This window comes from Lactuca saligna, chromosome 2 (genome assembly GCF_052625555.1).
Source record: "Lactuca saligna cultivar CGN05327 chromosome 2, ASM5262555v1, whole genome shotgun sequence".
Taxonomy (NCBI): domain Eukaryota; kingdom Viridiplantae; phylum Streptophyta; class Magnoliopsida; order Asterales; family Asteraceae; genus Lactuca; species Lactuca saligna.
The window spans coordinates 23868811-23940899 of NC_136418.1; the positions used below are offsets into that span (position 1 = coordinate 23868811).

General features: G+C 38.0%; 3 protein-coding genes across 5 annotated transcripts; 1 reads left to right on the plus strand and 2 right to left on the minus strand.

Moving 5' to 3' along the window:
* The first annotated feature begins 23228 nt into the window (after positions 1-23228).
* LOC145030775 (putative protein phosphatase 2C 33) lies at positions 23229-27624 on the plus strand. Of its 2 annotated transcripts, none has more exons than XM_078979188.1 (6): positions 23229-23626; positions 24089-24453; positions 24553-24915; positions 25171-25288; positions 26489-26712; positions 26991-27624. In XM_078979188.1, exons 2-6 carry the CDS (start codon positions 24199-24201, stop codon positions 27342-27344), a joined length of 1314 nt encoding a protein of 437 aa, XP_078835314.1. In that variant the 5' UTR covers positions 23229-23626; positions 24089-24198; the 3' UTR covers positions 27345-27624. The 2 variants fall into 2 exon arrangements, with proteins under 2 accessions (XP_078835314.1, XP_078835315.1); XM_078979189.1 differs by lacking the exon at positions 23229-23626 and adding an exon at positions 23673-24008.
* A 16931-nt stretch (positions 27625-44555) lies between these two features.
* Positions 44556-49581, minus strand: PIN1 (Auxin efflux carrier family protein). The gene is made up of 6 exons (XM_078979190.1): positions 48234-49581; positions 47946-48162; positions 47759-47844; positions 46510-46667; positions 45075-45151; positions 44556-44882 (listed from the first exon to the last, which is right to left on the minus strand). The coding sequence occupies exons 1-6, from the start codon at positions 49420-49422 to the stop codon at positions 44810-44812; spliced, it is 1800 nt and encodes a 599-aa protein (XP_078835316.1). The 5' UTR covers positions 49423-49581; the 3' UTR covers positions 44556-44809.
* Positions 49582-50792: 1211 nt separating this feature from the next.
* Positions 50793-58324, minus strand: LOC145030778 (uncharacterized). 2 transcript variants are annotated; one of them, XM_078979192.1, is made up of 11 exons: positions 57496-58324; positions 57162-57419; positions 56808-57050; positions 56574-56723; positions 54905-56178; positions 52753-52826; positions 52509-52590; positions 52310-52435; positions 52109-52215; positions 51453-51604; positions 50793-51356 (listed from the first exon to the last, which is right to left on the minus strand). In XM_078979192.1, the coding sequence occupies exons 1-11, from the start codon at positions 57940-57942 to the stop codon at positions 51132-51134; spliced, it is 3138 nt and encodes a 1045-aa protein (XP_078835318.1). In that variant the 5' UTR covers positions 57943-58324; the 3' UTR covers positions 50793-51131. The 2 variants fall into 2 exon arrangements, with proteins under 2 accessions (XP_078835318.1, XP_078835317.1); XM_078979191.1 differs by having other exon boundaries at positions 51453-51607; positions 57496-58323.
* Positions 58325-72089: the final 13765 nt, after the last annotated feature.

Here is a 72089-nt window from a genome sequence, read left to right on the forward strand (position 1 = left end):
ATTTATTGGTACCCAGAGGGGCAAAACGAAGATAGTCTCACAATCCTATATTAACTAGTTTACGTGTTTGTGCGGTTGTTCTCGAGTTCGAAATCGTTTGTAACAGTGTAGAGTATAAATAATTATAAATAAAATAATTATTTAGCATGATACTCTAGTTTTGTATTCATAGTAATGGATAAACTAAATCTGACATAGTTTATATGTTTGACTTTGCATGAAGTTTGAACCTGTGTGACTGGTAATGAAATCCGAAACTATACCTATTATAGTCTGAATGGTTGTTACATTCGGGTATGGTTTTCAAACTATGCAATTATGAATTTAAAACATCCCTTATGCTCCGTATAAATACAAAAAGGATAATTGTATCTAAACATTTGATAGAAAGTCATTGTAATTGCATCAGTTTTTAAGTTATGAAAACATTTATGTTTAGCTTGTATTCCCCCCCCCCCCCTGAAAACATGAAAACCTCGGAAAAGTGTATGGGTATGAACTCACAGTTTAATGTAGGATTCGAGTGTACGATCGATATGAGTGCCGAGTGTCAACGGATGTTCTGAACGCAAGTGGACCCTATTAATCATATGGTAACACATATATGTATTAGATTAGGGTATTTCATGACTAATCATGACGGGAAACCATCCAAAGGTCTTGGAAATGTTTGAACTAAGCGTTCTAGGTTCCACACGTAGTGATCCTTGCAAGTTTAAGGCCAAATATGAGCATTAGAGTGGGTGTATGGCCATAAAAGTGAGTGTACGGTCAGAGAGTGTGGTCAGACTTGTGTGTGTGGTTGCACACAGGAGTGTGCGGCCGTATAGAGGGTGTGTGCGGCCGTACACAGGAGTGTGCGGCCGTACACTCCTTGTTTGATCCCGAAATGTCGATTTTTGAGGTATTTCAAGTTCCAGACCATGTCTTAATTCGAATATAGGGGCCATACTCTCACTTTGGAGGGTATTTGAGGTGTGTGCGGCCACCTTATGAAGGTGTGCGGTCGCACTCCTTAAAAGGATGAAGAACACGAAGAACACTATGAGTTTTAGGCTTAGATTTAGGTCTCTTACCATTATAACAAGCTGAATGATGAAGTAGTTCACGTTTTTGAGGCCTTAAGAGTGTTCTTGGATGAAGTTTATAGAGAGAGAAAGTAGAGAGAGAGAGTTGTGTGCAGCGAAAAGAGGGAAAGAGTGAATGAAGGGGGTGTCCTCCAATATATAGGGTCAGGTGTGAGGTTGGAGGGTGTGTGCGGCTAGGTGTGCGGTTAGCTGGCCGCACACGCGGGTGTACGGCCGCACACAACTTCTTTAGTGTGTTTGGCTCGATTTTATGATTCTACACACTTTCTAACCCTTCTTAAGACTCATATCTATGATATTCTAAGCCTAAAGCACTCATATGGACCCAAAATTTCGCTAAGAGAGGATAAGTTCAAGATAAATACTGATATACGAATCAATTGCACATGATAAAAGTTTCGGGTTGTCACATTGGGTCATATTGGACCTTAGAGGCCTTGTAGTTGGGCTTGGATGCCTTTTGGGATTTTATGGATTTGAGCCTTAGGGGGAGGGAGGCCTATTGAGGCAGGGGTAAAAGAGCCATTTTTGCCTTTAAGTCAAGAATTAGGGTTTTGGACTTGAGTACGAGATCATCACTTTAGAAGAAGAAGAGAAATCATAAGAGAAGAAGAAATCATTCATTCATGAAGAAACCGTAAACCAATTTTTAAAGGAGGAATATATCATTTATTGTTTTGTCAATAATTATTATGCCATGTCATAATAGTTAAGCCAAGTCATCATTTAACCTGTAGGAGCCAGTTACCGGTGGGTAATATTTGAACAAAACATATAGTTTGTTGGTGTTTTTTGTACAAAAAGTTTACTTGGATGGTGTTTTTTGAACATACCAAACTTGGATGATGTTTTTTGAACGATTTTGAAACATAATTACCCATTTGAGTCATTTCCTCTTGTCTTTTTACCTTTTCTTATTTTTTTATCGGTAATTGTCGGTTCCCACAATATCAAATTTGAACAAAGAATGTACTTCGTTGGTGTTTTTTGTCCAAATATTTTACTTGGATGATGTTTTTTGGATACACCAAACTTGAATGATATTTTTTGAACGATTTTGAAACATAGTTACCCATATAAGTCATTCATTTTCTTTTTTCACTCATTTTGTTTTTCAGACATATTTATTTTCTTTCTAATATAATTAAAAACTCAAAATTATTAAAATTTAATTTTCTATAATATTAGTATAGTCAAGAAATATTTTTTTTAAATAAATTTTTATTTTTTATAAAACCCCCCAAAAAAATTCTCCAAATGCCATGAAAATTTAAAGACTCTAGTAAGTTTTTTTTTTTTTTTTTTTTTTTTTTTTTGTGAAAAATAGGTTTTATAAGGGTTCAAGTTTTAATTTGAAGAAATATTACTTTTTATATATAATATATACTATAAATTTTTTATCTCCAAATTTATAAAAAAAAAAAAAAAAAAAAAAAAAAAAAAAAAACATATTAATTGGTTATTCATCTTACTAGTTTAATGTGATCTCAAAAAATAATTCAGAATGTTATGATTTTTAATCTTTTACTATTCAAAATTGTTATGATTGAAATTTCAAACCTTAAATTTCAGATAAAAGTTGTGTCATCATAAAATATTAAACAACGAAGTGTCATATCTCTTCAACAACTTATCAAACCAACCAAATGGACACTTAAAAACACAAGCTAAGGTTGCTCAGATCGAGAGGACAAAGGTAATGTGAAATGCCTTTGTTGAGATGTGGAATGCCCTCCTCTCTCTCTCTCATGGTAAAATGACACCATTTAAGTAGAGTTTAGCACCAATATTACTACTCGCACCAGCTTAATATTGAGTAGCAAAACTTTGGGAGGTAATGAAAGCCTCCCAACCACTTACTAGATAATGATCGACCTTATAAAATTTAATAATTAAAAGGCACATGGTGTTAAGAATCCTATCATAAACAAAATGTCTAAAATATTTATTGGTATTCATGATGATGTTGTAATGTTATTTCTAAAGATCCTCCGATCATGAGGAAAAAGATTGTGATAATTGAAGATTATGTGTAAATTGGTAATCATTATTAAGAGCATCTTGTAATTTATAGATGTTATATGGTATCTTTGTTATAAAAAAACGTTAAGTTAATTTTTTTTGTTAGTGATTGAAGGTAAAATAACACTTTTATTATTAAGGAATAGGACTAATTAAGGTAATTAACTTTTCGGTTTGTTCACATGTATGTAACTATCTTTTTTTGTACACATCTGAGTTACAAACCTTTTGGAACTTTTCATGTATGACCATTATGACCTGCTGTAGCGGATTACATTTACCTACAGTAGGTCATAATGGTTATATGTGAACACTTTCAACAAGTTCGTTATCTAGATATGTACAAAAAAAAAATAGTTACCCAAATATAAACAAAACCAAAAGTAAGAGTAAATTACACTAATGGTCCATGTGGTTTGTAGGAATTTGTGTTTTTGGTCCCTAACTTTTTTTTTAATTCGGATGGTCCCTACTATTTATTTTTGTTGCGCTCGGTCCATGTCTTACCTGAAAAGACTATTGTGCCCTTATTAATTAAAATTTTTTAATTAATTTTCTTATTTATGTTTTTTTTATATGTTCAAAAAAAACTAATAGATCCTACATATTTGTATCTCCTCATCTTCTCATCTCTCATCATCCTCAACTTCTATTTCTTTTTCATCTTTAGTGACATCGACGTCTTCACCATTCATTCTTTTTTGGTCCTTCATGTAACAGCCCGGAAGTTCCAGGTATTTATTTTTGGCTTATTTTTGGGAATTATGAGTGGACTCGGCGAGTTCGAGCTCAAACTCGCCGAGTAGGATCGCAGTATTGGGCACGGGTTTGAGACCTATTTAAAGGGCCTTATGGCCGTCATTTGTGCTCACCCAACCCTTAGAGAGAAACCCTTGAGTGCTTGAACGTTTTGAGAGAGAAAGGAAGCATTTCTTGACCTTGTGTGTGTTATTTAGCAAGAAGGAGGAGGTTCTAGACAAGAGGAAGCAAAGGAGGTTGCTATATTGTGGATTTGAAGCTTAGATCATCGATCTAGAGGTATGATTTCGGCTCATCTTCTGTTTTGTGAAGTATAATGGGATTTAGGGTTTCTTATGGACATTATTGGGTTGATTTGATGCCAAATAGTTCCCTTCTTGTGTTGAGGCTTTGGATCTGAATCCATAGAGGTCCAGAGAGCCTCACTCATCAAGATTTATGTATAGCAATGGAGTTTATAACCTTGAGTTGTAGTTTATGGGTCAAAAGCATCATATATGATCATATAGATATTGTATATGCATCAAGATAGTGACTTTACGTGCTAAATAAGCTTGGAAGGACTGGATCTATGGGTTAATGGACTGGATCTGACCTTATGAGCAAGTTTGAGTCATTGCATGGCACGGACTCGCCGAGTCCGAAGAACAGACTCGGCGAGTAGTATGAATATTGCCCGACCACACAGCGAGTGGTCTTGCCGAGTTGGGGAGGGTTGACTCAGTGAGCCAGGGGGAGTCAGGGTGGACAGGTGGACTGAATCAAGCTGGTCTCACCGAGTTCTTCTTGAGACTCGACGAGTTGAGTCGTGGTGGCCCCACAACTCATGTCAGGTGGAACTCGTCGAGTTAGGAGAATACTCGACGTGTCAAGGGAGGATTCTAGGGAAATCAGTGTATACACTCAGACTCGCCGAGTCGCTATAATGCACTCGCCGAGTCCGGTCAAAGTTGACCGTTGACCGTTGACCTAAGTTGACTTGTTAAAGAGTAGTCAACCTTAGTTGGGAAAGTGTTAATTAGAGATGTATTGTGCTATAAGAGGACTATAGCTCGGGAGATCGAGCACTAGTGATTTCAGGATTTACGACTTACCGAGACACGCGAGGTGAGTCTTCTCACTATACTTTACCTTGAGTAGTTAACTAGAGTTATGTGATAGAGTATTTGTATGCTATGTATGTTATATGTTGTACTGCATTATTTCTATGTGATTTATGTTGTGCATGTTTACAGAGTTAGAACCTGAGGGTTCACAGAGTTTGGGTGCACGGACCCACAGAGTTATAGCCTTGAGTGGCTAATATGTGTTATATGTGGTATTTTGGGGAAACTCACTAAGCTTTGTGCTTACACTGTTTGATGTTATTTGTTTCAGGTACTAGTGACGATCGTGGGAAGGCACCGGCTTGATCAGTACACACGCATGGGAGTTATGATTTGAGATCTTGGGATTTTGTATTTACTTGAATTGGATAATTAAATGTGGTTGTTTTCTGAATATTAAATGAATTATGTTTTATAAAAATTTGAAAATTTTGTTTTGAAATTTACGGTGTTACAATTTGGTATCAGAGCCTTGGTTTGAGGGATTCGGGCACACCTTCGGGAGTATTTGAACTCAAACTGAGGATTTGGAAAAATATTTTCAAAAGAGAACTAAACTTTTCTAAGAGTAAAAGATTTTTAGAGAAATTCAAAGAAGAAACGTGTGTACGATCAGTCAGCGCCTGAACGGTGATTTCCTAAAATACCCTTATATTATATGTTTATGGAATTGATATGATGTATTCTCTTGCTAGAGTAGGCTAGGTATTCTTATTAGGACTAGAGTGCCCTGATTTGTGATGCCTTAGCCTAGGGAGATGTGAGCTGCTATGAGATGCTTAAGAGCAAATAGGTAGCAGCGAGGAGCTTATGAGAGATCTGTTAGAGAGTGATAGAGTACTTGGAATTTGGGATCCGAAGAGGAGGATTTGAGGTGTGTACTGAGACGGTGTGGACAGTAGTATTGGGCCCGTACTACTGAAAGCACCGGGGCAGTGCACGGTCCAAGTAAGAATCTTCGGTATACCAAGGATCAAGGAGGGATGAGTTGTCGAGTGTGAGTATGCTCGAGCGGATTCTAATTTATCGTATGTTGTATTTCAGAGGTTGATCATCGTGAGGACACATCATATACCGGAGGGTGTCGGGGCTAGTGATGAGGAGATCTGACAGATCATTCATGAGGAGGTGGTTGCGATCATCAGGGTAGAGATACCAGAGATGTTCGGGTCTATTAAGACCGCATTGATTGAGACTTTTGACGAGCGTTATGCTGCTCTTTCTGAGGCTGCTATTGCGGCGGCCACCGCAGCTGTTGCTGCTGCTAGGCCGCAGGGTGGTGACGCGTTGCTGTTCCGGGAGTTCATGTGACATCCCCAAAATCACGGCCAGAAAAGACCGGTTTTGTTTATACTTTATTTCAAAATCAGAGTTATCTTTTAATAAAAGGGTTGCAGAATTTATCCCAAAACAATAATATGATAAAGATTTATCAAAAGCATTTCCATAGAAATGTATTTCATTAAAAGACTCGGGATGTCATGTTCGTACAGATCAAAAGTATAAACAGTACAATATAAGCCTTACTACATTATTTCATATCTACAGGCCTATATCCGTAATCCCTCGTCCAAAACATCACACCTATGCTCATGCGCCACTACCTGTAATGCATAAAACTGAGTGGGTCAGGCTTGGGAGCCTGGTGAGCACATAGGGTTTTCAACCCACAATAAATAAGTTTATTAATTTCATCAATCAACAATAACCCGATTACCCGTTCCCGTTATCCTCACTTTACGTCCCTAAACACCTATCATAAGGGACCTAGCCTAAGGATCATCATTGGGACGAACACTACTGCTAAGGGGATTCCTCAGCAATAAATGTCCTAATAGGCAACCATGTGGGGGATGGAGTACACCGGTGAACACATCGTTCACAACACCTACAGGTTGCGAGCCTGCTAGTGTTCCACTGGACTGTCTAGAAGAGTCTGTGGTCGTCATCTATACTCCGCTAGATGACTGGATCAACAACAACAACATCGAGGCCTCTCATCATTTTATCACACATCACCTATTACATCTACCCATGTTTTACCCCAACATTTTCGTAGATATAAAATACATATACAGTTTAAATCATTAAAAACATGTATAACAACGTTCATCTAACGTAGATAACAAGTATTCAGATAATATGCACACATAGCACGTAATTTATATAAAATACTTCATATCTATGTGTAAGCTGAAAGTAACTATGCACTCACCGGAAAAGGTGGTGATTCCGAACTCAGACAGCGCTTCGCTTCTTAAAAAGAATTTTTTCTTCGACGAAACCTAGTATTATTACCACTAGAGTTTAGTTTATTATTCGTCGAGACTAATTAATAGTCTAACTATTATTATTATTATTATTATATAAGCGTCAAAAAAATACTTATATAACCCATAATAATAGCCCAAGTATTTATTATAAGTTCCTAATAACGTTACTATAATTAAATAAAAGTTATATTAAAAATAGCGTAGGCGTAGCTCACTTACAGCGGGTTTTATAGAAAACCGGGCTTTGCTTGGAGCAGCGTTCCTGAGCTGAAAAGCTTTTCTTCTCAGAGCCTTCGAGCACTCCGGGGCTTCCGCCTCGTGCTAGGGAGGTTCCCTAGGCTTTTCGGGGGATTTCGGGGCTAGAGAGAGGTTCTAGAGAGAGAGAGAGTAAAGAGAAGAAAGAATGGGAAAGGTGTGAAGAAAATGAGGGTGGGAGAGGTGGTATTTATAGGGTGAAATGTGGCTGAACTTGGTGCCACATGTCACCATCTGGTGGCAAGCCTTGGGGAGAAAGCAATGACCAAGATTGTGCCACATCACCCATTTTCGCACAGCACACTTCCGACTTCTAAAATCTGTAACTTTCACATACGACCTCCGTTTTTGACGTTCTTTATATTCACGCGTAGGTAATAATAAGATCTACAACTTTCATTTTGACACCATCAGCTAATTCTCGACCGATCTTAAATTTAACAGTACAAGGAGATTATACTGTTAAACGTCTGCGTAAAATTAATAACTTCTACATACGGACTGTTTTTGTCTGTCTTTTTACCATTTATTTCCTATTAATGAGATCTTCAACTCTCATTTATGTTGCATAAGCCAAAAACCGCTCGAACTAAAATTCGAGTTTCAGGCCGTGCACTGCTAAGCCGAATCTAAGAAAAATCATAACTTCTTCATACGAAGTCAGATTTGGGCGTTCTTTTTATCGATGTTCTTAGTTTAACATATTCTACGACTTTTGTTTAGATTGCTAAGGCTAAAAAGTCTTCTATCGTAAATTTACTATTTACGTCTCCCGGTGTCGTGCCGGTTTTGCCGTAAAACTTCGGCGGGCCATAACTTCTTCGTTATAGCTCGGATTTCGGCATTCTTTATATGTACGGAAACCTTGAGACATATTCTACAACTTTATGTAGATATATCGGGATTATCTCACACTTTAATTTTGACACTCATTTTTATTCTTTATTAATTATACATTTATAATTAAATAATAAACACATAAACACACATAATTCACATAATACTCAAATATTTCATATTTATTACTTCAAAAAGAGTTACAATAGTTGACCTGGACTATTACATTGACAAAAATGCTTAGCCCTGAAAACCCGGGCGTTACAATTCTCTCCCCCTTAGGATGATTCCGTCCCGGAATCATGCATCAGCAAACAGATGTGGATAGCGACTCATCATGTCATCCTCTGTTTCCCAAGTGAGATTCGTCCCATTCGAATGTTTCCATCGGACTAGCACCAAGTCGACCATCTTGCGTCATAACTTCTTAGTCTTACGGTCAATAATTGCCTCAGGCTCTTCGATCAGCCTTTTATTCTCATCCATCCTTAATTCCGAGATTGGAATTATGTCCGGAATATCTCCCATGAATTTCCTCAAATAACACACATGGAAGGTGTTATGAATACCATTGAGTTCTTCGGGCAATTCCAGCTTGTAAGCTTGGTTCCCAATCCTCTGAAGAACTTTGAATGGTCCAATAAACCTTGGACTCAACTTTCCTCGTTTCCCAAATCGTATAAGTCCCTTCCACGGTGAGACTTTAAGTAAAACGGAATCCCCAACTTCGAAGGTTATCGATCGTCTTTTCTTGTCGGCATAGCTCTTCTGACGATCCTGAGCTGCTAACATTCTTTCCCTAATCACCTTCAATTTCTCAGCAGTCTCATGGACTATCTCGGGGCCCATAAACCGCTTCTCTCCGGCTTCAAGCCAACAAGACGGCGTACGACACTTCTGCCCATACAAGGCTTGATAAGGAGCCATCTTGATGCTCGAGTGAAAACTATTGTTGTAGGAAAATTCTACCAGGGGTAAGTTCTCGTCCCAATTCCCTTGGAATTCGAGGGTACATGCTCTCAGCATATCTTCCAACGTCTGAATCGTTCTTTCACTTTGACCATCAGTTTGCGGATGGTAAGCAGTACTCAAACACAACTTTGTACCCAACTCCTCTTGTAGACTCCTCCAAAACCTCGATGTGAAACGACTATCACGATTTGACACAATAGTAAGAGGGACACCGTGAAGTCTTACAATTTCCTTCACGTAAGCATTTGCGAGCTTATCCATAGACCACTTCTCGTTGGCTGCTATGAAGTGTGCACTCTTGGTGAAACGATCCACGACTACCCAAATCATGTCGTGACCATTCTTCGTTCTGGGCAGTTTAGTCACAAAATCCATGGTGATGTCTTCCTATTTTCCCATGGGTACAGGTAAGGGTTCTAAACTCCCATACGGTTTTTGATGTTGTGCCTTAACCCTCGCACATGTTACGCACTCAGCCACATACTTCGCAACATCGAGCTTCATCGTCAGCCACCAGTAGTAGGGTTTTAGGTCCCTATACATTTTAGTGCTACCGGGATGAATCGAGTACATGGTCTTGTGTGCTTCTTCCATTAGAAGATCTCTTATTCCTCCCGTCTTAGGTACCCAAATTCGATCTTGGAATACCTTCAGTCCTCGACTGTTCGTACCGAACACTAACGTTTTTCCCAAACGTTCTTCCTTTCGGTCATTCTTTTCTAAGGCTTCTTCTTGAGCTTTCCTGATACTTTCCACAATCATCGAGACGACTTCAATTCTTAACGCTCTTGGCCTTTTTCTTTCAAGATTGACTTTCCGACTGAGAGCATCAGCAACAATATTTGCTTTACCTGGGTGGTAAAGTATCTCACAGTCGTAGTCCTTGAGAAGTTCTAGCCAGTGTCGTTGCCTCATGTTCAACTCCTTTTGATTAAAGAGATATTGGAGGCTCTTATGATCAGTGAAGAGCTTGCACTTCGTGCCGTAGAGGTAATGCCTCCATATCTTTAAGGCGAATACTACCGCTGCCAACTCCCGATCATGAGTGGGGTAGTTCTTTTCGTGCTCTTTCAATTGTCGAGATGCGTATGCTATCACCTTTTCTCTTTGGGTCAGAACACAACCCAACCCGACTCCAGATGCATCACTATAAACTGCGAAATCTTCGACTCCATCGGGTAGAGAAAGTATCGGTGCTTCACATAACTTCTTTTTTAGCTTCTCGAACGCCTCATCGTGTTTCTCACTCCATGTATACGTAGCTCCTTTATGGGTCAAAGCTGTTAATGGAGCAGCTATCGAAGAAAAGCCTTGGATAAATCGTCGGTAATATCCGGCTAATCCTAGAAAGCTTCGAATCTCCGTGGGACTCTTCGGACGTTCCCACTTCATTACAGCCTCGATCTTGGCAGGGTCAACCATTATTCCCTCCTGGTTAACAACATGACCCAAGAATTGGACTTCCCGTATCCAAAAGTCGCATTTGGAGAACTTTGCAAAAAGCTTCTCCTTCTTTAACACCTCCAACACTTCTCGTAGATGCTTGCCATGCTCCTCCTGGCTTTTCGAGTAAATGAGAATGTCGTCGATGAACACTATCACAGATTTATCGAGGAATGGTTTACAAACCCTATTCATCAGATCCATGAATGCTGCGGGAGCATTGGTTAGTCCGAATGACATAACCAAGAACTCGTAGTGTCCATATATTGTTCTGAATGCAGTCTTCTCAATATCCTGCTCTCTCACCTTCAACTAATGATATCCTGACCTAAGATCGATCTTTGAGAAGTAGCTCGAACCTTGCAGCTGATCGAATAGATCATCAATCCTCGGCAATGGATACTTGTTCTTCACCGTTACCTTATTCAACTCTCGGTAGTCTATGCACATCCTCATGCTTCCGTCCTTCTTCTTCACGAATAACACCGGAGCTCCCCAGGGTGATGAACTAGGTCGAATGAAACCGCTGTCCAACAGCTCTTGAAGTTGCGCCATGAGCTCCTTCATCTCCGTCGGTGCTAATCGGTAAGGTGCCTTTGCTATCGGTGTTGTTTCTAGTAATAAGTCTATACGAAATTCTACTTGCCTATCAGGTGGTAATCCGGGAAGATCTTCGGGAAAGACTTCCGGATAATCGCACACAACCGGTATATTCTGCACCTCTTTCTTTTCTTTCTTAGCATCGATTACGAATGCCAAGTACGATGCACATCCCTTGGACAAACATTTCTTGGCTTTCATCAAGGAGATGATTCCAGAACTCACTCTGCGTTTGTCCCCGTACACCATAAATGATTCCTTTCCGGGTGGGTTTATCCTAACTATCTTCTTTCGGCATAATATCTCGGCATCGTTGGCGCTAAGCCAATCCATACCCAAAACGATGTCGAAACCGTTTAACTCTATGGGTAATAGTTCCTCCTGGAATTCGTTTCCGTTTAGGTCAATGACGATGTTCCTAATACGATTACTAACAGGTACGAAATTGCCACTGGCAACTTCTACAATTAGGGCGTTATCAAGTTTTTCTACAGGTAATGCTAATTTCGCACTAAATTTATGCGACACAAAGGAGTAGTTGGCTCCGGAATCAAACAGTATATTTGCAGGCAAACCATTTACAAGAAAGGTACCTGAAGCGACGTCTGCTGCCTCCTTTGCAGCCTCGAGCGTCATCTGGAAGACTCTCGCCTTCGGCTTTGGTGGTATGTTGGGTCTTCCTGCCTCCTTCTTCTTCGGGCAGTCCTTCAAAATGTGCCCTTCTTCATTACACCCATAACAGGACTTCTGGTTAAGGGTGCATTCATTGGCATAGTGCCCAGGCTTTCCGCATTTGTAACAAGTGACCCCTCCATCACACTTCCCAAAGTGCTTCTTCTTGCACTTGTCACACCACTTTGCTTCTGATCCTCCTCCTCTCGAACCAGGTTTCGAGAATCTACTCTTCTTGTTGGACTTCGAGGATCCATCAAATTTCCGTTTCTCACCGACCTCAGCCCTTTCAAGACCTCTTTCCTTTTGTTGGGTCTCCACATTCTTAGCTGCTCGAACAGCTGATTTCAGAGTGGTTGCCATCTTGACTGTTGGGCCAAAGTCAGCCGGCAGTCCGTTTGCGAATTTCTCAATTTTAGAAAGTTCGGTTGGCACTAGGTATGGAAACAACTTCATCTTTTCCGTAAATTCAGCAGCATAGTCATCGATGCTCATTCTCCCCTTCTTTAAATTTTGGAACTCATTGTTCAGATTAATCAGGTCTATCTCTGAACAGTACTGCGCCTTTAGTTGTTCCAAGAACTCATCCCATGACATTTTCAGGGCTTTTCCTCGTGGCATCGTATCTGCCAATAGCTTCCACCAACTCAAGACTCCAGTTTTCAATTGTCTCACAGCGAAGACAGTCTTCTGCTTTTCGTTGCAGTCGCAGCTCTCAAACACCATCTCCATCTCGGAGATCCAGTCCATAATCTCAACAGGCTTTGGGCTTCCTGAGAGACTTGGTGGTTTTGCACCCAAGAAATTTTTGTACATCCGCCCATCCTTGTTGTTTCTTCCTTCTGGGCCATCCCTTTGTTCACCTTGAGTCCCTATTTGACTCACTTGACGGCTATAGTTCCCTTCCTCAGATGGCTCGGGAACTGGCTCCGTCGGTTCAACATGTATGGTAGGTTCGTCTCTATTCTCGCGGAGCATCCGTCTCATTTCTTCCCTTTGTTCAGCTAGCATAGCCTGAATCATGGCTTGAACTCCAGCCATGGTAACTGGCTCAGGTGCAACTTCTTCAACAATAGGTATTTGCTGAACTACTGGGGGTTGGTTCCTACCTCCATTTGCGTTCACGTTTCCGCTACGGGTCCTTGCCATCATGATCTATACACCGAATAAGGTGAATTCAGATCTTTATTTAAGAGAGACGTTTTAAATCGTCCTTATCACTCCGAAACGTTTACATGCTAGTTCTAATATCGTAGTCGTACATTTAGAATCCTAAACACATAAGGTTTCAAGATCCAGTCGGCAACAGACCATAGATCCGAACAAAATAACGGCATATCATGCATAAAGCATTTAGCACATAAAAGCATTTTAGGCACAATTCCTAAAATAAGCTAGTACTCACACCTCACAATCATCGCTTAGCATTCTAAGTTTAAGTCTAGAAATCCTACAAATTCCTAGTTCGCTTAAACTAATGCTCTGATACCAACTGTGACATCCCCAAAATCACGGTCAGAAAAAGACCGGTTTTGTTTATACTTTATTTCAAAATCAGAGTTATCTTTTAATAAAAGGGTTGCAGAATTTGTCCCAAAACAATAATATGATAAAGATTTATCAAAAGCATTTCCATAGAAATGTATTTCATTAAAAGACTCGGGATGTCATGTTCGTACAGATCAAAAGTATAAACAGTACAATATAAGCCTTACTACATTATTTCATATCTACAGGCCTATATCCGTAATCCCTCGTCCAAAACATCACACCTATGCTCATGCGCCACTACCTGTAATGCATAAAACTGAGTGGGTCAGGCTTGGGAGCCTGGTGAGCACATAGGGTTTTCAACCCACAATAAATAAGTTTATTAATTTCATCAATCAACAATAACCCGATTACCCGTTCCCGTTATCCTCACTTTACGTCCCTAAACACCTATCATAAGGGACCTAGCCTAAGGATCATCATCGGGATGAACACTACTGCTAAGGGGATTCCTCAGCAATAAATGTCCTAATAAGCAACCATGTGGGGGATGGAGTACACCGGTGAACACATCGTTCACAACACCTACAGGTTGCGAGCCTGCTAGTGTTCCACTGGACTGTCTAGAAGCGTCTGTGGTTGTCATCTATACTCCGCTAGATGACTGGATCAACAACAACAACATCGAGGCCTCTCATCATTTTATCACACATCACCTATTACATCTACCCATGTTTTACCCCAACATTTTCGTAGATATAAAATACATATACAGTTTAAATCATTGAAAACATGTATAACAACGTTCATCTAATGTAGATAACAAGTATTCAGATAATACGCACACATAGCACGTAATTTATATAAAATACTTCATATCTATGTGTAAGCTGAAAGTAACTATGCACTCACCGGAAAAGGTGGTGATTCCGAACTCAGACAGCGCTTCGCTTCTTAAAAAGAATTTTTTCTTCGACGAAACCTAGTATTATTACCACTAGAGTTTAGTTTATTATTCGTCGAGACTAATTAATAGTCTAACTATTATTATTATTATTATATAAGCGTCAAAAAAATACTTATATAACCCATAATAATAGCCCAAGTATTTATTATAAGTTCCTAATAACGTTACTATAATTAAATAAAAGTTATATTAAAAATAGCGTAGGCGTAGCTCACTTACAGCGGGTTTTATAGAAAACCGGGCTTTGCTTGGAGCAGCGTTCCTGAGCTGAAAAGCTTTTCTTCTCAGAGCCTTCGAGCACTCCGGGGCTTCCGCCTCGTGCTAGGGAGGTTCCCTAGGCTTTTCGGGGGATTTCGGGGCTAGAGAGAGGTTCTAGAGAGAGAGAGAGTAAAGAGAAGAAAGAATGGGAAAGGTGTGAAGAAAATGAGGGTGGGAGAGGTGGTATTTATAGGGTGAAATGTGGCTGAACTTGGTGCCACATGTCACCATCTAGTGGCAAGCCTTGGGGAGAAAGCAATGGCCAAGATTGTGCCACATCACCCATTTTCGCACAGCACACTTCCGACTTCTAAAATCCGTAACTTTCACATACGACCTCTGTTTTTGACGTTCTTTATATCCACGCATAGGTAATAATAAGATCTACAAGTTTCATTTTGACACCGTCAGCTAATTCTCGACTGATCTTAAATTTAACAGTACAAGGAGATTATACTGTTAAACGTCTGCGTAAAATTAATAACTTCTACATACGGACTCTGTTTTTGTCTGTCTTTTTACCGTTGATTTCCTATTAATGAGATCTTCAACTCTCATTTACGTTGCGTAAGCCAAAAACCGCTCGAACTAAAATTCGAGTTTCAGGCCGTGCACTGCTAAGCCGAATTTAAGAAAAATCATAACTTCTTCATACGAAGTCAGATTTGGGCGTTCTTTTTATCGATGTTCTTAGTTTAACATATTCTACGACTTTTGTTTAGATTGATAAGGCTAAAAAGTCTTCTATCGTAAATTTACTATTTACGTCTCCTCATTTCGTGCCGGTTTTGCCGTAAAACTTCGGCGGGCCATAACTTCTTCGTTATAGCTCGGATTTCGGCATTCGTTATATGTACGGAAACCTTGAGACATATTCTACAACTTTATGTAGAGATATCGGGATTATCTCACACTTTAATTTTGACGGTCATTTTTATTCTTTATTAATTATACATTTATAATTAAATAATAAACACATAATTCACATAATACTCAAATATTTCATATTTATTACTTCAAAAAGAGTTACAATAGTTGACCTGGACTATTACATTGACAAAAATGCTTAGCCCTGAAAACTCGGGCGTTACAATTAAAGTGGGTTAGATCTGATCCCACATCGGCTTGGAAGGAGAACGAAACATTTCCTTATAAAGGGGTGTGGATACCTTCCTTGTCACAACGCATTTTAAAGCCGTGAGGGCAGCAGATCCCATAAGAACTCTGCAGTTAAGCGTGCTCGGGCGGGAGTAGTACCGGGATGGGTGACCCCCTGGGAAGTCCTCGTGCCGAGTGGCCCAAAGTGGACAATATTGTGATACGTGCCAGAGGGGGGTGTTACAAATTGTATTAGAGCTAGGGCACGGGTCGATGTGTTCGACAGGGACGTCGAACCCTATAATGGGGGGTGAAAGTGGGTTAGATCTGATCCCACATCGGCTTGGAAGGAGAACGAAACATTTCCTTATAAAGGGGTGTGGATACCTTCCTTGTCACAACGCGTTTTAAAGTCGTGAGGGCAGCAGATCCCATAAGAACTTTGCAGTTAAGCGTGCTCGGGCGGGAGTAGTACCGGGATGGGTGACCCCCTGGGAAGTCCTCGTGCCGGGTGGCCCAAAGCGGACAATATTGTGATACGTGCCAGAGGGGGGTGTTACAGTTCAGCAACACGAAACCACCGGAGTTTGATGGGACCCAGGACGAGGTGGCGGCTATGAGATGGACTTCTGACATAGAGGGGTGTTTCTTCACTTGCTCATCTCCTGAGCATTTGAGAGTACAGTTCGCGCTGAACCAGCTTCGCTTGGGAGCGAAGGACTGGTGGAAGTTTGTCACAGCACACTTTTCGCCTGCTGAGCTTGCGGCAGTGACCTGGGAGAGGTTCACTGCATGTTCCGAGATGAGTACGTTCCCCGGGTGGAGAGGGAGCGTTTGGCCTAGGAGTTTCTGACCCTCAAGCAGGGCACTGAGTCTGTTACGGTGATTACCAGAATGTTTCACGAGAGGGCGATGTTCTGCCCTGAGCACGTGTCCACTGAGTAGGCACGTATGAGTCGATATTTGAGTATCTTGAGACGAGACATTCGGGAGTTCGTGACGAACTCCTCATACTGGACATTTGTTGAGCTTCAGGCAAATGCCCGGAAGAGGGAGATCGAGCTAGAGACCCAGGCTAGGGAGGAGGCCGAATCTCATGGGAATGATCGGCGACCGGCACAATTCCAGCCGACAGCCAAGCGGGCCAAGCCCGATGATCCCAAATCAGGGAGCCAGAAGGGCCGCACTTGTGGAAAGTGCGGCAAGGGTCATGATGGAGTGTGTAGAGCGGGATCTTGCTACAAATGTGGCAAAGAGGGGCATATGGCCAAGGACTGCCCCAAGGGGTTTGCTGTATGTTTTCACTGCAACCAGACCGGACACCGGAAGGCGGAGTGTCCGCAGTTGCGGGGATCAGCTCAGGGAGCACCTCAGGGATCTGCCCCTGCCACCATCAGAGCTACCGGGAGTGAGCCAGTGAAGGCCGAGGCACCGAGGGCACGTGGGATAGCGTTTCAGTTGACCACGGAGGAGGTCCGCGCACCGCCCGATGTCGTGGCTAGTATGTATTCTTTCGTGTATTTATTATAATGTTGAAATATTATGCTCATATTATGTTATGCGGAGGTACTTTTCTTGTGAATTATGTACCTACCTTGGTATTATTTGATTCGGGTGCGAGTCGGTCCTTTGTGTCTTTGGCTTTTAGTCAGCACATCAGTGTTAGTCGCGAGGCGCTGAGTCGGCCTCTGAGAGTTTCAATAGCTGACGAGAAGGCGATATATGCCACGGAGGTGATCCGTGGGTGCCTACTCGAGATTTTCGGTGTTGAGTTCCCGATTGATTTAGTTCCTATTGCCATGGGGGATGTTTTGTGTCATCGTGGGCATGGACTGATTGAGCAAGGTCGATGCGGTTATCGACTGCGAGCGGTAGCTAGTGACCATACGAGATCCTAGTGGGGGAGTTCTTACAGTGTACGGCGAGGGTACCCGTTCTGGATCAGCATTTTGTTCGGTCGCTAGGGTGAGGCAGTGTCTACAGCAGGGCTGTAAGGGTTTTGTGGCGTACGTGTCAGATACGCGGGCTGATTCCAGGAGGCCGAGGTCGGTGGAGGAGGTTCATATAGTGCGTGAGTTCCTGGATGTCTTTCCAGAGGAGTTGTCGGGGGTGCCTCCCGTGAGGCAAGTAGAGTTCGGTATTGATTTGGTCCCGGGGGCCGCACCTATCGCTAAGGTGCCTTATCGTCTTGCACCTCCAGAGATGCAAGAGCTATCCTCGCAGCTTTAGGAGCTGCTGGGGAAAGGGTTTATTCATCCGAGTAGCTCGCCGTGGGGAGCGCCCATTCTGTTTTTAAAGAAGAAGGATGGTTCACACCGAATGTGCATTGATGACCGGGAGTTGAACAAGCTGACGGTCAAGAACCGTTACCCGTTGTCGAGGATCGACGATTTGTTCGACCAGTTGCAGGGAGCATCTTGGTTCTCCAAGATCGATTTGAGGTCTGGATACCATCAGGTGAGGGTACGAGATGAGGACGTCCAGAAGACAGCGTTTATGACGCGTTATGGGCATTATGATTTTGTTGTGAGGCCTTTCGGGCTCACCAATGCTCCGGCAGTGTTCATGGATCTCATGAACCGGGTATGCAGGCTGATGTTGGATCAGTCGGTGATCGTATTTATTGATGACATTTTGGTATATTCGATATCTAGGGAGCAGCATGATGAGCATTTGAGGGAGATCCTCGGAGTTCTGAGATCGGAGAGGCTTTATGCCAAATTCTCCAAGTGTGATTTCTGGTTGCGAGAGGTCCAGTTCCTAGGACATCTTGTTAACCAGGATGGGATATTGGTCGATCCGGCCAAAGTGGAGGCATTGATTAGTTTGGAGGTGCCGAGATCACCCTCCGAGATCAGGAGTTTTCTAGGGTTGGCGGGTTATTATCAGAGATTTATCAGGGATTTCTCTAAGATCGCAGTGTCACTCACTAGGTTGACCCGGAAGGGTGTTTCTTTTTCATGGGGCCCCGAGCAGCAGGCCTCCTTTGAGACGCTTCGCCAAAGGTTATGCGAGGCCCCGGTGTTAGCCCTCCCGGAGGGAATGAAGGACTTTGTTGTATACTGCGATGCATCGATTTTGGGGTTGGGAGCGGTACTGATGCAGAGAGGGCATGTGATAGCGTATGCATCGAGGCAGTTGAAGCCTTATGAGTCGAGGTATCCCACCCATGACCTAGAGTTTGGGGCAGTGGTGTTCGCCCTCAAGATTTGGCGTCATTATTTGTATGGGGTTCGGTGTACGATATACACGGACCATAAGAGTCTGAAGTATTTGATGGATCAACCCAACCTAAATATGCGGCAGAGGAGGTGGTTGGATGTGGTTAAGGATTATGATTGTGAGATCCTGTACCATCCGGGCAAGGCTAATGTGGTAGCCGGTGCCCTGAGTTGTCGGGTGGAGAGTGCCCCGTTGCGAGGTGTATGTTTGCGGTTGACCGTGATGACTCCGGTGTTGGACACCATTCGAGGAGCACAGGCTGAGGCAGTGAGGTCGGAAAACCAAAAGAGAGAGCGAGTTGTTGGATTGGTATCAGAGTTCGTTACCGATGGTCGGGGGCTCATGACTTTTCAGGGGCGTATTTGGGTACCGTTCGTAGGAGGTGCGCGTGCCATTTTGATGGAAGAGGCCCATCGGTCGAAATTCTCGATCCATCCTAGGGCCACTAAGATGTATTTGGATTTGAGGAAGGAGTATTGGTGGCCCTGTGTGAAGAGAGATGTTGCGTGGTTCGTTGAGAGGTGCTTAACCTGCCGTAAGGTTAAGGCCAAACATCAGAGGCCGCATGGTAAGTTGCAGCCATTGGAGGTTTCCGAATGGAAGTGGGAACAGATCACCATGGATTTCATCACCAAATTTCCAAGGACTGCTCGGGGAGTTGATGCAATTTGGGTGATTGTGGACAGGTTGATGAAGAGCGCTCACTTCCTTGCCATCAGTGAGAGTTCTTTCGCAGAGAAGTTAGCAGAGATATATGTGAGGGAAGTGGTATCTCGACATGGGGTGCCAATCTCGATTGTCTCCGACCGAGATGTGCGTTTCACTTCCAGGTTCTGGAAGAAGTTCCATGAGGAGTTGGGTACTAGGCTACATTTTAGTACCGCATATCACCCCCAGACAGACGGACAGAGTGAGCGGACGATTCAGACCCTCGGGGACATGCTCTGAGCATGTGTATTGGATTTCGGGGGAAGTTGGGATACGTATTTGCCGTTGGCCGAGTTTTCTTACAACAACATCCATCATTCGAGCATCCGTATGCCACCCTTTGAGCTGTTGTACGGGAGGAAGTGTCGGACCCCCATTTGCTAAGGAGAAGTCGGGCAGCGTGTTATGGGCAACACAGAGATAGTGCTTCAGACGACAGAGCAGATCCAACAGGTCAGACGGAGGTTACTGACTGCTCAGAGTCGACAGAAGAGTTATGCGGACAGACGCCGGTCCGAACTTGAGTTCCTGGTCGGTGATTTTGTGATCCTGAAGGTCTCTCCTTGGAAGGGAGTGATCCGATTCAGGAAGAGGGGCAAGTTGGGGCCCCGATATATCGGACCATTTCGGGTAGTCGCGAGGGTAGGCAGGGTAGCCTATCGCTTGGATTTGCTAGCAGAGTTGGGGCAGATTCATGACACTTTCCATGTGTCGCAATTGCGAAAGTGTATAGCCGATGAGTCGGCAGTGGTTCCACTAGATGATATTCAGGTGGATGCGAGCTATGTTGAGAGACCAGTGGTCATCAGAGATCAGAAAATCAAAGTTTTGAGGAACAAGGAGGTACCTTTGGTCTTGGTTCAGTGGCAGCATTGGAAGGGGTCCGAGATGACGTGGGAACCGGAGCGTGAGATGCGAGAGCAGCATCCGGAGTTATTTGCAGAATGAGACTTCGAGGGCGAAGTCTAGTTCTAGTGGGGGAGAATTGTAACAGTGGAATTTCCAGGTATTTATTTGTGGCTTATTTTTGGGAATTGTGAGTGGACTCGGCGAGTTGGAGCTCAAACTCGCCGAGTAGGATCGCGGTATTAGGCACGGGTTCGCGTCCGGACTCGGCGAGTCCACGCTGTGTGGTGAAACCCTAATTTCCAGGGTTTGAGACCTATTTAAAGGGCCTTATGGCCGTCATTTGTGCTCACCCAACCCTTAGAGAGAAACCCTTGAGTGCTTGAACGTTCTGAGAGAGAAAGGAAGCATTTCTTGACCTTGTGTGTGTTATTTAGCAAGAATGAGAAGGTTCTAGACAAGAGGAATCAAAGGAGGTTGCTATACTGTGGATTTGAAGCTTAGATCATCGATCTAGAGGTATGATTTCGGCTCATCTTCTGTTTTGTGAAGTATAATGGGATTTAGGGTTTCTTATGGACATTATTGGGTTGATTTGATGCCAAATAGTTCCCTTCTTGTGTTGAGGCTCTGGATCTGGATCCATAGAGGTCCAGAGAGCCTCACTCATCAAGCTTTATGTATAGCAATGAAGTTTATGACCTTGAGTTGTAGTTTATGGGTCAAAAGCATCATATATGATCATATAGATATTGTATGTGCATCAAGATAGTGACTTTACGTGCTAAATAAGCTTGGAAGGACTGGATCTATGGGTTAATGGACTGGATCTGACCTTATGAGCAAGTTTGAGTCATTGCATGGCACGGACTCGCCGAGTCCGGAGAACAAACTCGGTGAGTAGTATAAATATTGCCCGACCATACAGCGAGTGGTCTTGCCGAGTTGGGGAGGGTTAACTCAGTGAGCAAGGGGGGAGTCAGAGTGGACAGGTGGACTGAATCAAGATGGACTCGCCGAGTTCTTCTAGAGACTCGGCGAGTTAAGTCGTGGTGGCCCCACAACTCATGCCAGGTGGAACTCGTCGAGTTAGGAGAATACTTGACGTGTCAAGGGAGGATTCCAGGGAAATCAGTGTATACGCTCAGACTCGCCGAGTCGCTATAGTGCACTCGCTGAGTCCGGTCAAAGTTGACCGTTGACCGTTGACCTAAGTTGACTTGTTAAAGAGTAGTCAACCTTAGTTGGGAAAGTGTTAATTAGAGATGTATTGTGCTATAGGAGGACTATAGCTCGGGAGATCGAGCACTAGTGATTTCAGGATTTACGACTTACCGAGACACGCGAGGTGAGTCTTCTCACTATACTTTACCTTGAGTAGGTAACCAGAGTTATGTGATAGAGTATTTGTATGCTATGTATGTTATATGTTGTACTGCATTATTTCTATGTGATTTATGCTGTGCATGTTTACAGAGTTAGAACCTGAGGGTTCATAGAGTTTGGGTGCACGGACCCACAGAGTTATAGCCTCGAGTGGCTAATATGTGTTATATGTGGTATTTTGGGGAAACTCACTAAGCTTTGTGCTTACATTGTTTGATGTTATTTGTTTCAGGTACTAGTGACGATCGCAGGAAGGCGCCGGCTTGATCAGTACACACGCATGGGAGTTATGATTTGAGATCTTGGGATTTTGTATTTACTTGAATTGGATAATTAAATGTGGTTGTTTTCTGAATATTAAATGAATTATGTTTTATAAAAATTTGAAAAATTTGTTTTGAAATTTACGGTGTTACACTTCAACTCCAGCGAACTGACACCACAACCCACTAAAGCGAAGAGACAGTGGGTTATGGTGTTTGTTTGCCAGAGTTAAAAGACCAAAAAAGAAAAGGATGATGAAGACTTCTATGTCATTAAAGATGGAAAGAAAATAGAAGTCGAAGAGGATGAGAGATGGGATGATGACCGGTGGAACCCAGATTAAATTTCTCAAATGTGGTTTCAGGTTTACGATGAGGATATACAAATATGTGAGGTGTATTAAATTTTTTAAACATATAAAAACCAATACATAAATAAGAAAATTAATTAAAAAAAATAAATTAATAAGGGTACAATAATCTTTTTAGGTAAGACATGGACTAAGCGCGCAACAAAAATAAATAATAGGGACCATCCGAGTTAAAAAAATAAGTTAAAGACCAAACGCACAAATTCCTCCAAACCATAAGGATCATTCGTATAATTTACTTTTACTTTTGGTTTTGTTCGTAATTATTTTTTTTTTATACGTCTAGGCAATGAACTTGTTGAAAGTATTCACTTATAATCATTATGATTTGCTATAACTGAATGTAATCTGCTATAGCAGATCATAATGGTTATATGTAAACAGTTTTAAAAAATTTGTTACCTAAATGTATTAAAAAAAAAAAAAAAAGATATAATTAACTATATTTGAACAACTCAAAAAATTAATTACCTTAAGTGTTATTCCCTTGATAATTATTAAGACATTTTTAGTATACTGTAATTCATTGTAGCAAGCCCCCTTACGCGACCAATATACCGTGTCCATTTTTTTGTGTTTGACCGACCACCCTAAAAAAATCCTCTGGATTCTAGTAACTTGCTTATCCTTTCCAATTTCTATTTCAACATATAAAAAGGGGTCCATCATTGTTCCAATCACAAAACAATTCGATCTGGGGAGGTTATTAATTGATCACCAGCTCCTTTTGAACTTTGAACTCGAGTTTGATTTCTTACTCGACATCACTGCAAAGCGAACAACGTTTCATTGAAATGTCCAGTTGAATTTCCAATCTATTAAAGCTTCGAAGTATATTGGTTTTGGTTGGTGGGTTACTAGTGAAAAAGTTGGATCCATTGATTCCAACTTTTCCCCTAACTCTTTGATCTTCGCATTTAGAGGAAGCGCGAAGTGTAATTTACGTTTTTCCAAGTTGGATCTGCTTCGTTTGTGATAGCTTTAATCAGGTACACACATTTTTCTGGTATATATCTTTAAAAGGGATTGGTAATCGTACTCCTGGGTTATTCATCGGTTGATTACAATCGAGTATTTTTCAAATTGAAAAAAAATAATAACAAATTCTCGGTTTAGTTCATCAGAATTCTGTTTCTGGGTTTTCACTTGTTCATTTCGAGCACTTTGTCGATTAATTCCAATTGGTTATACAAAAAATTCTTAATGTTTTTTTGGGGGATTTTGAGCTGTCGATTTCAACCTCACTGTCGCTTAACTGTAATTGGTACCTTCAAAATTGAACACAATACTGTCGACTTATTTCAAGCGAATTGTGTACGTAAGGTTTTCAATTGTTGATTTCAAGAACTTATCGCTTAAAACTACAACTGGGTATGCTCAAATTTTACGAAAATTTCTTAATTTCCTTCAAAAGAATCGTGTTAATAGAGTTTTCGATTGTTAATTTGAAGGTGAAATTGTGTTTCCCAAACGATCTACAACGGATTCCTCAATCAATAACCGCGTGTTTGTTTCGTTTGCTGGTCTGGAGTGCATATTAGGCATCATCAGGGCCCTGAGGATGGGGTCCTGCTTTTCTGTAGAAAGCAGGAGCCCTATCCCAAATTCTCCAACTCCAACTCTTGGGATTAAAAAGAAAAAGAATTCAAAAAAAAGGCCACCTGGATTAAGGAGTTCTTCATTTGATCATAGAAGGGAAGAACAACTCCATAGAGTTGCAGGTAGAATGTGCTTAAATGGTTCTAGTCAAGTTGCTTCTCTTTTCACTCAACAAGGCAAGAAAGGAACCAATCAAGATGCCATGATTGTTTGGGAGGTTTGAATTTGATTTTCTTTTCCCCTTTGATTTCTTTAAAATGAACTTATTTGACTTTTTCTTTTCTAAACCATTGATTTAATGGACTTACTTTTTCAGAATTTTGGGTCAAGAACAGACACGGTGTTTTGTGGTGTATTTGATGGACATGGGCCATTAGGTCATAAGGTTGCTAAGAGGGTGAGAGATTCACTTCCATTAAAGCTAAGTGCACATTGGGAAGTTAACCTTAAAGATAGCAATGATGTTCTTAAAGAGATCATCATGGGAAGCCTCAACTCTGAAGGGACATCCATTAATTCACCTTCACCCTTTGAAGAAACCGATAAGAACCCTGAAATCTTTCAAACCCTAAAGGAATCATTTTTGAAGGCGTTCAAAGTGATGGATAGAGAGTTGAGTATGTATGCAAATATTGATTGCTTTTGCAGTGGGACAACCGCAGTCACGTTGATCAAACAGGTGAGATGTCATGTCTCAGGATGTGGAGGGCATTTACGTCTTTTTCCACTTACAAGATATTAAGAAAAAATCTCTTTTCACATTCACACCTTTTTGGGTTTGACAAAAATTGCAACTTTTTGTCATATTCACATCATGTCAAATACAATACAACCTGTCATGTCATGTCTATGACAAACACAGTACAACCTGCTGTGTCTGGGCTTTAGGGTTATGAATATAATTAAAAAAAAATGGTTTCTTGTTTGGTTATAGGGTCAACATCTTATAATAGGAAATATTGGGGACTCAAGAGCTGTATTATGTACAAGGGACAAAAACGACTCTCGTGTTGCAGTTCAATTGACAGTGGATCTAAAACCAAATCTTCCAGGTTTCTCTCTCTTTTCTCTTTGTTTACAATGGACTCTTTAAGAATTGGATATTTAAAGAAATATAAAAGAAAGAAATAGCAACGTACTTTTATAGGTTCATTTATTTGTGTATTTTAGCATTCTTTTTTCGTTTCTTTCTAATTTCTATTGTCACGTTGTAATTTCAATTTATTCTTATTAAATAATGTACTTTGAAAAAATCTTCCTAATTAAAAGGCAACTAGTAGTAGTTTATTTCAATTGATTTGTTTATTATATTTATAGCATCTTACTTTCATTTCTTCCTATTACATCATTATACTTTGAAAAATCTTCGTAAGTAAAAGGCAACTAGTGATAGTTTACTTCCATTGATTTGTTTATTATATTTATAGCATCCTACTTTCATTTCATCGTATTACATCATTATACTTTGAAAAATTAATCAATTTATAGAAATGTCATCCAAATACAAATCAATCTTCAATAAGAAAAAAAAAAAATTCAAGTACAATGCTATAATTAGATAGATTCCCCAACATACAATGCCTTAATAAGAAAAGGGCTTTTGTCTTAAAAGTCCTTAAGTTTGTCAAAATGTGATGGTTTTGTACCTACGACGATTTTAGGTGCGTTAATGCCTAAAGTTTACCAAGATTTTTTCATTTTTGCCTTTAAGTTTACAAATTTGCACAAAAAACCTTAAGTTTACAAATCTTTTATGTTTTTACTCTTTAAGTTGTTTTCCAAATTTGACATGAAAGTCCTTAAGTTTGTCAAAATGTAACGGTTTTGTCCCTATGACGATTTTAGGCGTGTTAATGCCTAAAGTTTACCAAGATTTTTTCATTTTTGCCCTTAAGTTTTACAAATTTGCAAACAAAAACCCTTAAGTCTACAAATCTTTTATGTTCTTACCCTAACTATGTTCTCCAAATTTGACATGAAAGTCCTTAAGTTTGTCAAATTTTGTCGGTTTCGTCCCTAGAAACCTGCTATTACATGTAACAATCGCAAAAAAATAATAATAAAAAAATAAAAAAATAAAAACTTGGCAAACTTTGGGCATTAACGAACAAAAACTCGTCACACGGACAAAACCAACAAAATTTAACAAACGTAAGGACTTCAATGTCAAAAAGAGTGTTGTAATACATAAATGAATGAAAGTAGGTTGCTATTTCTTGCATATTTAGTTATGTTTTTTTTAATAAATGCAGCGGAAGCGGAGCGTATCCGTAAATGTAAGGGTCGTGTGTTCGCCTTGAAGGATGAACCCGAAGTGGCTAGGGTTTGGCTACCTAACCATGACTCACCAGGGTTAGCCATGGCTCGTGCTTTTGGTGATTTTTGTCTTAAAGATTTTGGTCTCATTTCAGTCCCTGAAGTCTCATATAGACGCTTAACCGATAAAGACGAATTCATTGTCTTGGCAACAGATGGGGTATTATTATTACTCAACCCCTCTTTTATTACCCATTAAGTCATGTCTGAATAAACGATGTCTCTTCTAAATGGAAGAAATGCCAATGTTCGTTTCCAAAAAAAAAAATGTTCTATCATCATGCTTTCATTTCTTCTTATCACAACCCTATTGCTATAAAAAACCGTGTAGATTTTTTTTTTGGTAACTTGTTCTTTCTGTATTAAGTCAAAAAGAAACAACAACCATTCAGATAAGTTAACTAACAAATTATTTATTTATTTATTTATTTTGAGTAGATTTGGGATGTGCTTACAAATGAAGAAGTGATTGAAATTGTGGCATCAACCGATGCACCTTCTCAAGCGGCTCAAGCCGTGGTGGAGTCAGCGGTTCGAGCCTGGCGGCAAAAGTATCCGACTTCCAAAGTCGATGACTGCGCGGTTGTTTGTCTTTTTCTCGGATTGGACACATCAGCAACAAAGCGGGACCCGGGGAAAAACGTGGAGGAAGAAGAGTCATCATCCACAATGAATATGGAAACGGGAAAAGACTGGTCTGCCCTTGAAGGGGTGTCTCGTTTGAACACATTACTAACCTTGCCAAGGTTCGATGAAGAAAACCGTGAACCGGGGGACAATGGGAAGATTTAAGTGTGGGTATTATCGTCATTTTGCGTTTTTGTCCATGTTTTTGTTTTTCAAGATTGTAAAGGTTTCAACAACAAACAAAAAACAGCCTCGTAAGGTGTGGTCTGGTTATTGAAGAACCCCGGCTGTTTTAGAGGGTTGGGGATATTGTTTATTTTTGTTCTCTTTCGGGAGGGTAGAATGGGAATTTTGTGAAACCAAATCTTGTCTTTTTTTTTTTGTTGTTGTTTCAGGATTGTGTGAATTGTCAATTAAATGTTATGTTGATTAAATTTTATAGTTATATCATCAATGTTATATCAAAATCTACATGAATAGTGTGTTTATAAGTGCTTAAATACGAAAAACATGAATGGAGATACTAAATGATGAGGAAGCCTATGTTTATCGCCTATCTGGCAAAAAAAAAAAAGTGCAATTTTTTCTCTCAATCTAAAAAGGTGAAACAAGATGATGATATAGACTGTTTTTTATTTATCATATGAGAAAAAAACATAACAACCATGACCATCAAGAATAACATAGAACACCAAACATCGGGTATGCTCTTGAGCTGAAATTCTGGAAGGTTACAATCTTAGTTGTATTTTCTTTCCACCAAGTGTTATCTAAACAAAGTATTGTCGAGTGATGTTTAAAAAATATTTGAGAAATGATTGAGAAATTGGAAAAGGTTGGGATTTAATGGGAAAACAACTCAAAACGTTATTCCTCTGATTTTCTCTGTTAAGTTACTTTTTGTATTAAGTCAAAAAGAAGCATCCATAAATGAGGTGTTACTTCAATATTTGTTTGATAAAGCTTACAATTATAAAAAAAGAACTTGCCGATATGGGACACTAAGGTTGCGTTTAGTTACGGAAAAACAATTTTCATTTTCCGTTTTTTGTTTTCCCTTTTCGATTTTCGTTTTCCGTTTTCATTGAAAAATTTAGAGAACGCGTTTAGTTAAACTTATTCATTTTTCATTTTCAGTTTTAGAAAATTAGAAAACGTGTTTAAATGTCTATTTTTCTATCGGTTTTCATTTTTAAAAAACGGTAGTGGTAGTAGGGTGTGGGTGGGGGCGGTGACGGTAGCGGTAGCGGGTCGGCGGCGGTGGTGGTGATGACAGGCGATGATGGTGGCGGCGTCAATTTTATCAGTGGTGGTGATGGTGGTGGTGCTAGTGACGGGTTAGTGGTGGTGGTGGTGATGGTAGGTCGGTGATTGTTGTGGTGGTGTTGGGTGGGTGGGGGTGCGAGTGTGTGTTTGTGTGTGTATGTGTGTTTGTAGGGGTAGGTGTAGGTTTGTGTGTGTGGGTGTGTGTGTCTGTGAGGGTGGGGGTAGGTGTGGGTGTGTGGGTATGTACGTGTGTGTGTATGGGTGGGTATGTATGTGTGTGTGTTTGTGGGTTGGTGTGTGTGTGTGTTTGTGGGTGGGTGTGTATGTATGTGTATGTGTGTGTGTGTGGGGTGGGTGGGTATGTATGTGTAAGTGTGTGTGTTTGTAGGTGTGTGTGTGTGTGTGAGTTGGTGTGTGCATGTGTATGTTGGTGGGTGTGTGTGGGTAGGTATGTATGTGTGTGTGTTTGTGGGTGTGTGTGTGTGGATGGGTATGTGTGTGTGTGCGGGTGTGTGTGTGTGTGTGCGGGTGTGTGTGTGTGTGTGCGGGTGTGTGTGTGTGGGGGGGGGGGGGTTGGTGTGTGTGTTTGTGGGTTGATGTGTGTGTGTGTGTGCGGGTGTGTGTGTGGGGGTGGGTATGTATGTGTGTGTGTGAGTGAGGGGTGTTAAGGTGGGGGTAGGTAGAAGTGGATGAGGTGAAGTGGGTGTGTGTTTATAGAAAAATTTTAGAATTAGAAAAATATGGAAAACAATGATTATCAGTTTTCCAAAATTTTCCAACTTGTTTGTACTTTTAGAAAACGGAAAATTTTCATTTTCCGTGAAAAATTTAGAAAAATAGACGAACTAAACGCGTTTTCAAAATTCTCATTTTTCTTGGAAAAATTTTCCGGAAAACGGCTCATTTTTCTGCAACTAAACGCACCCTAACACACCCCAAGAAACAGAGGCTCGATGAGATTCAACTAGATGTTTCGAGTCCCTCGATTAGATTGTAATATGATTTCTGAAGTCCTAAATTAATTCTAAAAGAGCCTTAAGAGAAAAAGTGTACACTCCATATATATATATATATATATATATATATATATATATATATATATATATATATATATATATATATATATATATATATATATATATATATATATATATATATATATATATATATATATATATATATATGACAACGTCTAGCCAATATGAGATACTAACAAACATCATATCATTTGTGACATTATGCTTTATCTTCCCATGTTATTAACATGACAAATCATAATGGATGTCAAATAGTGAGTATTACAACCTTACAAAATAAACAAAAATAACTAAGTTCAAAGTTAAAGGACCAGGCTATACAAATGAAACTTCAACAATATATTTAATGTTAAGGGTGGACGGCATGGGCAACTCCCAATTTCATTTTTGTGAGCTGGCAGTGGATAATGGCGTGACAACAGGGGAACCACCCCCCTTCCCGTTATGTGGGCTTTCGTTGGCGTTGTAACGATTGATAACGCGATTTTTTTTCTCTATTTCGACTGTTGAAAAACGATAACATTTATAAAACATCTTTACCTAAAAATTCATACTATTATCTGTTTAATCGCCACTTTTCTCTATTCCACATACTTCCAATACATTTCAAAAAAATGAATTTGTTCGATGATAGTAATGATGATGATATGTTTGTCTTTGTGATGTATGAGTATTGTATGAACGTGCTGCTACAACCAAATTCAGCTCCTCTATTAACCAGACGTGCGACATTAAACAGAGATCGCGAAGAATGGCACAAACGTCTAGTTCACGATTATTTTGCAGATAATTGTGTCTACCAGCCATGCAATTTCAAAATAATGTTTCGTTTGCGGAAAAATGTTTTTGTTCGGAGAGCCAACGCGTTGGAAAGTAGGTATTGTCTCTTTCAAATATAGTTTTTACATAATTTAAATACATTGTTTCTTTCAAATATAGCTTTTACATATTAAATACATGTTTAGGTGTCACACCCTCGAACCAGACGGCGGAAATATCCAAGGGCTTGGTATGACTTCATCTTTATAGTATCATCACATAGTATATAATTGAAACATAACATCATCATCATCATATATAATATTACAACATTATATTGTTTACATCGAATATTGTGTCTGAATATTACATGCCAAAATAGTTAAAATATGATTAAACAAAATATAACAAAATATCCATTAGTTTGTTTCGCTTAATCTGCTTCAACGGTTTCCTGAGAATACAAGTTAATTTAAAAAAGTTAACATAAAAATATTGGTGAGTTCATAAGCATGTTTGAGAAAATGATTTGTACAATTTTGCAATCACCAGAAAATCCTAAATTTTCTGAAAACAAATTAGTATGTTTGTGAAAATGATTTGTATGACTTTGTATCGCCAGAAAAATCTTGTGTTTTCTGAAAACAATTCAGTATGTTTGTGTCCGATCTTGTATTAATGCATGTGTGTTATTGTTTACTAGTATGCAAAAGAGAATGAAGAAAATGTAAAGAGAATGAACAGAGAATGCCCCCAGACAACCCTATGTTGTTTGTAAAAGAGAATTCGGGTATAACAACCCCCGAGGTTGAGTACCGGTGCGAGTATGTTCCCGAGTAATCCATTTAGAAAAGAGAATGGTCTCCCGTAAATTTATAACATTAATTCCTCTAAGTGAGTCGTTATAACCATACTAGATAATGAAAATTTCGCCTATCTTGGTGTTGTTGAACACCGGCGGAAAATATAATAAGGTTTTTGTCACCCTAGACTGGCCTAGTCTAACTGTAGCGAACAGCTCAGGTATGGGGTGTCATCTCCCCGTATAGATCTATACACAAACCCCCACTCTCCCTCCAAGAGACTCTGGTTATAACTACAGACTACGATCGTACACTTAATATGTGTCAACCAACACGACTCACTAGATCCTTAATCGAATTTACGCGAAGAGAAACATATAAAACACATTCCAGACCCAAATGAACATGTAAGTGAATGACTAAGTGACACTAAACATGTAAATCATTTCTAGGCTCATAAGGAATGAGATTATATAACCCAGGCCCAAAATATATGTAAAAGGACAACTAAGGCTCATTTCACATGTAAGGTATTTACAGGTCAAAATAGCATACAAAGAGTATACAATGTCTTTCGAGCATGTTAATGGGTCAATGAGACCCAATAAGCATATAAAGAGTATTCAGGACCTATCAAACATATAAATGGGTCACTAAGGCTCAATGATATGAAAAAGGCAAAATTAGCCCATTTGTTATATTATTGCTTGTTTTAATTTAATTATTTACCATAATGACATAAAAGACCCACTTTTTGTAAAAATGACATTCTTGGCCCATTAAGCCAAAAATTTACAATTAATGCTCATTTTTGGTAAAAATAGCATTTTAGGCCCCTTTTTGGACAAAACTTGCATCTAAGGCTAGTTTTTGTAAAAATAACATTTTTAACTCACTTTTGCCAAAAATATCATTTTTGGTTTGATTTTTATAAAAATATGTATTTCGGCACATAATCGATAATTTCATCTTTTTGGCCCAAATTTTTATAATTTCACATCTTTAACCATTTTTATCAAAAAAAAATTGTATTTTTGGCACAACTTTCTTGAAAATGACATTTAAGCTCACAAAAGATCAAAAATTACAATTTTTTGGGCCTAAAACCGTGAAAAGCCCAAATAAGGCCCATTTATGAAAATGTTTACATTTTTAGTCCTTGTAAGGTCTCAAATGTTGAAATTAGCCGTGAGTTACACAAATATTTGTCATTTTGTCACTTTTAGCCCTTTTTATGAAGTTTTTCTTAGCTTTGAGTAACTTATATGTATTTTAAACCTTTTTCTTGTAAGATAAGTTGAAATAAGTGTTATGTTATACCAATATCATCATCTTTTAGTAGATCGTTGAGTTCATGAAGTTGACAACACCTAAATACATATATAACTAGAAAAACACACATAGATCTACACAAAACAACTTGTATTCTCCCCCAAAACAAAGTAAAAATCGAAAATAGGGGGTATGAACTCACATTGCTTTCAAGTTTTCGGGTTTTGGTGAGGAAATGAGAAGATATCGGCCCTTGATGTGTTCTTGAGAAGATTTTCGAGATCTATGAAGTTCTAAGAGCATAGATCATGAAATGATGTTGGTTAAGAAGAGATTTTTGGTGTAAACTTGAAGTTAAACCATAAAGTCAAACAAGAACTTACCCAAAGTGATGAGCTTTGATGAAGAGTTCTTGATCTTTCACAAGACACACTCGAAAATTTGGAGATATGGTGATTGAATTCTTGATGTTCTAGAGAGATTTTTGGTGGATTTGAAATGAAAGACAATAAGAGTGGTGAGACACTCTTTGGCAGAGAGTTAAGAAGAAAAGAGAAGGAGAGGGAAAACCTTGCATGGAAGTATGGGATTGGGTAATTACATGAAGTGTATTAAGCTTAATTGCATGAAGGATATTAATGAGGTGTCATGATCTTAATATGTATCCATATATCATTTCTTTTTTTTTAATTGGGTCGAGAATGTGTGACAACCCGAAATCTCTACCTATAAGTCATCTCGATCAATGAAAGTCAGACTCGTTTCTGTTATTGCTTTATTGTGCTCAGAGTCAGTTTGAGAGTCTCTAAGCCTATACACTTAAGATTTGGATGTTGAGAAGTGTTAGTTTGGGATTAGAGGAATGCAATCGAACCAGAAAACTCTCCAAAGGGTGTTCACGGTCGTGAACCCCCCTCCCTTCTCTCTCTCTCTCTCTCTATATATATATATATATGTGTGTGTGTGTGTGTGTGTGTGTGTGTTTCCTTCAATTTTCCTCATTTCTTCCCTCCTTGGCCAAAAACTCCTCAAGACTCTCCTAAGATTCATTCAACAAAAGCTCTCTTTTCACCCCACAAACGTAAGTAATTCATCCCTTTTCACTTGTTATTCATCTTATTCATGTAAAGAGCTTCCATTGATTCATCATTTTCATCACCATCTTTATGATCTTGAACAGTTCACGGCCGTGAACCCTTCATAAGGTCGTGAACCCTTCATAAATGGGTCGTAAACCCTTCAAATGTTCATGAATGGGCCGCAAACCCTTCATGTGTTCATGGGTCGTGAACACATCTTGGGCCGTAAACCCTTCATGTGTTCATGGGCCGTGAACATATCTTGGGTCGTGAACCCGTGGTGGTTTAGCCGTGAACTCCTTTTTATCCCTCTTTCTTGGTTCTAACACTTCATTGTAAGTGTTTCCTACATCCTAAGGGTGTTTCCTATACTTGTTAGTGGTTTTAGACAATAATTATAGGCTGATGCATGTTAATATGTGCTTAATAGGACCATATTGTGCTCAGGACTTCACTTAGCATACTAAGCATCCTATCTTTGTCATTCATCTAAGTCATTCACAATCAAGTGAGTTCATACCCCTATATTTTACAAGCTTTTTATGTTTTAAGAGAGGGGGGGGGGGGATACAAGTAAAAGCACGAGTAATCTTGTGTTTAAAAATATAATTTGGATATTATATTTTCCTATCATTAGTACGCATTGAATGTAGAACCTCCTAAACATGATAAACATAGTTACTACTAGATTTGTGGACAATTTTATAAACATGTTAAGATACAAACTTTGCAAACACAGTTTTTCAAATAGGGAAACAAACTTATGAATTATGAAATAAAAGGTACTATTTTATAAGATTTCATGGTAATAATAAAAAAAAGGGTTTCACAGTATTATTCGTGGATTCGTTGAGAGAACTACAATGTGAGACACGTCTTCTGGGAAGTCTACCCCTTGTAACCAGAGTCTCCTGGAGGGAGAGCGTGAGTTTGTGTATAGATTTATACGGGTGTGACAATCCCACACCTTGACTACTAGCTACAGTCAACCTATGGTGACAAACGTCATTCAGTTCACGACGTCCTAAGTACGTCGTAATGTTTATCGTCCATAGTATGGTTATAAGAACTCACTGGGGAAACAACAACTCGTTCATGTAATAATGTACTTAACAATCAGTCATCAAGGTTAATAACTAGGGGATTTCTTAGTATATACATCAGGGTGATACGAAATTAACCTCTGACATGCAATGGGATGTGTGACTTCCGCCTCATTCCCTATTCCTTGTTTGGTTGTGGGTGTAGGGCAGAATCACCCAATCGATTGTCCGTTCGATCTTGATTTCTACAACTTGTATGTACTAAGTGATCACGGGAGGGTATTAACAACAATTTCAGTATACAGAACAATAAGTTTTCAACTAGTTTTATTTATGTAATAAAACTACTATACATTACTGGTGGTAGCCAGTGTTTTCAAACAGAACAATGCTTAAACAACATAAGTATGGTAGATACTTGTACTCTTCGATTTGGAACAGATAATTTAATAACTTACACTTAAGGAAAATATAGGATTTTTTAGGATAAACATCGGTACTTTACAAACAATGGGATTATTATTCAATTAATGAATATTTATTATTAATTCTATAAATCCTTAGTCTATACAACCGAGTTACGTATGAAGAATATCTGATAGGCTGTGGAATGTTTGGTTTCATCCTCATTCCCTGTTCCTTGTTTGGTTGTGGGTTTAGGGCAGATCCACACAATTAACTTTCTGTTCGATATTGGTTTATACATAACTAGTATAAACTAAGTAGTTATAGAAGGAATGGGTTTAATCAAGCTTTTCATAAGAAAATATTGGATTTTTTAGGAACAATATCAACAGGTATCAAAGGACCAATACAGTTAAATCTGTAAGTATCTAGTGAATACTTCAGGGTTATATACTTGAAGATCTGACTTGCAGTGGGATGTGTGACCTCATTTCTTGTTCCTTGTTTGGTTGTGGGCTTGAGGCAGAACCACACAATCGATTGTTTGTCCGATTTGGATTGTATATGATTTGTAGACACTAAGTACTTGCATGAGGAACTAGTAAGAATCATTTGTTTTTACTTAACCTTCATTACATAAGAAAATATAAGGTTTTCTGGAGAAACACAACGCACTTTTTGAAAGAACACAAAATAGTTTTCTAAAACAAAACGCTTATGAACTCACCAGCTTAATGTTGCTACTCTTTCAAAACCTACTTGTATTTTCAGGACATTAGTAGACAGGTACACGCGTCGGGTTCAAAAAGATGGAGCATAGTAGTTTCGAGTCTTTACTTATTATTTAATTTTGGAGTCAATTGTTTATGTTTCGAAAACAATGTAAACATTATACTATTAATACAATGGTTGTTGTTGATTGGATTACTGTTATTAAATTGTTGTGATATTATACATGACGTCATCCGCCCCCGAACGATTCTACCATTCTGGTTTGGGGGTGTGACAGAATGGGATAGTGTGAAGAGAAATATAGTGCTAGAATTGAATATACTTGAAACTACAAGGTCCAAGGTGGAAGTTTTCGGCCCATTGGTCCCTCTTAGGGGTTTATGGCCCAAAAGAGTGAACATAATAGGTTCTAGGCCCATTTAGGTGATGGGTTTTAGCCATAAGAACTTTCCTATGTGCGCATGCAAAACCCTAATGCTCGGATCTAGGCTTTCTAATTAAACATGCTTTGAGTCCAATACTTCTAATGGCTAATTAGGTTAAATAACAACATTGAAATAGATCTAGAATTATACCTTTGGATTCCTTGTTGATCTTGTTGTCTTGGAGCTTCTAGAGTCACAAATATCACTCCTCTAATGGCTTACAAACACCAATAGCAAGCAAGATGATTTAGGAGAGAGGAGAGGGAAGGAATTCGGCCAGAGTATCTCTACTTTAGATGGTGTGTTGTGATTACTCGAATTCCCTCACCCCTAGGGTCTATTTATACTTGTAGACTCCTTAAGGATTACAACTTTAACCCTAATTGGATAACTTAGACTTTAAGTTGATCCATATCCTTTCCTTGATAACCTTATGGACGATTTTGGCTTATCCAAGCCCTAGAAATCGTCCATCCTATCATGGATAAGGATTTATAGTCTAAAGTGTAACTATCAAACAATTGACAGTTTATACCCTCTTATTTAATTAATCTCTTTAAGTCACCAAATTAATTCCAATTAATCTATGACTTATATTAATCAAATAACCATATATTATTCCTTATAATATTTACTCTCTCTTAACAAATCATCCATCAAGTTGCTATGGTGAAGGCAACCCAAAAGGACCATGCACAACCGGATCAAATATAGTTGTAGCCTTAGACACTATTCCAACAGTCTCCCACTTGGATAAGTCTAGTAACTATAGAAGTACAATTCGGTTTGCAATCGTAGCTCTCAAAGACGCTATCAAACTCTGATCTAATCAATCTTGTCCTTTAGATAAGGGATCGTACAGTCCTCTGTTAGATATCATGCTGACAATCCTATGGAATGGTTAGTCTAGCATTTGATTTCTCGATCTCCGATTTATTCGACATAGAACTTAATCAAACACATCAATTCAGTTCTGACCGGGCCCGGCACATAAGTCAAATCAAATCATCGAGTGGCCAAGATATCTCTTCTACCCTCTTAGGATAAAATTTACAGATAAACTTCGACTTATATGCATTTACTTATTCATTAACCAACTATACACAACAATGCGTTTTATAACACCAAGTTACTGATGCGTTTTCGCATTATCAATGTACAATCAATTAACAAACAATAAACCATATATCTAGGTTTTAAGACTATATGATATTATCGTCTTGCGATCACCTTTTCTATCATATTCCATAAAGTGATTCCAGCAAGCGCGGGTTTGTTCCAATGCTCAAAACCAGTTCATAAGCACTCATGAACGTTGCACCAACCCTTGCTATGTCTAACACCATTTAGACAATCTACACACCAATTCATGACAATCTTCATTCATATCTACTTCAAACATATGAACGATTGTGGACAATTTGAATAATTCGATTATTCCTAATAAACTCAATTATTCTGGAAGTCAAAACATGCAAAGTGAAACAATAGTTAAACAATTAACATATGATAGTAACTTTACTTATAAATAAAACTCCTTTATTTAATCATCAAATGTTAATTACATTTATCTATTATATGTTTCTAATACTATCTAATCTATACTAATATCATCCTTCAGCCCAATACTCCTAGCATGCTGCAAGTGCTTAACCCTACTCAGTCCCTTCGTAAGCGGATCTGCTGGGTTATCTTCTGATGATATCCTCTTAACTATGAAAACCATAAAACTGGGGATGAACTCTAACTCTATCGGAACGTCTAAGAGGTAAGGATTCGTCAATCGGTTCAACCAGAGTTTCCTCCTCGGGTTGAATGCCAACGGTAGAGGTTCCTTCATCTATCGACTCTTGAATCTCTTCAAGTTCGATTTGCCTCCCACTGTCTCCTTGGCTTATGAGTTCTCGCTCTCGGAAAACTCCTCTCCTCGCAATAAAGACTACATTGTCTTTCGGTCTATAGAAGAGATATCCAAAGGATGTCTGCGGGTAGCCGATGAAAATACATCGCTCACTTCGAGGTTCAAGCTTGTCGTGAGTATCTCGTCTTACGAAAGCCTCGCAACCCCAAACCTTGATATGTGCCAACGAGGGAGCTTTCCCTGTCCACATCTCGTGAGGTGTTTTGGCAACCTTCTTAGTAGGGACTCGGTTAAGGATATGGGCGGCAGTCTCTAAGGCATACCCCCAAAAGAAGATAGGTAGTGAAGCACGACTCATCATAGAGCGAACCATATCCAATAAGGTTCGATTACGCCTTTCTGCCACACCATTCAACTGCGGTGTCCTAGGAGGCGTGAATTGCGAAACTATTCCACACTCCTTGAGATAATCGTGGAATTCAAGACTTAGGTACTCTCCTCCTCGATCGGATCGAAGCATCTTGATTTTCCTGCCCAATTGATTCTCCACTTCATTCTTGAACTCTTTGAACTTTTCAAAGGTTTCTGACTTTTTCTTGATTAAATAGATATACCCATATCTACTATAATCATCGGTAAAAGTCACATAGAAGCGGTTCCCATCCTTCGTGGTTGATCTAAAGGGTCCACATACATCGGTATGTATTAGGTCCAATAGCTCCTCACCCCTTTCACAAGTATTCGTGAAGGGTGACTTAGTCATCTTTCCAAGTAAACAAGACTCGCATGTGTCATCTTCCCTAAGGTCGAATGACTCCAACACTCCATCCTTTTGGAGTTGGGCTATGCGTTTCTTGTTGACATGTCCAAGACAGCAATGCCACAAGGATGCTTTATCCAAACTAGTGGAAGAATCAACATTCAAAACATCATTTCCTAAGTTATCAACAATCATAACAGTTTCATATATTCCATTACATGGTATAGCTTTAAAGTAAAAGACACTATTTAGATAAGCCATAATAGAACCATTCTCATTATTAAAAGAAAATCTAAATCCTTGTCTATATAAACCATGAAATGAAATGATGTTTCTAGCCATTTCTGGCGAATAGCAACAATTGTTCAAATCTAAAAACAAATTATTCCTAAGAACTAAAGAATACACTCCAATCTTGGTAACAGGCGATGATCTTCTGTTCCCCATGATTAGATTGATCCTTCCTTGCTCCACATCCCTACTTCTTCTTAGTCCCTGCACATTTGAACAAATGTGATAACCACAACCGGTGTCAAGAACCCAAGAAATAGCATGATTAGAATCATTAGATTTAATTGTGTATATACCTGCGAAAGATGGCTTGATCTTTCCTTCTTTGATTGCTTGCAGGTATTCTGGGCAGCTTCTCTTCCAATGTCCTATCTTGTGGCAGTGGTGGCACTCTGCCTCCTTCGGGTTAGGATAGGGCTTAGAGGGATCAACTTTGGTCCCACTAGAAGAGGCACCATCTCGGGCTTTAACCTTGCGATAGTTCTTTGATGAAGCCTTCCTCTTCTTTCCCTTTCCTTGACCAATTGCCAAGACAAGAGCAGCAGACGGATTGGGAGTAGGTGCAACAGACTTGTCTTTGAAGTTGCTCTCAGCGACTCTCAAAAGACCTTGGAGTTTGCTTAGGGTGACCTCCTCTTTGTTCATGTGGTAAGTCATCCTAAATTGGTTGTACATCGGAGGCAAAGAGTGAAGCACCATGTCGATCGCTAAGTCTTCCCCAAAGTTAACATTTAACTTGCGAAGGCGATCGACATACCTTTGCATCTTTTGCAGGTGCACGGTAAGAGATTCTCCATGACCCATCTTAGCGGAGATCATGTTAGTGAAAATCTCATAACGCTCTTGTCTCGCGTTTTGGTGGTATCTCTCCAACAAGTCTTGATGCATCTCGTATGGATACATGTCCTCGTAGGACTTTTGGAATTCGGAGTTCATGGTGGCAATCATGATGCAATGTACCTTCGTTGCATCTCGCTTATGAGTCTCAAAAGCGGTGATTTCAGCCGGAGTAGCGATTTCGGGGTTGATCTTCTCAAGCTTTTCATCGAGGACATACTCCTTATCCTCGTAGCGAGCAATGGTGCGAATGTATCTTATCCATTCGCTAAAGTTCGTTCCATCGACGGTGACCTTTTGGCAAAGGCTCATCAACGTGAAAGAACTCGCAGCAGCGTTGTTTGTGTTCGACATCTATAGAAAGGACAAAGATAGATTAGAATAAGAATCCCTAATTATCACCCAATAAGAAAAATTAGGGTTAGGATCCAACAATAACATTTACATATTAGAAAAGGGATGTCGTAATCTAACATGAAAATAAATTGAAGGTAAGTGAATGACGATTCACTGATTCTCCATAACAAAACCTAGACTATTAGTCCTAAGTGTATTGAGAATTCCTAGGTTCGGATGAGATTCATTGAACTATTCAATGGCATGTTTAAATCTCGATATGCCCCTCTTGTTTGTGACTGGGATGCCGAGGATCACAAAGCGGGTGTGAATTACCATGCAAATTCACATGGTGCCTTCATTGTAACGATCACCTATTCGATGTGCCGGTAAACCACACACGCTCCATCGAACTATGATAAACAATGAATCACCCTTTGCCACCTTTGCTTAGAACCAATTAGTGTGCCGGTAAACCACACACGCTCCACTAACTTCTTAGCAAGGGTGCAAAGTGCAATTTCATGGGATTGCATCAATTCACTTTTCCTAAAGTAACTAAATTGGGAAATTTTTAAAACATGTAGTTACTTTGTATTTCTTATTATACTTTTAATGAGAGGATGAGGTTGCCCTATCCTACCCATTCGGCTAACGACCCTCCACCAATCAAGCAAGCGGTGGGTGTGAGTGTACACCCATTAAGCGCCATTTTATAGGCCGCAACCTTATACCCACCTTATAGATCGGCTTCGTGAATGAGGCCTACTAATGGTAAGACTAGCATTTAGTTATACATATATATATATTATTCTAGTAATATCATATTAGTATAAGGTTGTGTTTTAAACCTTTTAAAATGTAGGGTTTGAAATTTAAGTTGTCTAAATTAAAACATTTTAATCACAAATATAAATTTCAAAACTTGAGGGCAAGTTTTAAACATTTGAAAAAATGGAGGATCAAATAACAAATAATTCCAATTAACAATTAATATCCTAATTATCTTTATTTGATTTATCCAAGATTTCTTTTAAGATAATTATCAAAATAATCAATCAATTATCATATAAGTAAATTAAATATTTTATTAGAAGATAAATATCTTTAATTAGATCAAGATTATAGTCATATATATCAAAAAATCGGATTAGGGTTGATCTAATATGATTAAGGTAAGTTTCCATAAGATAAACATGAAAAAATCCCGGTTTTGCCTAATCCTGACGCCCGGACTCGCCGAGTACACAAAGGGACTCGCCGAGTCAGGCCTACTCGCCGAGTCCACTTTGGAACTCGCCGAGTCCATGACTCAGAAACCCAAAAATCGAATTTTGCAGGTTTGTTTCAGTTAATCAAGCAACAATTTAAAGAAAACCAAGCTAGGCTCTGATACCACTGATGTGTTTTAGCCATAAGAACTTTCCTATGTGCGCATGCAAAACCCTAATGCTCGGATCTAGGCTTTCTAATTAAACATGCTTTGAGTCCAATACTTCTAATGGCTAATTAGGTTAAATAACAACATTGAAATAGATCTATAATTATACCTTTGGATTCCTTGTTGATCTTGTTGTCTTGGAGCTTCTAGAGTCACAAATGTCACTCCTCTAATGGCTTACAAACACCAACAGCAAGCAAGATGATTTAGGAGAGAGGAGAGGGAAGGAATTCGGCCAGAGTATCTCTACTTTAGATGGTGTGTTGTGATTACTCGAATTCCCTCACCCCTAGGGTCTATTTATACTTGTAGACTCCTTAAGAATTACAACTTTAACCCTAATTGGATAACTTAGACTTTAAGTTGATCCATATCCTTTCCTTGATAACCTTATGGACGATTTTGGCTTATCCAAGCCCTAGAAATCGTCCATCCTATCATGGATAAGGATTTATAGTCTAAAGTGTAACTATCAAACAATTGACAGTTTATACCCTCTTATTTAATTAATCTCTTTAAGTCACCAAATTAATTCCAATTAATCTATGACTTATATTAATCAAATAACCATATATTATTCCTTATAATATTTACTCTCTCTTAACAAATCATCCATCAAGTTGCTATGGTGAAGGCAACCCAAAAGGACCATGCACAACCGGATCAAATATAGTTGCAGCCTTAGACACTATTCCAACGTTAGGTTCAAGAAAACATCTATGGCCCATTAAGGCCCATAAAAATAAAGTGAGTCATTTTAGGCCCAACATGGCCCAAAATACTTTAACTTGAAGAATGTAGGTCCATATAGAGCCCAAATAGGGTTCCTTGGCTCAACTTACCCAATTTGAAAGTTTATTGGCCCATTAGGCCCAATATGAGGATCCTAGTCCATAATAAATTTGATCTGAGATTTTTAGGGTTTCAACCCATAGTTGAATATATGAGATGTATTGTATTAGGTTTTGAACTTCACTCAGATGTTTTGATTCAAATTGATGATTTCAGTTTAGCATAGAGTATGATATACGCTTAGAGTACAAGTCTTACAATAATTGATGTTTAGATGAAAACAAAATTTTCTAGCTAAAATGCTAGTTGTGACATTAGGTATGAATTTTTCCAAGTAATATATGATGCTAGAGGTAAGCGATGATTCACATTATTGCAGAAATGTATTGCTGCAATTAAGCTTATGGCAATGAGAGAGTCGCCTGATTCGATTGACGATTATATGAGAATGTCTGAAAGAACTGCAAGAGAAAGTTTGTATAGATTGATGATAGGTGTTTTCGAAACCTTCGGTGACGTTTATTTGCGCAAACATTCGTTGAATGATATACAACAACTATATGTTGCGCATGAAGAAAGACACGGTTTTCCACGTATGTTTGGAAGCATTGATTACACACACTGGAAATGGAGAATTTGTCTTGTGGTGTAGAAATGTCAGTACACAAGTGGTCATCATGTAGTGCCTTCGTTGGTATTAGAGATTATTATTTCCCAAGATTTATGGATTTGGAACGTGCTTTTGGAGTTCTAAAGTTGAAATGGCACATCGTTGAACATACGGCACGACCGTATCAGCTAGACGTTCTACAATATACTATGTATTCATGTATCACAATGCATAACGTGGTGGTTGAAAGTAAATGACAAAATATTGCATTTGGCTTCAGAGCTCAGACACATGCAATTTCAACTCGGGACAACGAAATATTTGCATAGGGTCGTAGATATTCAAAACGTATGAAAACACAAGCAACTTCGAGAAGATTTGGCTGATTTTATGTACGATTGAAATGAAAATGAATAAATTATGGGTGAAAATGCAATTTTTTTGTTTTTAAATGTTTTTTTTTGTTATAATGTTTTTTTTAGATTTTTAAATGTTATGTTTAATTAAAAAATTAGGTTTTATTTAATTAACATGTTTTAATTAATTTTGTTTTTATAAATATAAAAAATTAAATCGAAAAAAAAATGATGACATGGAGTGTTATAATTAGTTGCCATTTCATCAATTTGGTGTTATAATAACATATTAACATGGTATGTGAGATGATTCTCGATTCGTAGCTACCTGATGACCAACTTTATCGATTCCGTAGGACAGATTATCGATAGGCTGACCTTATACTTAAGTAGTTGAAAAATCTCGATTCCGTAGGACAGATTATCGATAGACTTCCCTTAATACTTAAGGGAAAATCTCGATTCCGTAGGATAGATTTTCGATTCCGTAGGACATAAAGACCTATGATGGTCGGAAGCTATATAAGCCCAAAGCATCATGAAGCAGATGACTTTTGCAGCAAGTGGGAAACTGATCTTCTGAGTAGAACACCATGCTGTCCCTATGAGCGTGAGCAAAGGATGCCAGCGAATCTGCTACTTTGTTCCCTTCTCGCAAGATGCGGGAAAGATTGCATGAAGGAGATAAGAGAGACTTGCATGATCGCGTCAAAGATACCAAGTTCCAAGCTGTCTTCTTTTTGGCGGTGAGGACTGAACTTTCACTTTCTTACTTGAAGTCATAGCTCTTTCTCTTTTTATCTTTTGAGAGCTGTATGTAACTATAGTTCTTTATGGGCTGGGGAAATCTCCTAAATTTCAAGAGAGGAAGATAGAGTTAGCATTGATTGGGAAGGAAGGAACTAGTAATCCATACGCCCCAGTGTCTTTTTGTCAAGCGTGGTAACCCCAGAACCAGAAGTAGTAGGATTCATTCTCATATTCATAATATAAAAAAGGCTACTTTCAGATCTCTTTCCTTGTAGTCGTACTATGACTTTCTGAGAGATTGAACTCTAGTCGTAACAATTTTTTGATGTAATAACTAGTTGTCCATACTCACTAATCTAATGAATAGTATAATACTATGTTTAATGTTAATGAATAGTGTAATATTATATTTAATGTTACAGTATTCTCCAAGGCTATATATAATGTTAGGTATAGAGTAGTGTTGAAGCATTATTGTGTAAATTAGTTCTTTAGTGTAAGGTTAGAGATGCCATCAGCTATACATTTTGCAACAATTTGAATTATAACATAATGCAACAAATACACAAACTACATTAAACGAGACGAGTTTATCGTGTTTTTGTATAACATCGACTCGACTAAACAATGTGGAACAAACCCAATTAACACCACGTTTTTTTTTTCTATTTCTACCAACTAAAAACCTTAAAAGCTACATAAACAATTACTTTTGAGCATGAGTTTCTTGACATATTGTTAACCATTATGATGACGTCATCCTTGAGTAGCTTAGCTATTTCTCTAGTCCAAGCAAAATATAGTAGACAAGCGTTATGGGTAACGCTATCAGCATTCCAAATATTACACTGCAAACATTACATAAAAGAAATCAAGCATCTTCAAAACCAGATTAAAAAAATGGGATTTTTAAAGAATTAAATAAGAATAATTTAATATTATTTGTAGGAAAGAACATTATAGTTACAGAAGGAATCAATTTTGGAAAGAAAAAAGAAAGAATAAAATAAAGTGAAAGGAAAAAAAGCTGAAAGACGTACCCAGTGCTAAGGATATCAGGGTGGACATTGTACTCCTTCGCAAAGACAAAGGGGACAATACCCTGTGGTAAAGCAGCCTGTTTGTTTTTTTCACCATTTTTATCATCAAAAAGAAAAAGTTAGAGGACTAAATTTGTAAAATAACAAAACTTACTTTATATACATACGTATATATAATCACGTAAAAAGTAAAAGAAAAAAACACCCGTTGGATATAATGAAAACATTGAGAATCAAATTGAGAGCATTTTTGTATTTAACTACAACTTTGATTGCATCAGCACAATCCATACTATTATTTTAATGTACACTCATATTTGTTATGTTATGTGTACTTATTTAACATTTCATTCATGTTAAGTAATAATAATAATTTTCACTATATACTATAGGGTTCATACATAATCTCAATCATACGTATATGCATAACTTTACTTTAAAAACTTTTTAAAATTTTATATTTCTCAAATTAAAAAAATCGATTTATATCAGCTTAGTCTTCAGCTATATCTAGAAATAATAGATACAGTTGAAAGACCAAATTCACTTATATTATTTTATTTTTAGTGTATCTTGATATGTGCATTCGGATTATTAAAACAAAAAAAGTAACATTAAAGTTAATGATAAAATTAAATAATTAGTTATTATGATTCATTGGATATATATGTTTTTTTTTTTTAATTTTTATTTTTTTGTGGTTTATCCTTTTAAGGTTACGAAGAAGCATATAGTAATTATAAACGGAGTGGCAGACAAAATGTGGGTGTCGGATTTAGTGTTTAATTAAATAATCCAAATGCACGCTTTGTTTTGCTTTGATCAAGGCATGGACATGCTCCACGTGACTCTCACGTGACCCTCATTATCACCCTTTTGTCATAAAATAAAATAAATCACGTTATATTATATCTTAAAAAGTTGTAAACAAGAAAATGCAAGATACAACTTTTTATCTCTTTAACATAAAATGACCATCAATGTTAAAATAACTCCATTGCGATAGCAAAATTGCTTTTCTTATTATTTTCACCATTAAAAAAAAAAAAACATCTTAAAGTGCTTTTTTTTTTTTTTTTTTTTTTTTTTGCTTATTATATTGTGAAAATATAAAATCCATGATTTATCATCTATTTTTTAAGTCTTTTTTTTTTATGTGGGGACTATTCAAAAAGCTTTGCATATGGAGTTCATTTTATACAAATAGTCGAAAATTATTCATTTTGTTAAATGACACCTCATGCATATAACTCATGCATATAAGGTATAATTGCTTGATTTTAGATAATCATAAACCTTGATAGTTTCTGATATTAAATAACTAAAAAAGAAAAGGAAATTAATATAGATATAATAAATATTTAATGTAGTTAAAGAAGGAAAAATAAAAAAATAAAAAAATAAAAAAATAATAAACAAAGAAATTAATGAACACCTGGACGATGGCAATACGTAAGAGAACGCCGCGAAGTCCGACGGCGATGGAAGCAGCTGCCATGACAGCCGGTCCTGTAAGGAATCTCACGGCCATTGCAAAAGTTGCTACGGAATTTCCACATGCGATTATCTTTGGTTGCAATGCCATAAATAAACCTGTATAATTTATTTATTTTTCTTAATAAATATATATATAATAACATTACATTTTCACTTAATTTATTTATTTACATATTATAATATACGTAATCATGACACCAACATTTAATGGCTGTTTGATACGTAACAATAGATTCTCTTAACCATTAAGAGAATGTATAAATCCTAATGAAAACGATATACTCTTCAACATTTTTAACTGTATTAAAATTTCATTTTGGACAAGCTGCCCATGGAATCTACTACGAAAGGACAAAATATACTGTTATTTTGGGAAAACAGAAATCAGCTTTTTAGTGAATTTACGAAATTACCCTTGAGGGTCAAGAATCTTATTCTGTTGATTCCCATTGACACCCAAAATCAATCAAAGTCTTTTACTTTTCCCCCCGACAATCTAAAACACCTTTCCATCATCATCCCCACCACTACTACTTGAAGGTAATCATCATCATCATCACCATGCCTAACTAATTCCAATACCTTTTTTATTTTATTTTTTTTCACTGTTAATTTAAAATAAATACAATATTTGTGTTTCACTTTTAACGTGTATCTACTTTTTTTTTTTACCACTTGATATTTGGTCCAAAAGTCTCATTTCTTTAAACGAATAGTAAAAAGAAAGTACTACTTTCTTTTGGTGCCCGATTTAATAAAACATTTTGAATATTAAATTTAAAAAGATAAAAAGTATTGTACATCAAAATTCAAAATTAGGCAGACAACATACTCCTAATCAGATTCCTATTTAATTCAAAAAGTGATATGTTACAAAACGAATATAACGATTTGATTTGATGTTGATTTAATTAAAAAAAAAATCCATATTCAAATTTATCAAAAACTATGTCCGATGACAAGATAACATTAATTTGAGTTCGTAAAAATATTACCTTGTCCCAAGGAACAAAAATGTTTCTTTTTTCATATATATTTCGTGTCAAATTTACTTATTTGTCTATTGATATAAAATATTATGTCATAAGGTTAAAATATACATTTTATTAAACTATAATATATCAAATCAGATATGACTAAATAACAATAAACATGAAATAGGGATAGAGAGAATGTTTGGTACTAACCAAGACTGAACATAGCCATGCCAAGGCCTGCATCAGACAGTATTGATATCGACTTTGCTATGATTGCTGGCATTTCAACATTCCACCTATAAATTAAATATAATTTTATATTATTTAAAAAATCTCTTCATTTATATATATAAAAATATAAAAAAAGATTAACATAATGTATTCATCATATTTTTACCTAAAACACACTAAAGACCAAATGAGCCCGATTAAACTCGAATACGTATTCGGGTTTCGGATCAACTTCCGCCACACCATTATCAGTATAAGTCTCGTCATTACACTGGTCGGTGGCATTGCAGTGCCACCAACACCTTTCCCCTTTCCGCCTTCGATATTTATATTGTTATTTCCAAAAGAAAATTCTGCTCTCTCCAAGTATTCTTCTCCGTTTCCTAATAAATAAAACATTTTTTTAATTTAATTATGTAAAATGAAAATATAATTTAAAAAAACAATGACTTACCTTTTAGAGGTGATATCGGCGTTTTTACATCTTTTGTAGTTGGATGATCGAGTGCTCCGTATTCGCGTGCAGCGAATACGTCTGAAACTGGAGAAGCACTCGAGCTCCAAACAAACATGTGAAGATCATTCGAACCTTCATCTGTCTTCTGTCCATTGACCTTTTTAGTCAATGGAACAGTCGGTTTCCCCGTCGAAGGGGAAAACATCCCCGGATTGGGTGCCGGGTAGTTACTACCCGGCACTCCATGATGAAAACGAGACTTATTGGGAACGCTCCCACTGCCTTCCTCTTCATAATTGGAAGGTCTGGGAGTGGGCCCTCTGGACACAGACAAACCATAAACATCATTAGCTCCAAAGTTCGAATTCCTCGCACCACCACCACCGCCGGCGGCCGCCATTGAATAAAAATCAGTATGGTTGAAACTCGACCCTCTTGGGGTCGGGTTTCGTGACGATTGCAGAGAATAAATCTCTGCATTCGTCAGATTCGATGGACGAGGGGTCGTAGAGGAAAAACCCTGCGACCTTCTCGAAAACACATCGGATCTTGAAGCATTTGATTTCCTAACTGTAACATGAAGCTTTCCATCTTCTTTAATCTCAGCTTCAGTCTCAAGAACCTGTCGTCCATCTAATGACATGATATCAGAATCGACATGAATTGAAGCAATGGCACCAGCAGTTCCCGGAAACTGTTCTGAAATCAACAATCTTGCACCACGAAACTCGAACAAAAACAACATCAAAGTATACCAGATTATACATTGAAGAACAACGATTTGAACCATTAAGCTACCAGATTCACCACCATACATTCCTTTAAGCAAAGGAATCCCCATAACGAGTGTATTAGGTAAAGTCGATAGAGAGAAGAGTGTAATCGACCATTCTAAGCAACCCCTTTTGCTGACGTTGCTCCAGACGGCGAGGGCGGCAAGAACCACCAGTTTCTGGAGGGTGTCGGCGGCGATGAAGCGGAGGTTCATTTTGTAAGGGTTGTTGGTGGAGATGAAGTGGAAGGAGAGGAGGGGAACGGCGAACAGGGCAACAAAACGGTTGATGCCGGAGCATTGATCGGGAGTGAAGATCTTCCACCACTTGACGGAGCCGTAAGCTAAGATCATGGCGACGTAGAGGGGGACGACGGCGGTCATTACATGGTAGAAGTCTGACAGAGTGATCATGGTGAATGGTGAAGATGAAGAAGAAGTTCAAGAATGGAGGTTTGAAGGTTTATGGGGTTATGAAGAAACTGAGATGGTTGCAGTTTCCAAAGATAAAGAGAAGGGAGGAATGGTTTTGTAATATTTGATTACTTTCCCACTTCTTTTTTTAATTTATTTGTTGTGGTGTTTGTGGGTATTTATATGTTAATTTAGGTAGGTGGAAGCTCGAATTGAGGGTGGAAAAGGGATACAAATGCTTTTGTATTTTATATTATTTTATTTGATAATAAGAATGATATATGACTTATAATAATAGTTCAATTGTACATCTTTATATATTTACAATTGATATTTACATATATATTTTTATTAAATAATACTATCTAACAAGTATGCATATACCTCTTGTTGAACAAAATGCCTTGTTTAACAATATGGAAGTGATTTGTTTTTTGTGACATACTTTTATTATTAAATCTTAGAACTCAAATGTAAAAATAGTGGAAAATCAATAATATTTCAACTACATATGTAATAAGATAAATACAATGTTGAAAAAATATGTACGAACCCAACCTTGTTTTTTAAGAATATGCAAAGAGGGGTAGACCTCGACTCAGTCTTACGATTTGGGGACATGAAGCATATACTGTATTAGGAGGTTGTTCCCGGAATTCATTTCGTACGTTAAAATCTTGTGTGGATTACAAAATTTATATGCATTGTTGGTTTAATATAACTTACAAAAATACATTAAAATAAAAAAATGGAATAATTAAATATTTTAATAAGTAGTAACAAAATATTTGGACTAGCACACATGAATTTAGGAATAACATGCAAGATTACATTATACGAAAAATTTTATAAAAAAAATTAAAATATAAGACAGGCTATCCCAGACAACTATGTATGTCCTCCCGTGCTAATAAGTTATTAACATACATAACAGTTAAGTTATTAACATACATATTACTTACTTCGTTTGGACCAATTACTAAATAAAATTATCATTACTCGTGATTTAATAACTTTATTCTTATTTTAGTATTATTTTATATGGTATTCATAATTAATCTATTTCGTTTTCTAATCAATTTGTAATATGTACATACACAAATTTTCAGGAAAATAGCATCACAACCTCTATCTAGTTTACAAAAAGAAAAAAATACAAATAAATTGTAAATTCAAAATTCGTTAAAAAACATGAAACACTACAAAATACAAATAGAAAAAACAAGGAACAAAAATAAAGCTGATCCGACTCCGAACCGTCGAAGTCAAACCCAAAAGCAGCCCGAATAAAGCCCATTATTAAATTATCGGACCACCTTTTTTTTTAGAACGTTACTAATAAGTCTGAATTTATTATCAAAAGAAGCTCATGAAAATGAAACCATTTTAATAATAAAAAAACATCCAATCCATTTCTAACACTAAACTGTACACATTTATTCTGTACAAAACAACATAACCTAAACAACAACTAACGTCCTTCCAACTTTCAAAAAAAAAAAAAAAAACTATTTAAAATCAACAAAACTATAATGAATAAAATGAATCGTCAACAAAACCCCAAACCTACATTCAAATACAAAAAAAAAAAAAAAAAAAAAAAAAAAAAAAAAAAACAAGAGTTATTCTTCCACCAACCCATTATCTGGGCTACCCTGTTCAACTCTCACACTGTGTCTGCTGAGGCTGGAACCCTTTGACCAAGTTTTTCAAGATGTGTATCTTATGGTAATACTCGATGTGGGCCCCACTCCGGCATGGAGCGCCTTCACAAGCGCAACAAATTTTAACAAACCGTCTTCACTTATCCACCTCAGCTTCCATGTCACGGGGACCGCGTTGACCGATTTTCGGGATACATCCCGAGGGGAAAACACGGATGTTACGGATTTTAGAGATAATGTCACACAACACCTCTCTTTTGTTTCAATCACCTTAAAATAGCAATGTATTTTCCGTTGGTTTCTTTGTTATATATATATATAAAAAAAAAAGATAAAAAGAAAAAAGAAAATGAAGAGATGATTCACCATTTCTAATGCATTGATAAGAGAAGAGCAAGTATCAAGTGAGAAATATGGGGCAAAGGTATCTTGTGAATCAAATCCGAATTGTGAGATGTCTTCGATGCACACAAGCATATGTTCTCCAAGAACAAATAATGATCTTGAAAACCATTCATCTTCTAATAAATAAAAACAAAAAAATTGTTTCTATTAAATTTTAAAATAACTACCCATAGCCATTAAGATATATATATATATATATATATATATATATATATATATCAAAGTATAATGGCAATGACTTAATAAGAAAAAAACAAACTTAGATTGTGTTTGGTGCGCCACAGCTAACTTATTTTTCGAGCTTTTTTAAATTTTCATGTTTGGCAAGCCAAAAAGCTAGCTTTTTAAAAAGCTACTTAGACTAGCTTTTCAGGAGCTTTTTAAAAATTTGCTGAATATACCATTAAATAATTATAAAAAAACATATTCTTCTAACTATTTTTTATATCATTTTATATCTTCCAGCTAGTTTTTACCAAATGTCAATTTTTCCAGTGGGCTAAACATAGCCTTAAAGTACAATGTTGTAATAAAAAGGAACAAAAAGTAGAATGTTATAATACAAAAAAACAAAGGTTTTTTTTTTTTTTTTTTTCATTAAAAAAACAAATAAATACCTTTGAAAGTGTTGTTCCAGAATAGCACCATGGAATATTGAAGGATGTTTGTTTTTGACCCCCCACAGACATCTCTCTCAAACAAGGCAACCTGGATCTTATCCAAACTGAACATAACACATATATAAAATCATGTCAAAAGAATAAATTGGAAAAATGTTGTTTGTAATAGGAAGAAATGAAAGTAGGATTGAATTTAACCTTATGAGAGGAAAGCCTTTCTTTTTAACATTTGAATGAAAGACTTCTAATATAGATACAAGCAGCCTTGATTTCTCTATACTCCTTGTTATGAACGTATACCTTGCCCCTCGTTTCGCATACACCCTATCACACCAATAATAACAAAACATCAATTTTTCATTAACACCTCAGGAAAAAAGACGAAAAAACCCTTTACCTCACAGCTTGAAGCCCTAAACCTACTAAAACCTCTTTGATATCTTCAGTCCCAAGGCAACCGACTAGACTTGCACTAGACCCTGCAAAATGGGAATGGAAGAAGCTTCTTAGATTAGATCATTAAAAAATAAATAAAGTTGCATCATAAGTAGTAGTATTTAACTATTTATTGAAAGGATTATAATATAAAGTTATAACCAATTTTTCAATTTGCATAATGGTCATACCCCAACAAACCTAACCTGACCCATGGTGTCGCCCATTGAGAAGCAGGATGTATAGCTTCAATTCACAGCTCAGTAATAATGCCACACCACTGGTTTTTTTTATCAATAAAACAGGAAAATAAATATTGTGAGGAATAGCTGCAATTGTTTTTAACCATTGCTACATGTAACTGATGTAAGATGTTGATACATATTCAGCCACAATATTGCAATGTAGGCATTTATAATTGATAAAGACAAGAAAAACATGGAACATGTGTGTAACTGTACAACCACCTAACAAGGGAAAGGGAAAGTGTGTGTGTGTGTGTGTGTGAGAGAGAGAGGAAGAGAGATTGACAATTAGACATTGTTTCTTTTTTCCCATGTTCACGGTTGTTTGGGAAATTGATGATTAATATATAGATATAAAATCATAGCAAACTTGGGGAAATGAAAGGAAAAAATAAATTATATGTACATGTATCTATGTATTTGACTGTCTTTTTATCTATATTTGTATATGTATGATTATGTGTATGTGTGTGTAGATATGTATGTATATGTATCGTGTTGCATGAAAAGTCATGTTGGAAGGTTTGACCATTTGAGAAGCTCATTTAATAAAGAAAAGGACAGGATTTTATCTATAGGAGCTTCTAAGGAAAGGAAAAGAGGTGATTTTTGGTGAATGGTGATATGATTCTCAGTAATCATAAAAAAATCTTGATGGATTTGAACTCCAAATCAAGGGTATAACCTCCAAATTACCTTCTATGATCTAAATGTGAAGATTAAGGTTCATATCTAAGGTTTGTGATTTGGGGGTGATGGATAAGTTTTTGATGCGTTTTGTAATTGTTAAATGGGAATCATTAAAGGGGTCTATGATCATAAAGAAGAATGGATTTCACTACAAACTGATTAATCTTTCATGAATCAAAGTGTTGACTTATGGTGTTATTGGTCAAACTTAGGACTAAATGAACTTTGAGGATATTATTAAATGTTATGATGGAATTGTGTATAGTAAAATACTCAATGGTAAAGTAATGGAAGAATGTTTATGAAATTTATCAACTTTTGAAGGTAGGTTGCCTAAATTGGTTTATGACAACTAACAAGGACTTATTCTTGCTAAAATTAAACGGAATGCAAAGGATAATGATAAATCGTATAAAAATATCTTCATGGAATTGGGGTGTTTAGAATTCATAAGAGAAGTATAGGATAAGTGTCAAATTATGTGTATTTGACATGAAAGTGGAAAAGTGCCAATTGTGTTAGACATAAGTGTTATACAAGGGCATTAGGACATTATTGTCTAAAAGCCATTTTCCCTTGTATAGCTACAAAGGTACATCATGAGAAGAAATCGTTGGAAAGTCAAACACGAAAAGGAGGTGAGAATCCATAAGTAAGGTCTTAGGTTCAAGGCATCACCCTCTTGCTCCAAGGATGTTATGATTTACCTTTCCCTAAGTGATAGCTTAGTGGGGGCCACAAGGAGCCTCGTGATGGTGTATCCTCTTTCTTTATCCCCATGCATTAGGTATAGAAGGTGGAACAATGACACAATGGTACTTTACTTTTATCATTATCTATTGATTTCTATTTATCTATTAAATTTACAAACATAATCATAAAACCCTCTAAGGGACAATGTTCTAAGTGAGAAACACCTAAAGTATCTAACTTAAACATCTAGAAATGGGAAGCTCAAACAAACAAGTTCCAATAAAAGTCATGGGCATGTACCTTCATTTCATGTTAAAAACCTAATTAGAGAATCATCAATACGACTATATAAGGAACTCAAACTTGTAAAAAGCTCAATACAACATCATCATTCATCTTTTTAGAGACTAAACATGCATCACTTAAAATTTTAGATGGTGTTTTGTGTATCATCCATCCACCTTATTATTCAATATACCCTCATATGGTTAAGTTAGAAGCTTAGTCACATGCAACAAAGAGCACAATCCACATTGGAATCGAGACTCCCACACCCCACCACGCACCACCATAGTGACACATGGCGGATGGTAGGTGGTCAATGGTCGTTCAGATAGATCCTCAAGCAAACAATTGCAATACACCACATACTATCTACATATTTCTATAACACATAAAAATATAAAATGTACATGTTCTAAATATATGGCAATATGGGCATGGCATCTACCTTTTGCTGCTTCCAGATGGATCCTCAAGCAAACAATTGCAAGACACATGTTGGCTACATGTTTCTTCAATTCCAAATTCCGAAAGATCCACTTCAAAGTTCTTCAAGATAAATTCTTCTGTCTCAAGCCCTGATAGATTTTTTTCAGTAACCATTTGGAAATCACTCATATCAGCCTCTTGGCTATACTTCAATTCATTATCATCTGTTTGTGTTTGTGTTTGTGTTAGTGAAACAATTCTTGGCTTTGGTTTTCTTTTTGACATTTTCTTCTCCAACCAATCGGCTTCTTGCTTCACTAAACCAACTATTTCACCATCATTAACACTACTTCCTTCATAATTGTTGTTTAAAGAACACGACCCGTTTTCTGTAAACTGAAACACATGATCTTCAGAAGTAGGGATGAATGATAAACTATCCATACTTTTTGAAAAATCATTATCAGTTGTTGAATCAATTTCAACAGAATCATCTCCACTATCACTTGAATAGCTATCTGAAGACACCACTGAAAAAGACTCAACAGATAGCTGCAGAAACTCTTCTTCCAAATTATGGCGTCGATGCAGAATGTCTTCTTGATAATGAGGAGGTGAACGAGGAGCATCGATGACATCATCAACAGATTCCAAAGGAATGAAGCTACTATTTGAACTTGTCATTTCAGGTCCTTCAACTTTGAAACCATTGTCTGAACTAGCCATTGCCCCCTTGTCTTTTAAAGATCTGATGTTTTTAGAAACCTCATTATTAACCTTTTTATCATATTTCATATGACTTGAAATAGATGCATCTTCATCAGCAAGATAATTTGATTCTGTTTCAGGGTATTGTTCAGAAACAGTATCGATAGACAAATCATCATATGGATAATAAGACACTGGAAGCTCCATTCGGTGTTCTTCAAAAACATCAGCAGAAGCAGATATGTATCTTGTTTTTTTACCAAATTGTTTTACTCTTCTTTTCTTTCTTGAATCTTTCTCTTTTTCAGGAATCAAAGGAAGCCCACTTGGCACATGATTAGCCTTTATATGATCACTAGAAACAGGATTCATCCACTTTTGAAACTCCTCTAGCCATGAAGCAGATCTTTGTTTTTTCATGAACTCGATTTTGTTCATGAAATCATCAATTTCAGCTCCTTTATTTAAATTAGTGTTCTCCTGTTTGCCTTGTTCCTCATCCTCATAAATTATCGATTCATGATCAGAAGATGATTCTGTGCTTGCCATTTCACTTTCAATACTGGCAACACGCGATAGTTTCTTCTGAAAAATAAGTCAAGAAAAAGTTAACCATGGTCAAAGAAATTCAAGAAAGCACTTGTAAGAAGTATGTAAATTAGGACTAATGCAAGAAACAGATTTCATTTCTTTCTATTACAATGTAATACTTTCAATCTTTTTCTGAAAAATGTGCATCATATTGCGTTTTTCCTATTAGGACATTATAATTTGAAAAATCTACCCAAGTATAACAGTGAAAATTGCTCTGTATTTGAATGACATTCTTATAACTTGGTAGATTTTGAGAGTAAGATGCTACAATAAACAAATAAATGGAAGAAATTTTCTATTTCTTGCATTTAACCCTATTATAACAAGCTTTGGTTCATAACACCATCAAAAACAAATATTAAAAAGTTGATTTACTAATTACTAACCATTTTGTTGTGAACACTTGCTTCTGTTTCAGCTTCATCTTTGGCTGGGGAATAAAATCCAAAGCTAGCTGGTTGCTTTTGCCTACTGGCAATGATGATCTGTCGTTTCCAGACTTCTCTAGTTGAGATCTTTTTGTCATCCAATATCAACTGCAATGTTATACATATAAGAAAAACACTAAATGCAATCTCAAAAAGTAAATCAGATTATACATTTTTTTGTTGTATTCTCACCTTTTCTGGATCAGTGAAGAAGCTATAAACTTGTGGTCTATACCAGCTAGCAGAACATACTGGATTTCCTTCTAACCACAAAGTCTTCAGTGATGGAAGAGCTGCTAGGAATTCCAGCTCTGAAAAGCTAGAAATGATATTGTAGGAAAGATCAAGCCCTTCAAGTGATTTTAGATTCTCAACCCCACGCATAGTAGTAAGAGCATTATTCCTCAATACTAGTTTCACAATCTGACATGTAACCTGCATAGAAGAATGTGTTTCCCAAATCATTGATTGAAATGTAATTGGACTTTTGGAGATCAACTCATACAAATATACAATGGGAAGAAGCAGAATTTCAATTAAGCTTACCTTACTAAATGATGAAATTGTTCTCAGTTGATTGAAACCGAGGTCTAGGTGCTTCAGCTTGCTACATCTCAAAAGATTATCCACTTTGGTAAACTTGTTCCGGCTTAGATCAAGTGTTTCAACAACAGGAAGGAGTCGCAGGGAATCATCCATTAAAACCAAGCCATTATAAGCACAAGAAACGAATGACAATCGCTTCCACTGAGGAGAATGCTCTATCTCAGCAATTCTACTAGCAAAAACATGTCGAAGAGCATCCTAGAAGTAGAATTGATCCAATTAGTATTAGAATCTGAACATTCAGTTCGATGAAGAAATGTAAAATCAATCTTACAGTTGAGTTATGACAGATAATCTTCTCCAGAGTGTGCCTAAGTTCAAGAAGACCTCGAGCAGCAGAGGTGGAGAGATCGCATCCACGAAGTTCGAGAACCTTCAGGCGACTAAAAGGCAGCAAACAGAGAGGCGTCGGGTCTCTACAGGAAGGCGGTGGTAATACAGAAATAACTTTGAGTGATGTAAGTATCCGTAGGATCCGTCGGAGCTGTTCAAGCGCCCGGTGATCACCAAGGTCAGAGACATAGGCACGGAGGTAATCAACAGGAGCTCCGGCGAGGAGCCTCTCAAGCTCCGCCAACGATTCGAGCCGGGATTGAACATAGTGAAGCCCAACCGGATTCAACTTCAATACAAGGGTTCCTTCGATCAACGGACCAGCCTGCTTCTCGACGAACTTCACTAGCGATTCGAGATACCGATCTCCGGTGACAATTGCCCCCATGTTGACTTACAAACTGGAATTGAAAAGAGGGTTTCGAGGAGTTAAGGTGAGAGAGAAACGGCCATGGTTGTAGAAGAGAGAGAATGGGAATAAAGCTGTCCATATGTGAGGTAAAACCGCAACGCATAACACTGTTCCCTGGTAGTTCCCATTCCTATTTCACCATTACCATTTCCAATTCATCTGTTGGATTTTTGTGCCAATTTCGCAAGGATCAAAAAACTCCAACCATCGAATCGAAGCTTTCCTCGATTTTACCTCCTGATTCGGTTTTGATATGTCAATTTTTCAAACCCTCCATGATTGTTTTCTTCGGTCGAATCAAACCTATATATAGTAATTAGTATATGTACATATTAATTTTCATATATCTATACACACGAAGTAATCCAATATATCGGTTTAACATACACGATACAAGTAACAAAACGAGCAGGTTAAGTAACACGTTTAATGGACAAGGACAATTATTATATAAAGTTTTTTGTTCGTCTTTTAAAAACAAAAATAAATAAAAATTACATAATCGGTCTTTGTGCTTGCTAAATGTACCAAATGTGGTCATTATGAGGAATTTATTGCAAATATGGTCCTTAAGTTTGAAAACCTATGCAAGCATGGTCCTTATTAACGACAACGTTACTTTTGTACCGTTAATGACCGAGGTGTGCTCCTCACGTGAAGGTATTCATTTCACTTTATCCATTCCTCCAACGTTAATGTATCTCCTTTTATATTACCCTCGCAGAGTGTAAAACTTCACGAAAGACGACAACGACCTCATTCTGCAAAGATGAAATCAAAGACGAAGGCGAATTCAAGATGGTGTGATGTGTTTGTGGTAGATAAATTGTCAACATTACCTCATGATCTAAGCTCAATCCAAGCAAAAGATTTTGGTCTTATGGGCGTTACAGAAGTAATTGAAGGTGGATAGACCTGCCCATATGTGCTAGACCTTTGGAAGTCATACCATGTTTACTACGATCATCTACAAGACTCCTTGCAACAAATTTACATGGAATCAAGAAGGTTGAAGTTATTATTTTTTTTAGTTGGACATTTTTTTTTCTTTTGTATATCTACAAATCTTGATTAGGAGTAATAGTTTGTAATTGATTTTTGGGTATAACGTTCACTGTGATCTAGCCTTATTTATTGGTCATATTTTGTGTAAGTTTTTGGTATTAATGTATGATTTGTAATGGTTAACCTTTGTTGTTGTAACATCCCAAAATCCATGACAAAAATTTCCATTTTATTAAAAACATTTTCATAAAACCAAACGATGATCAACGATTGTTTTCAAATCAAATCCATAGAATCGAAGTGTCAAATGATCCCTCATGTATAATTCAGCAGGAGGATGTGTACGATCACATATTCGCCTTATCCGATCAACTAAAGTACCTGAAAACATTGAAATCAACAATTGTAAGTCAAAGCTTAGTAAGTTCTCCCAAAAATACTCCACAGAACAATATATATATACAATGCATGCACATTGGACCCACAACATAAGACTGGATTGCCCCTGAGCCCACAGCATGATACTAGATGCCCCTTCCCGGCTCATAGCTTATGATTGGCTTGCTCCCGAGCCTACAACATAAAACTGGATTTCCCTCTCAGCCCACAACTCATGACTAGCTTGCTCCTGAGCCCACAGCATAAGACTAGATTCCCCCCCCCCCCCCCCCACTCGACCCTCAACTTATGATTGGATTGCTCTTGGGTTTGTTGGCTTACAACATAAAGCAATATCACCTCAACCCAACCATAATATGTCGCCATATACAACAGATAAACAATAACCAGTAATACAGATAATCATACATATCTACCGATCTAGCAGGCCACTAGATACATAACACAATAATGAGCCGGCATTGGTGCCTTCAACCCACGAGTATAATGAGAAACTCACCTCAATTTGAAGACAAGATGGACCACACACCCAAGCTGACAATATCCAGTCTCCCCATACTAATGCTAAACACATAATAAAACCATAATTAATAATTAAGGTAATAACTAACTCATGAAAGATCTAGGTTCACAATTAAACCTCCTTTGGGCAAAATACCATTTTTCCCTTCCAATACTAAGTCCCAATATGGTTGACCAGAAGTCAAACTGGTCAAAAAGTCAACGGTCAACCCTCGGTTGACTTATGCTCAGCGTAGCATAACCTACGCCCAACATAGATTCATCCCCAATTTCACAACTAAAAAAGACCGATTTGTTTATGTTTATTTAAAATCAGAGTGTCCATTTTGAAGAATAATATTGCGGATTCTGTTCCCAAAAAACATGATAATGATATCATCAAAGCATTTCCGAATAAATGTATTTTATTTATATTAAAAATGTTGGGATGTCATCGTCAATACAACACATAAGCATAAACGGAAATAATACATGCCTTACAAACATCTATCATTCTACTAGCCTAAAATCTATAAATCCCTCATTTGATCATCAGACTTATGCTCTCGTACCACTACCTATAATGCAAGAAACTGAGTGGGTCAGGCATGGGAGCATGGTGAGCACATAGGGGTTTCAACCCATAATAATATAATTAATATTTTTAATCATCAAACAATTAACCTAATTTCTCATCCCTATTATCTTCTTTATTCTTAAGTATCTACCCTAAGGATCATCAATGTTGACAGTAAGTTTTCTTCTATATTTATTCCTAAGGATTTCTTATAAGGAATAGGCATGAAGTCCATCGCTGCTAGGTTTAATCTAATAGGCACTAAGTCCATAGTTGTCAGTGTTTATCTATTAGGCATTAAGTCCATAGTTGCTAGTGTTTATCAATTAGGCACTAAGTCGATGGGATCATCTTCTTTATTGACAATATTATTTTAAGGAGTCCACCCATAATACATGTCAATGGGTTTTTAGAGTACATTTGATGAACCAATGGTTCACAAACACCTCTAGGTTGCGAGCCTGCTAGCGTTCCACTGAACTGTTTAGAATAGTATGTGGTTGCCATCTATACTCTTTTAGATGATGTCATCTTTAAAGTCAATGCCTCTCATCATCTATTTCATTTTTCATCTCTCATCATCTATATCATCTTACATCTCTCATCACATATATCATCTTTTATCTACCTATATTTACCCAATATATTTCAAACGCTACACAAATAATCCTACACTGTTGCTGTTACTGCGAACCGACTCCCGAACTGAGCCAAACAGCCCAACACCATAATCAATAACTAACATAAGGCTAAACCCCAGCACTAGGCCCAACTAACCATACTCACTAATAGCCCAAACCCATTGGAACCACTGAGGCCCAAATCCGTTAGGCCTATAAAGGCCCAACAAGGAATACACATAATCAAGACCAAAGAGGAGTCCAATTCCGAAAACAAATCCTCAGACTAAGAAGTCCAATTCTCCAAAGCCCAAGACCCAAAAACTAAAGCCCAAAGCCCAAAAATGTCACACGAGCCCAAAATGGCACTGGACCATTTACGTTAGGCGTACCCATAGGTACACTAAGCGTACTCGCAAAATCCTCAATATGCGGGGCGTACAATTAACTATGATGGGCGTAGACGCGCATTCTCCAACATTGACTTATGACTTAATCCCTTAAGCACTTAGCTCCAAAACCTCATGAAACCTTCATAAGAAGCTCTTAACGGATAAAGTTGTCAACTTTACCAATTTGCATGACTCAAACAGTCCCAACAACTAAATTTATCCTTTAAGACCCATAACGGCCACCCTAACACATGCATTGGTCCATCCTTAAACATCAAGCAAGCATCCTTAAGAACTAATAACCTCAAAATACTAAGAGTAGCGACTCAAAGCTCCTGGAGTGGTGTCAACCACTAAATTTCACCCATGAGACAAAAAATGGGACCAAAACTCATATAATGATAGATCTAAGCTTCAAATAAGCAAGGTTAGAGCTTTATATCTCTAATGAGCTGGAGATGAAGAAGATAGCCCATATCCATAAGCCTTCCCTTGATTCACCACCTTGCATCAAGCTTCCACTTCTTGAATAATCACCAAAACCCACCAAAGATGAACACAATGAGCTCACAACACTATTGGATGAGGCTAGGGTTTGAAATTAGGGTTTAAGGACAAAGTAGGCTGATAAATGAGGTTATAATGATGTTTATATAGTGCCCAAACCCTAAAAATGTAGGTTTGGCAGTCTGCCTATTACGTGGGGCGTACGCGTTCCTTAGCGATGCCCAAGGGACTAATCAGCCAACTTATTCCACCAAGGGCCAAACTTGCCAAAACTTCAAACTGTCGTAACTTCTTCATTATAAGTCTGTTTCCAACAAATTTTATATCCACATAAATTAAGTAACGAGAAACACTACACTTCTATCAAATTTATTTTCCTGAAACCCACTCGAACTCAGATCCAAAATTCATGAAAGGCCCGAATAAACGCCTTTACTAATACCCTTGGGCTCTAAAACACAAACCAAACTCTTTAATCACACCACCTACCTTACCCACATCCAAAAGGGTCTAAACCTTTCTTCTTTAAAACCTCAAAACCTTCTCATACACAAATTACTGCCCACGAGCCTTAAATCATAGAATGATTTGAAACATAATGTTACAATTCTCCCTCATCTAAACTGATCTGTAGTAACCATCACCTCCGGCCCCATATCGGCCTATGATCTATCCAAAAACCAAGAACGTTGTGGCTCTCCCACGACCCAACATGAAACGACCCAAAAATTTTTGTTTTAGTATTACTAAAAATCACATCATCCAATGTCATATATAACAAGAACCATGGAATGAGTACTCAAAAGTCATAATAACTGTGTCAAAACAAAATTGTATCAATCATAAAAAAAAATGTCTGAATAAAACTCCCAGGATAAAACTGAAGTTGTGGTGGGTGCAATGCCATCATCCCAAGCTCTTCCCTTTGCTAGCGGAAGTACCTGAAACCAAAACTGAAACTATAAGCACGAAGCTTAGTGAGCTCCCCCATACTACCACATACCATACAACAACATATAAACACATATTGGGCCTTACCCACTGCATCGGACCGGAGTCCAGAACTAACTAGGGCCTTGCCCTCTGCATTGGATCGAAGTCCGGAACTAACAAGGGCCTTGCCCTCTACATCGGACTGAAGTCTGGAAACTGCATCGGACCGAAGTCCGGAACTAACCAGGGCCTTGCCCTCTGCATCGGACCGAAGTACGGAAAGTGACTGAACATAACATAGCACAATCATAACTACTAGCATAAACACATATACTGCATACTGCATCGGACCCAAGTCCGGAACACATAACACAAAGACAGGATTGAATCACAATGACATCAAGCACACTGAACTACTGCATCAAACCGAAGTCCGGAACTACTGTTAACTAGACGGGCTGGCATTGTGGCCGTAGACCCGTTCCTACTTGAAGGAAAGTCACCTCATAACGCTGGCTGCTGAGATGCTAAATTTGAAACTACCTGACTGTTGCTCCGGAACTTCCCTACTACAAATACCATGAACACTAAATCAAATACTGATAACTAATCTCAAGGTAAAATGACTATTTACCCCTAGTCAAGTGGTCAAAGTCAACTTCCAGTTAACCGGACTCACCAAGTTGGGATGCCAACTCGCCGAGTCCCTATCATCCAGTCTAATCCTCTATCCGCTTCTATTCGTCGAGTTTGGCAAAGACTCGACGAGTTCTTCTTCGATACAACATCGAGTCTAACTTCATCCGACTTGCCGAGTTGTATGAACAACTCGTCGAGTTCTCCTTCAACATATGAACACGTCCAGACCGTGACTCGTCGAGTCGTATGAACAACTCGTTGAGTCTAAAGAACAACTCGCCGAGTTTGAAGAACAACTCGCCGAGTCCCAAGCATGCTATTACTATACAGTCGATTCTAGTCGATTTCAGTGCTTCCAAATCATAGATTTGAGCTTCTAGGACTGGTTTTACACGTAAAGTTTCCAACTTTATGTGCATGCACAAGAGTATAAGGCTAAAAATACCCAAAATCATCAAATACTAAGCACTTAGGGTTTGGAACAGGGCGATGATTGCATAAAGGTGGCTATAATTAGCTCCTGGAGTTCAATAACATCCAGATCTAAGGTTTCCATCCAAAGGAGAGTCCATATCTCAAGTTTTGAATCATATTAGGCTCCAAAACAGACATAACAATCATAAAAGAGGGTTTAATGGAGGAATACACAAGGTAATAACTTTATTACCTAAATGAGAAACAGATGGAAGCTAACTCTTGGATCTCCTTTCTCTTCTATGGACCTTCTTTCCTTCCTTATCTTCTAAAGCTTCCAAACTAGCACAAACATACTCAAGCTCAACAATGGGGGCTATGGTTTACAGGAAAAATGCTATAAAGGTGCTGGAGGCTGGGGTGGGAGGCTATAATGACGTTTAAATAGGGTACAAACCCTTGAAATTAGGGCTTCATCCAGACAGGCAGACTCGCCGAATCCCAACATATGGACTCACCGAGTAGCCAACTTAAATCGCGCGCTCATCCCACTTCTACTCGATGAGTCGGGACACAGACCCATCGAGTACCCCTTAAAAAATAGAGATACTTTAATTAAATTTACATACTAGAAATGGGGCGTTACACAACACCCACTTCTATAATGGCACAAATCCTCCTAGAGAATGCTATGAGCCAAGTCGTAGACTTCACACACTCCCTCAACCGCTTACCAACCTAATGGATGCTACAGCTACCCTGCAGTTATACAGCACTCCCACACTGACTAGTGAATGCTATGGCACCCACAGTCTTACAACACTCCCACACTGACTAGTGAATGCTACAAAACACCGCACTCTTACAACACTCCCATGCCGACTAGTGAATGTTACGGCACCCTAAAGTCTTACAACACTCCCACGCTGACTAGTAAATGCTACGGCACCCTGCAGTCTAACAAGACTCCCACGCTGACTAGTAGTGAATGCTACGACACCCCGCAATCTTACAACACTTGCCATGAGCTCATCCCATGGTATTTCCACGACAGACATGAAGATGCATGTAGTCAGGGGTCAGATAGGCGGTTGAGCAGATGATCCACCTGAGAGCGAACAATCATACAAGAACATCACAAACAAGCATTAGACCAAGAGTTTTCAGGCTATCCAACTCAGACTACGAGAGATCTTGAACCGTAATTCCCATGGACCTGATCAATCGGTTAAGGCCCCGTTGGCTAGCTAAAACTTGCTCCACACTCACAATGACACTTATCTTGGATTCTTTCTGATCGCAAGGAACTCTGGCGCTCCCTCCAAATAAAGATTCAAATTCCAACATGGGCTCGAACCCTAAAATGGCTCACACTTTGAGCTATCCCCCGATAGTCCCAAGCGATTACCCTCCCTTGGATTCATTCATCCTTTTACAACCTCGTCGCTGCTAGATTACCGAACCAATCCACAATCTCATTACCAAACCACCATCATACTGAGTTATCGAACTAACACCTCATGACCAAACATTAATAGGTGCCCACACTCAACCCAGATTAAGCACTCTACTACTCTCAACGAAGATCGTCACATCCAAAACACCTTCCCACTATACAATTCCACACCCTTGAACAACCCCATTTGACAACAAAGAAATGCTAGTCCCACAATTGGGATAGGTAGATAGTCGATCCGTTTCTCCACTTACTACCAAAACAAACACGAGTCTTACAATAATTCTACAATCCAAAAATTTAGGCAACATACTCGGAAGCCATGATACACCATCATAGAATCCGATGATAGCTTGTCACGACCACTGATCTGCAACTTATACAACCCTAAACCTTCGAAGTATTCCAACTTATTAATGAAGAACGGAAGATAGTCGATGATTGAGAATGATTTGAATACAACCCGAAATCCCAATATTTACCGAACAAAACCCACACGAAACTACACATACCAACTCTGAATTTGATTGACAGATCAATCACTGCTCTTCCGAGAGTATAGATAGCAATTTATACGTCAAACTGACAAATTCTTCAACAACCAGAACTTGACCATAACGAGCTCCCTGACCAACGGCTACCTTTCGTGAAGACACTCTTTCATTCCTGAGAACATACAATATGCATCATCTCGTTTTGCACCTCACCCTGACCACATCTAGAGTCAAGTCTCATATACCTGGACTGCAGACCCCTATAACCCAAACTTCTGAAGCTGCAAATCGAACAGATCGATGATCCTTCCAACATAATACCCAATCCTCCCTACACACTTAGAGTTCGAACTACCACCAATTAGCATTCCGAATAGACCGAAATTCAAACTGGCTCACTAGATATACCATACCCGACTCTTGGATCGTACTACGCAACACACAATGACCTTCTAGATAATGACCAATCAACTCCATGCATTCTGAATCTCAGAGGGAGGCCTTAAAATCTCCTCAATCGTGATTGTCCCCAATCACCAAGAATCTCATACAGTTGTACAAACAGATTTTTTGACAGTCTTAAAATAGCACCGACTCTTTATCTGGGAATAAATGGACTATCACACACTTCATCTCTGAATCCTCGACCAACACCCCATCGTAAGAATCATCCTAAAAACAGGAGGCCTCACTCTCACAGCCGATACACAACATAGACAATGAGGGTTGTTGCTTCCAATTCACTCCTCCTGATCACCTAAAACAGTTACTAGAATACGCCTTACTATACTCACATAAGGCATATTCTTGTCCTTATCTTTCACAGTCCCCACTGTAATGACTCTCTTACGACAATAAATACCTCAAGGCAGTCGTACCACAAGAACCTTTTGGCGTAAATACCGCAATTATCTAGTACCCCACGTGGTCTACCTCTCAATTCTGAATTCCAAAGCTCGCTCTCTCTTCGTTCCAATACGGAAAAATGGAATAATATAATCCTCATCATAGAAAATGATATCATAAACCATCGGCCAATCACTTGACTCAGACTGCAAATCCTTAAACAGCTCATCGGATCCACTTGCTTTTTGAATCCTGTGACTTAAACTGGAACCTCACCGATCAAATCCTTCGGGACCTAAATTCAACTTTCTCATAAGGCCTACTTCATTCAAACCCGACTGAATTGGCCCTCGGGCCAAACAATCACCAAGCCCATTCTCAGTTTGAACAACGGTAGCCGGATAATCGATAAGGACGGAAACACACTCTGCAATGAATCATGGCACCCAAACCATGTTATCCACCCTTAACCTGCTACTTAGAACCCCTGGAATTATCCTCGATTCAAGTATGGATCCTCTGATTTTAGTAGTACGGGCCCAATACTAACTTCCACATCTATCCATACTTTCCTCGAGAATTGTCCCAGATTTTCTAAGTAGCCACTCAACTCCACTACCGACCAATCCCATTCCGCATACCCGCTCTCCAGCGAATACTCACCGCTAAACAACGTACTCATTGGACTGAAAATAATTCCTTGGCTCTCCTTGGATTCCTATCACTCCTCTCTCCACCATCAGCTGTAAAAGGAACTCCCTTTAATACCTACTAGCTACTTTTCGGGTACAATTACATGCTACATGCACTAGATAATTCTTCGACTGCAAGATCCCACCTTACAATGGTTAGACTCAAACAAGAGTTGCGCAATAGGGCTAAATCTAACCTTATAAAATTATCTAATCCCTGTAACATGCAACCTAACGTATTCGATTAATAGTTAATCGATATTAAGGGAAGTCTCTAAAAGCACAAAACAAGCAACATTATGACATTAAGCAAACTCTACCAGCACATAACCTAACAGGCTATCCAAACCAACACATTAACCCACATTAGCATGCAACCCCAAACGTTCTAACCACAGAACTCACAATTCCTGGAGATCACTAATCATAAGCATGCAACACTACAAGTTCACATAACAGGCATAAAGGCATCTCTCCTAAGAAAGCACACTAACATGTAATACTGAGCAGATCCCTAGCCCTAAACTAGCATGCAAATTCTATCAACTCATAATAAAAACTCATCGCAACACATAATCAAGTAAGGTTATTTTGGGAAATCATTGTTCGGGCTCTGGCTGATTGTACACACAGCGTCGGACCTGCTTTCAAAACTCTTTAATTTTCTTGAAAAATCGTGTGATTGTTGGGTCAAAATATGGTTTATACTTTGTTTTTCTAGGCAATTATATTTTTATGTAATATTTTATGAGCTTTCAGTCTAGTTTACGGTTAAGTGGGGTTTACGGTTAGTGTTTACGGCCGTAAACAGGTTTACATCCGTAAACCCATTTACAGCCCATGTTATCCGGCCCATGTTCCCCTTGTATATATATATATATATATATATATATATATATATATATATATATATATATATATATATAGGTGTTAGGGGTGAGGAGTAGAAATTCATGAACTGAATAGAGAGAAACGGGAGCTTATGTGTGTGTGTGTGAATCTCATGTAAAGGAGCATCTTTCCAATCTATTAAATACATTGAAGATTCATATTCTTCTATTTGATCTGACATCATCCGTTTGATTGGGATTCCGCACCATCAAACGAATCTGATTGATACACAACCAAATTACGGACTTACAAGTGGTATCAAAGCTTGGTTGTATCAGTCAATTTTGTTAGATTTGGAGCATTATTTGATCTTATTTTTGAAATATTCTTGGGTTTTTGGATAGATCTCTGAAAAATAAGGGGGGTTTATTCTTCGTGTTTTTTTATAAAAAAGAATTTTTGGTCGAGTTTTGGAGCTTTAAAGTCGAAAAATCGGTGTTTTTGGTCGAAATTTGCGAGGGTGTAGCGGAGTTTGCGGTGGCGGCTAGGGTTTCGGAGTTCACGACCCGAGGTTCACGATCCGGAGTTTGTGGCCCGAGGTTCGCGGTAGCCTCGCACTCAGCAGCTCGCTTCCTCGCCCTGCATCAAAAATAAGACGCGAATTTTGGAGGTGTTGGGGATAGAACCCGCGACCTCCAGCTCGCATCCCTTCAGGGCCTTACCAACTCAAATAACTTGCTAGATGATAAACTCCTTCCGAAAATAATTGATAAAGCGTCTTTTTCGGTTCCAATTTCGCATTTTTTACACTTTTAACCCCAAAACTAAATTTCTTTTAATTTTAAATTCTTTTTTCATCCAAAATAAAAAAAAATTAAATTAATAATAATAATAATAATAGTATAATAAAAATAAAAAAAAATTATTTGTTGACTTTTTATTTAAAATTTTGACTTTGACTTTTAGGTTTGACCTTTGATTTTAAACTTTGACTTTTCTCGTTTGACTTTTAAATTTTCAAACTTAGCTTTTCGGTTTGACTTTTAAGTTTGACTTTTTCTAATTTGACTTTTGAGTTTGACTTTTTAAATTTAACTTTTAAGGTTGACTTTTGAGAAAAAGGGCATTTTTAAATTTGACGTTTAAGTTTTATCTTAGCTTCTAGTTGTGCTTTTTAATTGATTTTAAGGTCTACGTGGGAGTTGAAAACATGAAAGAGAGTCGTCAGGTTATGTTAAGACAAAATTTCAACATTTTCTATTATATCCCTGGAGAAACCCTCGAAACTCAGTTGTAGCGATTTACTAGACTTACTACTGAGATGAATATAGTTGGGATCTTCTTGTCTAAGTTTGAGATAAACAAAAAGTTACTGAATTCACTTCTGAAATCGTGGGATATGAACGTGACTATCATCAAGAAGACAAAAGATCTCAATCATCTTAGTCTTGCTGATGTAATTGAAGAACTTGATGCTTTGAAGTGTAGAAAAACAATGAGTTCTGAAAACATTCTGGTCACTGAAGTTACATGTACTCAATCTTGTGAAACTATGATTAAATTTCTTCGGGAACAAATTGATTTATTAAAAAGAGAAGTTGAGGACCTGAGATATGAAGGATATCAACTCAAGAAAGGATAGAAACCCCTGAAGGCTGAATTAGAAGCAAAAACGAAGGACTTTTGGAAACTTCAGGAAGAGTATAGCAACAAGTGTGAAAATTATGACTATATTAAGAGACAACTTGATGTTGTAACCGAAGAACTTGACGTTTTGAAAATTAAGTGTGGAAAAATAGACGTTAGTTTAAAAAATTATACTGCGTCAAGTCGGACAGTCGAGTCATTATTTGAAACCCAATTAAAATTCAAAGATAATCAAAACAAAGGTCTAGGGTGTGATAGTGTTCCTCCACCTTTCAATCATAACTACACATCCATCCCTATAACACAGGAAGGAATTGACAGGGAGGCACATCTTCAATGTGGCAAACCATCAGGATTTGTGTAAGGAGGTATTCAGGTTGAAGATTCTAATGTTTCTACTTTATGTGTAGGTAAAGTAGCAAAAGATGAGAATAAGGAGAACACTATTGAACAAACCAATGACTCCTTGAACTCAGAATATGTTGCTTCGAATTCTGTTACTCCTAACAAACCTGTTGTTGTGAAATATAGGCCACCAATTTCAGTGAAATAGAGTGCATGTTGTAATTGTGCTTGTGGGAACCATAAGAGACAAGGCAAAGATACGCCACCAGGGGCAGGAAGAAACAACTTCACAGTGAAGAAAAAGACATGTTTTCACTGTGGAACACCTGGACACATTGCCCGAAACTGTCCAAATCGCGCATACGTTCCTTACTATGCACAAGGCTGGCAGAACGCGCCAAGAGGGAGATACTTCAAAAGAAACCCCTCAAGGTCATGTTCAGACCATGACGATTGGAACGCGCAGAAGGCCAAGAATCAAACCCACAAGGCCAAGAATATGAATCCCAAGGGAAAGAAGGGAATACCGGCCAAGAAGCCCAATCCAAGAGATGCTACAGTGAAACAAAGACCAGTTAGGTCAAAGTCATCTCAAAGATCGGCTTCAAGTTGCAAATCAAATGCCGAGGCACCCATTGGATTGAAAAAGAAATGGGTTAAACCCAACTACCAATGGGTAACAAAGGCTCAATCTCCTAAATCTCCTAATGATTCTAATACTTTTACATCTTCTGTTTGTGATAAACAGGACATGTCATGGGAGAAAGTATCATGTGTTGATGACAAAGGTCGACCCAGTTTCAAAATGGACTGGGTTCCAAAGACCAACTAATCCCGCTCTGTGTCGGAGCAGCTATGGAGGCATATCATCAGATTTCAGTTTGTTGATAGTGGCTGTTCCAGGCACATGATAGGAGGTATCTCTCAACTGTGCAACATTTTGACCTTTGCTTGAGAGTATGTGTCCTTTTGCAAGAAAGGAAGAGATCACTCATGGGGTTAGTGCTTAACGACGTGAAGAATTTTTGGATCTGTTATGAGATTACGCGTGCTGTTCTCAGTGACTTACAGTTTGCGTTTTCTTCTCTATACTTCTCTCCTTAAGCTGATTCGCTTTAAAGACTAATTTTTGTTTTAGGATAGTTTAAATTTGCGCATTTACTTTTGTTTCTCTCATATGTACAAATTTAGGAGGAGAAACAAAAACAAAACAAAAATTAGAAAATAAAAAAATCCAAAAAATTAGAAAATCAAAAAATCAAAAAAATATGTTGGTTATGGAATGTGCTTGAGGAAGATGTTTTGGGAAGTGATATAATCATGTGATAACATGCAATCTGAATCTATGTAAGGGACTGAATTTGAATCGTCTATGCTCTATGCTCGATGCGCTGGTAGGCCCGAAATATTTTAAATGGACTTGACTAGGGAATGTTGAACCTAATGAATTTAAGGACTTGACCAACTTTGACCTAGTTAGATCCGTTTAGCCTGACATCACGACGCTCGGATAGGTTGAGCAGGGAGATATACATGGGAATCCACCGATCACATTAAATAACCCGTATCTAGAACTGTGGATTCACTTTTCCTCGATGTGCGGATTTTGTCCTTAATTCCGGTTGGATGGGGTGACTGGGGAATTCCGATAAATTAGGTTTGTAGAAGGTTATTTTCTTTCTTTCTATATGTTAGTCATATGTTGCCTCCTTTGCGTGATCGAGAGATCCGACCTGGAATGTAACATATGCAATTCTATTTCTCTGCATCTTCTCTTTATGTAATTCTTTCTATCTGTTAGCCATATATTGTCTCCTTTACGTGA

Bases quoted from the DNA above. Each gene is read 5' to 3' on its own strand.
- LOC145030778 (XM_078979191.1), bottom strand. From the start codon at position 57,942: ATGGGGGCAATTGTCACCGGAGATCGGTATCTCGAATCGCTAGTGAAG. The intron at 57,420-57,495 runs GTAAGATTGATT...TTCTACTTCTAG, and splicing joins TTATCTGTCATAACTCAACT to GATGCTCTTCGACATGTTTT. The intron at 51,357-51,452 runs GTGAATCATCTC...TGCTATTTTAAG, and splicing joins TTATCAATGCATTAGAAATG to GTGATTGAAACAAAAGAGAG.
- LOC145030775 (XM_078979188.1), top strand. From the start codon at position 24,199: ATGGGGTCCTGCTTTTCTGTAGAAAGCAGGAGCCCTATCCCAAATTCT. The intron at 24,916-25,170 runs GTGAGATGTCAT...GTTTGGTTATAG, and splicing joins CAGTCACGTTGATCAAACAG to GGTCAACATCTTATAATAGG. The intron at 26,713-26,990 runs GTATTATTATTA...TATTTTGAGTAG, and splicing joins TTGTCTTGGCAACAGATGGG to ATTTGGGATGTGCTTACAAA.
- PIN1 (XM_078979190.1), bottom strand. From the start codon at position 49,422: ATGATCACTCTGTCAGACTTCTACCATGTAATGACCGCCGTCGTCCCC. The intron at 47,845-47,945 runs GTAAAAATATGA...TTTAATTTATAG, and splicing joins TGGTCTTTAGTGTGTTTTAG to GTGGAATGTTGAAATGCCAG. The intron at 44,883-45,074 runs GTACGTCTTTCA...TAATGTTTGCAG, and splicing joins CCTGATATCCTTAGCACTGG to TGTAATATTTGGAATGCTGA.